General features: G+C 45.3%; 1 protein-coding gene and 2 pseudogenes across 3 annotated transcripts; 1 reads left to right on the top strand and 2 right to left on the bottom strand.

Moving 5' to 3' along the window:
- Positions 1 to 12,820: 12,820 nt before the first annotated feature.
- LOC308513829 (cathepsin B-like) lies at positions 12,821 to 13,745 on the bottom strand (annotated as a pseudogene). The gene has a single exon. The product of its transcript is annotated as a cathepsin B-like (transcript).
- Positions 13,746 to 35,151: 21,406 nt separating this feature from the next.
- LOC308513828 (TATA box-binding protein-associated factor RNA polymerase I subunit D-like) lies at positions 35,152 to 35,678 on the bottom strand (annotated as a pseudogene). Its single transcript has one exon. The product of its transcript is annotated as a TATA box-binding protein-associated factor RNA polymerase I subunit D-like (transcript).
- Positions 35,679 to 66,468: 30,790 nt separating this feature from the next.
- Positions 66,469 to 67,721, top strand: GSX1 (GS homeobox 1; the record flags this gene model as incomplete). The annotated part of the gene is made up of 2 exons (XM_081083860.1): positions 66,469 to 66,880; positions 67,342 to 67,721. The coding sequence occupies 2 exons, from the start codon at positions 66,469 to 66,471 to the stop codon at positions 67,719 to 67,721; spliced, it is 792 nt and encodes a 263-aa protein (XP_080939986.1).
- Between the last annotated feature and the right edge of the window lie 4,368 nt (positions 67,722 to 72,089).

Raw genomic sequence — 72,089 nt, 5'->3', positions numbered from 1 at the left:
ATTTAATGTCTCTGGAAAGTGATTGCTCTTCTTTATATTTTTTCCATAGTTCATATTTTTTTCCCCTGGAATAGAGTTTTAAGTTCAATATGTATCTCTTAGAGATGAAGACACTAGAGCTTAGAAACCTTTAGGTCTTAGTTTATGGTCCTCCATGATAGGCATATGACCTTGTATTCAAAGGGCAATTTTTTCCCTTCCTGCAGCTGAACTTTAAAAGTACAAAGGGAATCTTTTGATTTGTGACCATTCTTTCTTGTTTTTGTTGTTGTTAATCCTCACCTAAGCATATTTTTTCCATTGATTTTGAGAGAGAGTGGAAGGGATAGAGGGAGGAAAAGAGAGAGCGAGAGAAAGAGAGAAACCTTGATGTGAGAGAGACACATTGACTGATTGCCTCCCACATGCGCCCTGACTGGGGCCAGTATTAAACTCACAACCCAGGTCCATGGCCCGATGCTCTAACCATTGGACACACTGTCCAGGGCAACCATTCTTTTTTTTATTTTATTATTAATTCGAGAAATCCAGGGCCTGGGCTGTCTCCTCCTCAGTTTTTAGAGGGGTCAATTGCCTCTCTGGGGCCCCAAACCAAGACCACCCCAGTAGGCCTGGATGATAAAACATGGAACCTTTGAGAAGCAGCTCTATCCCAAGACCCCATCCTCATTCCACTCCACTGGGCATTTACCTCCCCCATCACAAAAGAAGACTGGAGGTTTGTCCTCTGAAGAGGGCCTGTGGACAAGAACACATGAGACTGTGCCTTTTAAAGAACCGAAGGAGTAGGCAATCACGTGCTGAGTGCATGCCCAATGCTGCAACAGCCCCTACGCCACTCCCACCCCAGCCTTACCAGTTACAGTTTCCATCTGCACCCAGAACATGAGCAACCAGACTCTTATCCCCCAGGCAGGAGATTTGGAACTATTTTCGCCCCAAAATAAATAGATACTGACATTGGAGATTCCTTAAGAGTGAACTCACCAAGACCACTGTACAGTAAAACACAAAGTCAACTAACCCACAGCCAAAGCTTCCAAACAGCTTTATAGTATAGACCCAAATCTAAATTATTAGCAGATGTCAAGGATTAACAGATGTCTGACAACCCCCAAATTAAGAAAGGCACTTGTAATAAAATAGAGACCAAGAATAGAAAGAAATTCTACAAATTTATCTGAGGATTAATAGTAAACAAAACTGACAAGACCTTTGCCCTCATGGAGGATGGTTCATGTTAAAAGCCTATTGAAATAATCCAGGAGGAATTCACCATAGCTAAGATTTGGAAACAGCCTAAGTGCCCATCAGTAGATGAGTGGATTAAAAAACTGTGGTACATCTACACAATGGTATACTACACTGAGGTAAAAAAGGAGTTCTTACCATTTGCAACAGGATGGATGGGCTGGAGAGCATTATGCTAAGTGAAATAAGCCAGTCAGAGGAAGATAAATATCACATGATCTCACTCATTTGTGGAATATAATGAACAACATAAACTGATGAACAAAAACAGATCCAGAGACAGAGAAGCATCGATCAGACTGTCAAACCTCAGAGGGAAGGTAGAGGAGGGTGGGGGTAAGGGGGAGAGATCAACTAAAGGACTTGTATGCAAGCATATAGGCCTAACCAATGGACACAAACAACGGGGATGTGAGAGCATGAGTGGGGGGATAGGGGGTAATGTGGGGATAAGGACACATATGTAATAACTTAATCAATAAAGAAGTTTTAAAAAAGAGAGAAAGAATCCAGGAGGGATTATTGGCAGGCTGGGCAGGGGGAGGCAGGGAACATGGGAAAAGAAGGTCAGATTCTGACCATATTTTAGGGTAGGGCTAATAGGATTTGCTGATAACTTAGCTGTAGAATATGAAAGAGAGGAATTAATGAATTGTGGATGACTCCATGAGGAGGAAGATTGGACCATGGTTTGGTACCTATAGAATTTGACATGCTTATTATACAGTCAAGCAGAAATGTCATTAAGCAAATGGATGTATGAGTCTGGAGTAAGGGAGAAGTCCAGGCTAGAGACAATTGAGGACTCCTCATGCTTCCTTCTATGCCTTTCCATGCCCTGCTGTCTGGATCAGCTGAGGACATCGATCTACCCTTGTGAGATGGAGGAAGGCCATGGTGAACTTGGAAGCAGAAAATACAGAGCGCCTAATCGCTATGACTATTTTCCTGCTAGATACTCAGTACCTGGTTCATACTAGAGCCTTGTCAGGTGCCCTGTAGGAAGCTCTGCGCTTCTTCAAATTCACAGGGAGCCTAACACCTCTCTCTCCTCCTTGGAATCGTCATCTAACAGTAACAATACTGCCCTTTCCTTACACAAATAATTTTGTGCTTACTACTTATTTTTAAAAACTAAACCAATATATAATTTGGGATATGTACACAGGCATTAAAACATCAGAAGCGAAAGGAAATAATAAACCTAAAAGTCAGGGTATGGATAACTCTGGAAGGAGAGAGAAGCAGGCAGCTGGGAAAGAACACCAAAGACTGGCCATTTTCTATTCCCTAATCTGAGTGAAAGGCACATTGACACCCGCTTAATATTGTTGTTTTAATTGTAAATAAACATGTGGACACTTATGTAGATGTGATGTATTTCTCACTTAAAAATGCTTAAAGAGCCGGGCCAGCGTGGCTCAGTGGTTGAGCGTCAACTTATGAACCAGAAGGTCATAGTTCGATTCCTAGTCAGGGCACATGCCCGGGTTGCAGGCTCGATTTCCAGTAGGAAGCGTGCAGGAGGTAGACAATCAAATGATTTTTTTCTCTCATCATTGATGTTTCTATCACTCTCTCTCTCTCCCTCTCTCCCTTCCTCTCTGAATTAATAAAAGCATATTCAAAATTTTTTAAATACTTAAAGATAGAAATGAAGTGGGGCTAGAGGTTTTTTTTAAAGTGATGAAGATAAAAAAAATAAAGGGCTATTTGAAGTACTGTGGTCAGAAAGGCTTCTCTGAGGGAGTGACACCTGAACAGAGACTGGAATGAAATGAAAGCTCAAGCAATGCAAAGCACTTGGGTAAGAGTAACATTCCAGCAGAGAAAACAGCAGCTACAAAGATCCTGAGATAGGAATGAGCTTGATGTTTTCAGGGAACAGCAAAAAGACAGTGAAGGAAGGGAAGTGTGTATCAGAGAGGGGCCTGGAGCCAGGTGGGGTAGGCTCAGTGGGCAGAGCTTGTTAGCTATTTTCATCAGTACTGTTTTTAATATTGATATTATTCCCAATAAACAGAAAGCCTTTGGATGTTCTTGAGCAGTGGAGGGATGGGATCTCATTTATGTTTTATAAGAATGACTCTGGTTACTTTGTGGAGGATAAATAGATGGTAGGGGTGCAAAAGTGGAAGAAAGAGGCCACCTTAGGGAGCTATTGCAATCATCCTAGGATATTTTTAGTCTATTTCCGATATTTGGCTATCATGAAAGCAACCCATATATCCAAGCCCCAAATGAGGTAACATTAAAATTAGTCATAATGAACTCTTGATAGTCTCCTTAAATCCATTTTTCCCTTTATATAATAGATCTGTTTTTATTCAACAATTCTCCTCTTCCCTGTGTGATTGAATAGAAGTAAACCCCATCCTCAGCTTCAGCATAGACCCTGCTTAGTTTAAGCAAACCAATGGGTAGGACTGGACCTTGAGATATGGTTCTGGCCAACAGAATATGGAGGAATATCAGCTGTCTCTGACTTCTGTTAAAAGTCTTTTTTTATTCTCAGAAAAAAAGAGTGTCCCCCTTTTTTATCCAGAGCATGACAACATCCAGAAAAGGGAGGGGAGGCCCATCTCTTTCTGGACCTTCAGCAGCAGTGAGAGAAGAGACAGCACAGAGAGGAAGGCAGAGCAGGGAGAATGGCGGAGAAGACAAGCTGAAGCCTTGAAGTGCCTCACCAGGAGCTGCTCCAGCTCTGGGCTTCTCTGGGTGAAATAATGAAAGTCCCAATAATGAAAGTCAAGCCAGCTGGGAATAGGCTTTCTGGTATTTGCAGCCAGACGTACCCTAACTGATAGTATAACCTCATTCTGGGGCTCAACAGTCCCCACCAGCTGGTCCTTAACCTTGAACCTCTCTTCAAAGTCTTCTCCTGGGAGATTCTAGAAGGTGATTTACACATGCTCAGGGACATCAGCACCCTTTTTTGCCTGTCTGTTTACTCACAAATCCTTTAAGGGAGGATCTTTAGCATGGCCACTTGTCCCCTGTGACAGGCTGACCCCTGCCAAAAACACTGTGTCTTGTTGCTCTCAATGTGTCCATTGCTGGAGGTGGAAACAGTCCCCACCAGCCTTCAGTGTGAGCAACACCAGGCCACACATTTTATGCAAAAAGGGAGAGTATGATTTCTTCCGTATTTCCTGTCATTAGCCTCTGGCCCAGATACCTACGCACCCAAGCCTCCATTAGTTACTAGCCATCCTCATCACATCAACTTGTGCAAAATATATGTTGAAGGGTCAGGACACCGGCCTCATCTGGATGTTCAGCAGAATGCCAGACTCTGAACCACAGTTTAGGATTATTTGAAACAGCCCTCTCCATAAGCTTAAGCTTTATTTGTATCTCTGATTACCAGTTCCTCTGAAGACGAATCCTAGAAATTGAATTACTACTCTTGATAAATATAGAAAAAATTTGAAACATTTCCCAGTATTTAAATAGACAAATATTTCCATCTTGTCTTAGTCTGGATCAAGTACCAAGTCTGAGAGGCAAGTACCAAGACAGGATTAAATGTGCAAGGATATTATTAAGAGGCATGAGGGAAACTGGGGAGTTAGTGGGGGGAAGGCAAGGAGGGCTGTCAGACCATGATGCAAATCTGACTCTGTGTGAAGGAGAGAAAGATGCAAGGTAGGATGAAAGCATCCTGGACTGCTCTGGAGTCTAAGGAAGGTTTGAAAAAGCCATCATGGAGGTCTCTAATCAAAGTTAGCAGTTGCTCTCAGAAGAAACCATAGTGGTAAATCTTCATGGCCTTGAGTTTGGCAATGGATTCTTAGATATGACACAAAAGCACATGTAACCAAAGAAAATGTAGAAAAATTGGACTTCATCAAAATCAAAAACTTTTGTGCATCGAAGAACATTTATTATATATCCTAAGAAACCCGAAACACCAATCAGAAAATTAGTATATGCACCCCTATGTCCATAGCAGTACAATTTACAATAGCTAAGATTTGGAAACAACCCAGACTACACCATGGAATACTATGGAGTTGTAAAAAAGAAGGATCTCTTACCCTTTGAGACAGCATGGAGAGACCTGGAGAGTATCATGCTAAGCAAAATAACCCAGTCAGAGAAAGACGAGTATCACATGATCTCCTATATGGAATCTAAAGAACAAAATAAAGTGCTGAACAAAATAGATCCAGAGACATAATAGCATGGAACAGACTGACAATATCAGAGGGAAGGTGAGGGTGGATAGTGGATGGAAGAGATTAACCTGGGAATTTACATGAATATGCATATCTCATGGACACAGACAATATGTGGGGAAGGCCTGGGAGGGCTGGGTGTAGGGTTGAGGGGGTCAATGGGAAAGTAAAAAAGGAGGACATCTATAATACTTTCAACAATAAAGATAATTTTTTAAAAAGGAACATTTATCAAGAAAGTGAAAAGACAATCTCCATAATGGGGAAAAAATATTTACTAAACTAGGGAGTTAGTGGAGGAAAACAAGGAGGGCCATCAGACCATGATACAAATCTGACCCTGAGTGAAGGAGAGAAGGATAAAAGGTAGGATGAAATACAAATTCTTTAAGGAACTTGTATTCAGAATATTAAGAAAACAAGCAAGCTCTTGCTCTGGCCAGGTGGCTGAGTTGGTTGGAGCATCATTACACCAAAAGACTGAGGGTTCGATTGCTGGTCAGAGCACATACCTACATTGCAGGTTCAATCCCCAGTCAGAACATGTATGGGAGACAACTGATTGAGGTTTCTCTCTCATATTGATGTTTCTCTCTCTCTCTCTCTCTCTCTTTTTAATTAAATCTTTATTGTTCAGATTATTACATTTGTTCCTCTTTTTTCCCCCCATAACTCCCCTCCTCCCAGTTCCCACCCCACCCTCCGCCCTCACTCCCCACCCACTGTCCTCATCCATAGGTGCACGATTTTTGTCCAGTCTCTTCCCGCATCTCCCACACCCCTTTCCCCCACAAGAATAGTCAGTCCATTCCCTTTCTATGTCCCTGATTCTATTATGATCACCAGATTATTTGTTCACTTGATTCTTAGATTCACTTGTTGATAGATGCATGTTTGTTGTTCATAATTTGTACCTTTACCTTTTTCTTCTTCTTCCTCTTCTTAAAGGATACCTTTCAGCATTTCATATAATACTGATTTGGTGGTGATGAACTCCTTTAGCTTTTCCTTATCTGTGAAGCTCCATATCTGGCCTTCAGTTCTGAATGATAGCTTTGCTGGATAAAGTAATCTTGGTTGTAGGTTCTTGGTATTCATCACTTTGAATATTTCTTGCCATTCCCTTCTGGCCTGCAAAGTTTCTGTTGAGAAATCAGCTGACAGTCGTATGGGTATTCCCTTGTAGGTAACTGAGTTTCTTTCTCTTGCTGCTTTTAGGATTTTCTCTTTGTCTTTTGCTCTTGGCATTTTAATTATGATGTGTCTTGATGTGGTCCTCTTTGGATTCCTTTTGTTTAGGGTTCTCTGCGCTTCCTGGACCTGTAAGTCTATTTCTTTCACCAGGTGGGGGAAGTTTTCTGTCATTATTTCTTCAAATAGGTTTTCAATATCTTGCTCTCTCTCATCTTCTGGCACCCTTATAATTCTGATGTTGGTACGCTTGAAGCTGTCCCAGAGGCTCCTTACACTATCTTCGTATTTTCGGATTCTTTTTTCATTTTGCTTTTCCAGTTGGGTGTTTTTTGCTTCTTCACGTTTCGAATCTTTGCCTTGATTCTTGCGCTCCTCTGGTCTGCTGTTGGGTGTCTGTACAATATTCTTTATTTCAGTCAGTGTATGCTTAATTTCTAGTTGGTTCTTTATCATAATATCGAGGGTCTCATTAGATTTCTTGAGGATCTCACTACATTTATCGGCGGTCTCACCAGTCTTTTCGAGGGCCTTACTAAGTTTATCGGCTGCTTCTAGACAGTTCTTGAGAGACCTTAAAAGTGTGGTTTTGAGCTCTATATCTTCCATTTCTGACATTTGCGTCCTGTTTCTTTGTCTCCGCATTTTTTTATCTTTTCTTGGTGCACCCCCTAGTGGTCTTTGTGTGAAGTCTTGTTGTAGTTAAGCCTTGATTGTTGTCGGCAATACCAGGGGTGATTTGACCTCCAGGCTAACTGGCTATGAGAGTCTGCTGTGTCTGCAGTGGGAGAGCTTCTGTGCTGGATCTCTAGGGCAGTGCTAATCTAGCATTTGCCTGAGGCTATCCGGCAAATGGCTCTGCGCAGGGCTTGGGCGGGGCGGGTCCCCGGGGATCTACAGGGCGGGCCGGATTGAGCAGTTATGGCTGCTCTCAGTTCCGTCCCTAGGGGCTCTGCCTCACAGAGTCCCAGCAACCGCTGCAACCTTGGAGAGAAAGCTGCCTTCGAGTTCTGACCGAAGCCAGACAGTCCCGCTTCTCCCGTTTGAGTCTGGGTCCTAGAGCCTCACCCAGATCTGGAGCTCAGAGTCTGAAACTCCCTCCCTATTGAAAACAACAACCGCGCCCTCCGCCGCCAGCCCGCTCCGCGCGCACTCCAAACCTGAGTATTTCACTTCAGCACTGCGCCTCCTCTGAGTCTGGGTATGATATTCTCTTTCCTCCTAGTTGTAGAATTTCCACTCAGCCAGCCTTCCTGTGGTTCTGGATGATGTCCGTTCCGTCTTTTAGGTGTACCCTTGAATTGGTTGTTCGAGGCAGCAATCTCCAGCGTTAACCTATGCCGCCATCTTGGTTTCTCTTCATAGAAGTTCTTATCCACTTCTTAGCAAATATATTCCTGCAGGCCAGAGACACAGGGAAGTCAGTGGTGTGATTCAGAGTCCAGAGACCAGAGAACTCAGGAGCTGAGGATGCAAAGCTCCAGTCCAGGGAAGAACATGAGATGAGGTGTCGCAGCTTGAGCAACAAGGCAGAAAAAAGAGGTCTCTCTCTCTGTCTTTTCCCTCTCTCTCCCTTCCTGTCTCCTTAAAAATCAATAAAAACATATCTATCCTCGAGTAAGGATTGAAAAGGAATACTCAGCCTTGATAACCTTTTGGAAAAAAATCCACCTCTTACAGATTAACAATAAAAAATAAATAACCTGGTTAAAATATGGGCAAAGGATTCTAATAGACATTTCTTCAAAAATAATATGCAAATGGCCAGCAGGCATCTGAAACTATGCTCAATGTTATTGGTCATTAGGGAAATACAAATAAAACCAGTGAGGCACCACTTCATACCCACTAGGCTGGCTGCAGTTTTAAAAATGGAAACTAGCAGGTGTTGACGAGGATGTGAAGTGGGAATGCTTGTGCATTGGTAGTGGGGATGTAAATCGTTCAACTGCTGTGGAAAAGTTTGTTCGTTTCTCAAAAAGTTAAATATATGACTATCATATGACTCAGCAATTCGATTCCTAGGTCTGTACCCCAAAGAATTGAAATCAGGTACTCAAACAAATACATGGACACACATGTTCATAGAGCACTATTCATAACAGCCAAAAAGGAGAAACAGCCCAGATGCCCATTAACAGGGATGTTATAACAAGGATGAACCATTAAAACACTATGCTAAATGAAAAATATCCTCAGGTGAGGATTAACAAAAAAATATATAGATATTAAAGAAAGGCTTGTTTACAGAATGCATTTTTTTCCATTCAGTAACATGGTATGTCTCATGTCTTAGTTTGCTTAAACTGCTAAAGCAAAAATACCATAGATTGGGTGGCTTATAAACAATAGAAATTTATTTCCATAGTTCTGGAGGCTGGGAAGTCCAAGGTCAGGGTGCTGGTAGATTTAGTGTCTGGTTCATAGACAACTGTCTTCTTACTGTGTCTTCACCTGGTGGAAGTGGGGAGGGAGTTCTTTGGGTCTCTTTTATAAGGGCACTGATACCATTCATGAGGGCTCCAACCTCATGAGCTAATCACCCCACAAAAGCCACACCTCCAAATACTATCATGTTGGCGAAATAGGCTTCAACATATGAATTTAGGGGGGACACAAATATTCAGTCTATAGTATCTTGTCATTTGCTCATAGATTGTGCGTGTGTGTGTGTGTGTGTGTATGTGTGTATGTGTGTGTTGTTGTTGTTGTTGTTGGGGAAAGTTTATTTCTAACATAAAGGGATTTTTTTCTTCTTATATGCTCTAATTGACTATTTTTGTATAAAAACACTATGTTGTTGGGTTTTTTAAAAATATATTTTTATTGATTTCAGAGAGGAAGGGAGAGAAGAGAGAGAGAAACATCAACAATGAAAGGGAATCATTGATCGGCTGCCTCTTGCATGCCCTACACTGGGAACTGAGGCCGCATCCCGGGCATGTGCCCTGACCTGGAATTCAACTGTGACCTCCTGGTTCATAGGTCAATGCTCAACCACTGAGCCACGCAGGCCAGGCAGCACTATATTTTTTTATATTTATCTTATATCATGTCACCTAGCTCAATTATTCTGATAGTTTTTCTATTCTTAAATTTTCTGTACAAATTACATTATCTATAAATAATGATAACTTTTCTTCTCCTTTCTAATAATTATATTTTTGTTTCCAGGACTGCCATGGACAGATGCACAAGCACAATTACACAATTCCAAGAGCATCATTCTCATAGACTTATATGAATAGTATTCCTTGGAGTTGTGCAATATAGTGTGTTGGCAGTTTCCAATTTTCCAGTGTTAAATAACAATATACCCTTGCTTGTTATTCTTTATTTTTATTCTTCTACTGTTTCACCATTGGGGATATTTTAATGGGAGTTTGAGAATGTATGTAGTCATTGTTTAACCTTAATCTAGGATTTTTCCATATGTTATGACCTATAAAACCCTTTACAAGGTAGTCCAGTCATTCATATCCTACTTTTCTAGGTCCACCAATAGTGTCTCCATCCAAGATCCTGTTAAAAGTGTTGAATAGGTCATGGCATGGTTTGTCACCAGAAACTTTCTTCTATTCTCTCCAAGTGGATTTTGTTGTTTTTACCTACCTAGCATTCATTCTTCCTTCTTTTGCTAAACAGTATCAAATTTTCTTTGGAGACCATCACCTCATATTTAAAGTGTTCTGTTCATTCTTTATTATAGTACTTATCACACTCTATAGTAAGGGTGGGGGACATCCAGCCTGTGGGCCATATAAAGCCTGCGAAATCATTTGGTCTGGCCCTCCCAAGGCATTAGGGGTGAGTTAATTAAATGTTTGACAAAATGTAGGAGGCTCATTTTTAAGCTGATAATTTTGTGTGGCCCATGAATGATGTTATAAATATCTCAATGGCCCTTGGCAGAAAAATAGTTCCCTACACCCCCACCCCCCACCCCCCCGCCCTGTGTTAGTGGTTCTAAAAGTATTTCCAACACTCCTTCCTACTTTGAGGTGGTGCTCCAGCTGCATCATCTGCATCTTGACTAGAAAGTGTCTTGACCCTTCTTAAGACAGTGGCTCACTAGGTGAGTGTGGGGCCGATTCAAGGGGAAATGCTTGGAAGCTCCAAAAAGGTAATTCAAATTTCCTTGAGAGAAGAGAGGTTCACAGGAGATTGTAAAGCACCTTTTTACTCCTGGACTGGTATCTGGATGAGTCCCTACCCAACAAGGACATTTTCACTGACTAGTCTTCATGTCCAACCCAACAGTGACTTTTTGGTCCTTTTGGGTAATGGCTGAGTCCTCTCACCACTCTTCATTCCTTGTTTTACAAGCCCCCAAGGAAAAGAATGTCTCAAGCATCTCTTCCTCAAACTCTAGCTCACTTCATCACCTATACTCAGTTTTTGCTCCCACTACCAGCTGCCCCTCCACCTGGCATTGCTTCCTGAAAGGAACCCTTGCTTCAGATTCTAGTGAAGGTCTTCTGTGGTGAACACACTGTCATGCATTATGTCATTTACTCTTTACAAAGACCTGTGAGGTAGTAATACTGTCACTCCCATCCTATATAATAAAAGCCTAATATGTAAATTGTCCCCTCAACCGGAAGTTTGACCACTCACTATGATGTGCGCTGACCACCAGGGAGTGGTGCAGAACTTCTGGCAGGCCCTGATCACCCAATCAGGGCCAGCCCCAGGCTGGGATGGGGGACTGGGGGTGGGTGGCGGCAACCAACCTCCCAAGGTGTCCAGGCAGGGGTGGGGGGAGGGACTGCAACCTCTCACCTGCTACCTGGGGGTGGGGGTGATGGGGACAGAGGTGTAGTGAGAATGTGGGGTGTCTGCTGAGCTTACTCTCACTCCCCCTCCTACCCTTCCTCAGGATGCCAGGGCTCGCATGCTGGGGAAGGCACCCCTCCCCGTGTGCTCAGGTGCCGGGTGCCTGCAACGTGCTCACCCCACGCCTGTGCGGCCTCTTCTGGGTGAGCCGGCCGCAGCTGCGGATTGCAGGGGCCAGTCAGGCTCTCTGTGGATTTGTCCAGAAGATGGTATGCAAGGCCGGCCGGGAGAGAGCGTGCTGCCCACCCAGATTTCGTGTGGCTCTGCTGGGGAGCCCAGAGGCCCATGCTGCACCCCGGCACACCTTTTTCAGCCGCGTTCACCAAATCTCTGCATGGGGACTCAGGCACCGAGACTCAGGCAGAGCGGGGCGTGCGAGGGCATGAGGGCCCAGTTGCTTCCCAGGGCCCATAGGTCAGCTGGGACCTGCCTTTCCATGCCAGACATTCACACTTTGATCGCCGGCCAGGCCTAGGGACTGCACACATGAACGAATTTCGTGCACTGGGTCTCTAGTTTTATAGAAAAGAAAACTGATTTATTTTTTTATTTTTTTGTTATTGAAGGAGAAACCTTTTATTGACACAGTATTCCTTCTTTAAAAGGGTATAGCAGTGATTTTTAAACAATAAAGGCTGGTTTCTCTCTATTTTCATTGTATTAAGAGATCAGTAAGTCAGTCAAATCAAGACCACCCAGTTTGTTTTAAGGAGACAGTTGGTAAAACTAGTACAGCTCGTCCAACATTAGACTACCTCATTCTCATGATCAGCTGAGGTGCACAAAAAAATAAAACTTCTATTTAAAAATCATGCCAAGATCAGAGCAGGTTAGCAACACTGCAAAGCTCGATAGATGCAGGAGCCCCGGGAGAGTGGCTTTTTCCAAAGGGCTGCCCCACTATTTCTCTTCTCAACCTATTCCCAAATTAGAAAGCTGCTTGCTCAGATGGTGGGATGCATGGGAAGCTACCATTAGGAAATCCACCTTTCGTTCCTTTGGAAAAACTGCGAACCCTGTAGGTCTATCATGCTCCCTGGTGATGCACAGATGGAGAAGGACTAAGGATGTGGAGGTGGTTGCAGGAAGAGCCGAGCAGCACTAGTCTAAGGGGGAAGGACTTGCGTTGCACGTAGCAGTGGTTTAAATGCATTGTGACAACAGTCCACTGAGTGGCCTGGGAGGTAGCCAGGCCTTGGATGTGTCTCCTTGGAAGACTGCTCTCATGGTAGACACAAGGTTTGGCCCAATCCAGTCCTTCAGGCCCTGTCTAAAACCCATTTGTACTCAAAGAATAAAAGACATTCCTATCCCTCATGTCACCCCCAGCCCCACTGGCTATATTTCAGGAAACACTGCCCCAGGGCTGGCTGGAAGGGCCCACAGCAGGTTATATCCTTTTCCAGTACTGGTCCATGCAGGGGAATCCAGCCACAATCTCCGACTCAATTCCACAGTGATCCTGTCCTCTGAGGATTTTAAAGAAGCCATTGTCACCCCAGTCGGTGTTTCAGGAGTTGCCTACCAGCAAGTAGGGGGTGTCATTCTCTACCCCCAGCCCAGAATGCGGACTGCATGGCCTCCCACCATTTCTCCAGTGACATGCTGGTACATGCCAGACTTCTACATCAGGAAGTCTGAATACACGGAGAAGGCAGCCTCCACTGGGCCATTTTTGTAGATCTCTGCCATGATCTCCTTCTCGCTACTGGGGATGCTGTATGACTTGCATCCGTAGTGTTTATCTTCTTTGTAGGATGGGGTGTAGCCTGGCTCACAGATCTTGCTACACTGCGGGGTTTCCCCCCCTTCCCTTGTGCATGAGGGCCGAGAGCCATTCACGTGGTGCTCACAGGGAGGGATGGAGTAGGGTCTGCAACCTACATGGGAGTCATAGAGGCCACCAGGCACCAGGCCTTTCTTTGTCCAGAAGTTCCAAGCACCAGAGGGAAAGCCCCCATTACAGCTTTCTCCACACTGGAAGCCACAGCAGGTGAGCAGGTCCTCAGCAGACACCTCCACGTTGACATGCCCATTGGTAAGGATGCAGATATAGTCAGAAATGGCTTCCACAGCTCCAAATGCCCAGCAGGAGCCACAGGAGCCCTGGTCTCTGATCTCCTTGATGGTTGGGCAGTTTGGCCAGTTTTCCTGGGCATCGAAGTTTTCAGGTAGAGTTATGTCCTCAGCAAGCCACACTTTCTCGGGCAGCTTGGGCCCACCCAGTTTGGTGACACTCAGAGTCCTCACGTAGCCTATTCTGTGCACTAAGATATTGAGCAGCATTCCTGGCCTCTGCCCAATAGATCAGTAGCATTCTCTACCCCCGAAAATATCCCAAGACATTGCCACATGCTCCTAAGAGAAATGGTGTGGGAGGCTGGCAAAATCACTGCTGGTTGAGAACCACGGCCTGAGGGCACTCATTCAGTCCATTTTCTCCCTGCTTTTGAGCCAGGGTTCCAGAGAAATTAAGGTCTATAAAGCAAAGCCTATCCCTACTACAGCACCCTAAAACACTATTCTCGTTGGGACAATTGCCAGACCAGGCTTCTTCTCCCCATCACTGTCTGTGTGCTCCATGATGTACAGTCCCTTCTTGGGGAACTCAGGTGGCTGCAATGGAATTAGTTTAGTCATTAGTCAGACTCCCTTTCAAGACAGTGTGCATCTGAATTCCTTTCCCCCACTCCCACTCTCCTCCTTCCTCCCTCACTCCAGCCTTCCAGGAGGGACATTGCCCGCTCCCTTAGTACAACTGGAACAGATACAGATTCCCCAGGCTCACCCTGCCTGCTGTCTAGAGCACTGGGTTACTTGTCCTCAATGGGATGGGAAGAATAATTTGGGGTCTTTTCCTGTGTTTTTATTTTTTCCTTTGGCATTTAGTAGAGAACAATGCCTGGCTCTGATGCCCACTGACTGTCTCAAAGGAAGTTGGCTCCAGGTCTCTGCCTGGACTTTTTCTCTGCCCCATTCTTGAGGGATCAGAAAACAAAGAGTGAGGAGCAACAAAGTTTTATTTTCTCTCTTCCTTAAAATCAACTGCACCTTTATTTTTAATTAGTTATAATGCTCATTATATAAAGGGTGCTTTAAAACCATTAACGCATTAACTCTGGCAGCTACTTTGACCCCACCCTTCCTCTAGAGATGATGAGGCAAGTGCTTGCCCCAAATGTCCCTTCTCTTGGATTTGGAATTAAAAATAATAGATTGGAGTTCTCCCGCTGGGCGCCTGGACCTCTAACATGTCAATGCAGCAGCTATCAGAGGCGACGTTTTCCATTCTTTACACCAAAACAACAGAGGAAACCAGTGTGCCAAGGGCAAGAGAAGAAGGAAGAAATACATAGAAAAGAGCAGAGTGAGTAGCAGAGAGAGGTTTCAAGTTCAGTTTCAGCTCCCAGCACATTCCTAAGGCCAGCGTACATCCTTGTCTCTGGGATCCCTGGCCCACTCCTGGATCTTTACAATAAACTCTCGTGTTTTGCAAAATGCATTTTAAATCTGTTTATATTTGGAAGCCAGTGGGATAATGCTTGTTACTGAAAGCCAATGTATAGACATTCTAGTGAAGAGAACCATTTATTGGCACTCATGTGGAATAAATGTTTCACATTGCCACTGTCAAGAGCCCCTTACAAGTTAGATGTAAAATAAAGATTTAGACAGAAATCAGGATGCATTTCATGAGAGCTGATGCCTGGGTTCCCCTTTTAGGTGGGAGCAGAGGAGATGTTAGAAGTGGGGTTAAGTTGGCAAGGAAACCAGGCTTACCCTCTGGGGGAGACCAGGTCCAGGGCCTCACTCCAGGCATGATAGTAGGGGGAAGGCGAGGAAGCATGTGCTCAGGGAAGTCAGGGAAAGGCAAGAATCAGAGGGAAGGAGGTGAAACCTACAGCCAGAGAGGTTATGGCTATTATTGCCCAGGAATCGGCACCCAGAGTGGGAAAGGCTCTGAAGTACAGTCAACAAACAAGTACCAGCCCAGCCGTCAGAAGTCCTACTTCAGTACATGCGTTCAACATCCTCAAAGATGTGAAATGTTTGCCTTCTTATGGATTCTTTTCCTACTTGCTTTCAGGTCAGAAAATCAGAGCAGAGCATGAATAAACCTAAGTTGATCCATTTGAGCCAACAACTGGTAGCAGATGTTAGGAAAGGAGAACTGTGATTCGAAGAGAGTTCTGATGTAGGCTGGGCCAAGGAGAGGCCTGAGCTTGTAGCTGTGCTCTGAGGGCTTGGCTCCAGGAAGCAAACCCTGTCCTACTGTGGAGTCCAATCATGTGCTTTTGCTTTGACACTTGGTGTTTTGTGCATTTGTTCGTCCAACATTTATGAGATGTCTACTATGTGCCAGGTACCTGTGGGTATCAAAATAAGATGGGAAGGGTACTGATTATATCAACCCATGTTCATTGATCTGGGAAGTATTTTTATCTAAAGACTGGAAGAGAATGTCCATTTAACAACATCAATAGCTGCCATTTATTTGGCCCTACTTATGTTCCTGGACCTATGCTAAGCCCTTCCTGTGCCTAACTGTAACCAGATAACCAAGGGGTCCGGGCTGACTGGCACTATTTGAACCAATTAAGCAGAGACAGGGTTGAATCATATGTGAGCGTTTATTGCAATACTACCTGCAGTATGGGAGAGCAGCAGGTCATCCACAAAAATCTGCTCTCCCTCTCCCCACACGCCAGCTGCTTATATTGGGTAGAAGGACAAAGGTTACATGGGAAAGTAAGAATTACAGGCATGGGAAAGTGAGCAAGTATAACCGGTATAGGTTACAGGCAATGTGGGCTGAAAGGGTGGGCCTCTCAGAGGGTGGGTTCTTTTGGGACTAGGTGTTTCAGCCATGAGGTTGTAAATCAAGCATGTCAAACGAATATTTTTGCAGCCCAGCCAATATAACGATATGTGAGAAATGTTTTAATAAAAGTTTTGTAACTTAATTTTTACAATATGCTGTTATACATAATTATTAATAACGAACTACAGCCCTAACCGGTTTGGCTCCGTGGATGGAGCGTCGGCCTGCGGACTGAAAGGTCCCAGGTTCGATTCCGGCTAAGGGCATGTACCTTGGTTGTGGGCACACCCCCAGTAGGGGGTGTGCAGGAGGCAGCTGATCGATGTTTCTCTCTCATTGATGTTTCCAACTCTATCCCTCTCCCTTCCACTCTGTGAAAAATCAATAAAGTATATTAAAAAAAATAATGAACTACAACAGTCGCTAATAACTAATTACTATAATCGTGTTGCATTCATTTCCTTTACTGGCCTCTTGCGCAGGCACACCATTTCTCTCCACTAATACTAGCAGCGAATATTTTAGCAGCTGATTATGACAATAGTCTTGTACTGACTTGTCTGGTGTGCGCAACAGGAAATATTTCGCTTTCGGAGAACAGGAAAAATAAGCTTATTTGCTCTACGCTTATTAATTTGTGCAGTTATTCGGTGTCTGGTAAGTTAATGTTCAAGAAAAATATTAATTTTTATTAAAATGTTCTATTATTTTATGTTAAAATTTACTCATTTATTTCAGCCCTTTGTATTCAGCATGTCTCTATTGAAACAAACCTGTTTCTGTGAAAATTGAAGCTTTTGTTTTTTGCAGCCCACATAAACTTAAACCTGTTTATTTGGCCCGTGTTAGCCTTTGAGTTTGACAGACATACTTACGGTAAATCTTTCCATAATGATAAGCAGTTCTGGGGAAAAGAGGATGGACTGCATTCCGATGTTAGCTTCCATACCCCAGGGCCGTGGTCGGCAGACCCCGGCTTGTGAGCCACATACGGCTCTTTGGCCCCTTGAGTGTGGCTCTTCCACAAAATATCACGCGCGGGCGCGCACATACAGTGCGATTGAAACTTCATGGCCCATGCGCAGAAGTCAGTATTTTGTGGAAAAGCCGCACTCAAGGGGCCAAAGAGCCGTGTGTGGCTCGCAAGCCGGGGTCTGCCAACCACTGCCCCAGGGCATACAACTCTCAGCCAGGTTAGAATGTGCTTTTTCTAAGCAGAACAGAATTATCACGGTTAATGGAACATGGTTAATATTTCTATAATTATAGCTAGTCCCCAATATTTTATTTCTGCTCCTAACATAACCTCATTTCAGATGCTCAAGGACCCTAGAGGAAGGGCACTATTATTATCTCCATCTTACATCCAAGGACACTGAGGTGCAGATGAAGGCTAACTCACCCAAGGTCATGCAGCTAGTAATCGACAGAGCCTGGATTCGGACAGACAGCCTGGCCCCGCAGCCTGTGTTCCCCAATCCTATAGTATCCAAGAGTCGTGATGAGGTGTGAGTGTTGCCTGGGTGAGAATGAGCCCTCCATTAAAAGGGACTAGGTGGGGACAAACCTGGGTTCTCCCAGAAGGCCCGACCGTCAAGATTCAGGCAAAAACCCGTGGAAATGCCAAGCAGGGCACGTCGGTGGCCAATTGTTTGTGCTCTCTTTAGAGGACATAAACTGTGCGGGCAATCCATCATGGGCTGACTGTGGCGCCGGCTGCCGGCTCTCCCCGCCTCTGCTCGTCTCCATCAACATCATCCAGTTTTGAGACTTTTCCTAATTAAGAAAGGTTCCCACCAGCAACAGCAAAAATCCTCACCACCTCTTTCATTATCTCAGCTTTTCTTCTCCTTAATTACTATTGAGCTCCTGTTTGATTAAATTAGTTTACTGAGGTCCTTTCTGAAATCTTGGGGAAATTATCTAAAAATCATGAAATCAATTCCCTTACGCAGTTTTAATCTTTTATGCCCCAGGCTCAAAGAAGGATGGGCAGACAAGTGCAGGCCCTCTGAGAAGTGTGCAGCCTACACTGCTTGCCAGCCTTCTAGGGCTTTTGTGGACCATCTGGGTCAATTTCCTTCCAAGTAAATGAAATGCAAATAAAAATTCCAGCAGTTTTTCAGCTGCCGGCTGCCCAGCTGATTAGCATGACAGAGGCTGGGAGATGAGGCCTGACCCGGTGCACTTCCCCTCATCTCATTAAGTTGTAACTCCACCACTGCTGCATTCATGGTGTTTATTGACGCTGAAAGGCGGCTTTATCCAAAACTAGCTAAATTCACATTCAGAGTTTTTACTTGGAAGTCTTGCCTACGGCAGCATCCACATGAAAGTGAACCTATTGTGGCCGGCTCCTGTGTCCTGCTGATTCTGAAACAAGCTGGAGGTTTCCCAAAAATGTTGATTTCGCAAGTTTGTCTCCTTCCTTTCTCCTCCCCAGCTGCCAAATGCACAGGGGCGCCCAGTGCAGGAAGAAGTAGGTGAGCACGGGAGGAATTCCTAACTCATGTTCTGTGGATGCTGGAAAGTGAGGTCTATGAGAGCCTTTGGGTCTGGATGGGTCCCACATCTGTAGGTACCGAAACCCGTCACAGCTCACAGAGGTTTGAGAAAAGCTTTCTTATTGGGCACTAGCTTTGCAGAGACCTCTGGCCTGGTGCACAGCTCACCGATCACACCTCCTGGATCTCTGTCTTTGACAAAGCATCAGAAGGGCAGTGCCCCTCTACCAAATATGAAAACATATCACGACAGCAGCCTAGATTTCCTGTGTGGTCCTCACAGTTTTATGACTTGGGCATTTGCACACTGAGAGATGATGATTTGCTTACCATGGAGGCAGGACCTGGTGACCTTTCACCTGCTTGTATCTGACAGAATGCCTGCAGAAGCCATACTCTGCGTCACCGAAGACAAGGCATGTTTATTTTTGGAAAATGAGAATGAGGTTCAAGAGGGGGAGGAAGTCATTATTATTTGTGATTCTCTAGTCATCACCCCCCTCAAGAAAAAAGTATGGTCAAACCCTATTTCTCTGACCCTGTTGGAACGATAGCCAGGGAAGAGCTTTGAAGTTGAGTTAATGAATGATCTGAGTGATGAATGACTTTTGTATATGAAAGTAAAACCTGAAGCTTTTTAGATTCTGATTAGCATTTAGCCAACTGGGTGTGCATGGATTTCTTTGGGCAAATGGGATGGGGTCCTTTGACAGAGAAGAGTAGCAGTCCAGAAAATATTTTTTAACAAGTAAACAACACTGGACCTGTTGCCGTGCTTCACCAGTCCACAAAACCATCTTAATCTTTTGTTCACAGGTTCTGTGCTACGTGTTATAATATTTAACCATTTCCATTATAATCTTTTCCTGCGCCCTATTTTCTTTTAGGTCCCACTCAGCAGGTGGGTCACTTCACAGCTTGATTTCCACGACTGTTAATGAAAACATTTTGTCTCCTCTTCTGTTGGCCAAGAGGAAGGCGTGAGTGGAGCAGGGGCTGAGGGTGAGTGACCATCCATGGGGACTGCACGGAAGGCTCTCCGATTTGCTCAATTTGCTCCGCTGCAGGTCCCCAGCTCGTCCCATAAGGCTTGTCACTGTCCAGGAGCAGAGGATAGTCCCAGGATGTGACTTCGGTAGAAGATAAGGGATGGCCGGGGCCAGGCCACTTTACTGGCTGCAATGCAAGCCAACCTCAGGTTTGAGAGTCAAGATGGCGTCTGCTGAATGGGTGCAGCAATTATATTGAGGGACGATAACTGAAGTGAGATCGCCTGCCTGCCTATCTGAGTGGAAGCTGCTGCCTTCCAGAAATTAGCCAGAACCCATAACCTTAAAGTTGCCGTTTTATAAAGGCGCCATCTGATGACACATTGTCTCACAGTGACCCTGCAAGTTATGTGTTGGCAGCCTCATTTCACAGACTAGAGAACTGAGGCTCAGATCCACAGTGTTGCCTGCGCCACACAGGTGTTCACTGCCTCGGAGCTGAGGTTGGAAGCAGTTTCTCATGGACCCCAGAGTCCATACTCTTTCCAATGCACGTTCCTCTCTTCTCCACACCATATATGCCACACATTTTCCATTTCTCAAATGCAGAGCAATTGTATCCCTCAGAGAAATACAACCTTGAACCATGTGCACCACACACAGGACATTTAGCAGCCCTGTGGGGTATCTCTTTGATGCTGCCTGTCACAAGCTGTTGGTGCTGCCTGACATATTGTCTGCCTAGCCATTTCCTCTGAGTATTGCTGCACCCCCAGTGGGGATGCGGGGTCTGGCCTCAGATTTCAGGGCTACAGTCTGGGCTTTGGCTTTTCCCATCTTCCCTACAAGCCAGGCTACATCTGGTACCCAGCTGGCCAGGCCATGGCTCTGTTACCTTCATACACCTGACCACCCCTCACTATCAAGCCTTTGGGAAGTGATCACCAAGTGCTGCAGGCTGACTCTGAAGTGACTGCTCTCCCCACAGTGGATCCGTGAAAGCTGTCACCTACCATGTCCTTGAAGGCCAGAATCACCTTGTCCCATTTTTGATTATACGGAATAATAGTGTATCAAGGATAAGTTTTCCAGTTTATCCTACACCGGTAATAAAACAATAACAGTGAGAGACTGGCCAGATAACAGGCACCACATCAAATTCTGTATGCTGTCTGTGCATTAGATTAGTCAAGGCTACCCTTCCTGGGTCCAGCGTCAGTGGGTACATGGTCTGCCTTGCTCTTCAAAGTGTGGTCCAGGAATCAATAGCACCTGGTCACCTAGAAGCTTGTTAGAAAGGTAGACTCTTAGGCCCCTCCCCTAGCCTACCAAATTTAAATCTCCATTCAAACAAGATGCCCAGGTGATTCCTATGTACCTTAGAGTTTGAGAAGCGCAGGTAGAGAATGCTTTTTAAGAACATGATAAAAGAAAGAGTATGATTTTTTTTCTCAGGGTTTATAACTCAAATGAAACTACCCAAATGAGTTCTGAGCAAGCTTGGTCTTGGATTTATGTTTCCTTTGTGCCCGGCAAAGGGTAGCCAGAAGCTTCTTGTGAGCCTTGTCTGCCTTCAGCTTGTGGATGTGTCCCATGAGAAGCCACTCCTTTTTGAACACACTACCCTTCACTTTCAGGTACAGGCTCTGGTACATGTAGTGGTCAGTCTTCCTAGGTTCACAGTATCTTCTGAGAAGCCGGTGAAGAATTCTCACCCTCCTCATCCAGGTTACTTTCTCAGGCATTCGAGCATTGGCAGTACCCTTTCGCTCATCTATACTCATGTACCTGGTCTTCCTGTGGGCCAATGTGTTTTTCCAGCACCATCAGTTCATCTTTGATCAGCTTCCAAACTTGCTGATGGGAGTTGGTATTGGTGAGTTCATTGATCTCACTGGGGTCTAACCAGACCTTTTTTCCACAGTGGAGGACTCTGGAGGCAAGCCTCTTCTGGAGCCTGAGCGTGTGCATGGCTGTGGCTGCAGTGGCAGAAGGCTCAGAGCTTCTATTAAAACTCCTCATCCCTCAGAGGCTTTGCTGAGCACAAAGAAGCCTTTACCCAATGACATCTGAGCAAGGGTAGAAAGCTAATGTTTTTTAGTGCCTTCAAACGTGCACTGATCTCAGGTAATCTCCACAGGGACCCTGTGAGTTGGGTATTTTTGTTGCTGTTTCTCTATTTACAAGTAAGGAGGAGGAGGAAGTGGAGGAGGAGGAGGGGAGAGAAAAGAAAAGTAAACAGACTTAAGCACTATATAGTAGTAGCAAAGCTGGATTTCAGTTCAGGTCACCTTGATGTCAAAGCCTGCACCTTCCCACTATATGTGAGGCTGACTCAGCGGCCAAGCACAGCACAGTAAACTTAAAGCAAGTTTAAATCATACACATCAGTCTGCTTTTATCTGGCAGAAAAATAGTTTAAGGCCAAATAAAAACATTTCACGTACAATTGCTTCTTTAGCTTCCTAATATTATATTATGGAAAGAGCAAGGTAAGGCATGGTTTTGTTTTCTTTTTACCTATAATGCTCTTTACGTCACTGTATAAGGGATTTAGGACTCAAGTTTAATCGTTAAAGAAAACATCAGAAAGGAGACATTTGTCGCTATAGTGAATAGCTATATTTGTGGCTATAGTCTATTTATGGCTATAGTGAATTCGCCTACCCATCCTGGGACACGGCAGCACAGCAGAAATAGGGATCAGTGCAGTAACAAACAGGAGACACGAATACATCAGTCTCAGGGCTACGGAGATTTTGGACCATTTCATCAGGACGGTCGCCAAATGTAGGTACCTCCATATCAGAAAGTTTATCAGATAGAGACCCAACACTCAAGAGAGAATGACTAGCAACACATGGCCTTGCTCTTTCAGTAATCACTGAATAGGTGCCTTTTCTCTAACCCCAACCTTCGTTGGTTTGGACAGTGGCTCTGCTTGCCCTTGTTAAAAATAAATAAATAAATGAATAAATGAATGAATGAATGAATGAATAAATAAATAAACAAACAAATAAATAAAACATTCAATGATTTGGGGAAAGAACATGGTTTCTGGGCTCCACTCATATTAATTTTCCAGGGAGTTTCTCAGTCTCACTTTAGGAATTTTCTTTCAAATTGAATAGGAGAATTGTGGATGCATTTCTGGTATCAAAATAAGTAACCATCCAAAATGAATGTACTGTAATCAAATAAGGACAACCCCCCCTCCCCCAACCACCACCAAAAGATGTTTTCCTTTAGGAAATTAGTGGGACAGCATAGATATTTCAGACAGACCCTGCTAAAATTCTACCAAGCAATTAAGAAGTATAATAGTTTTAATTTAACTTACAGAAATATGATTTGATGGGAAGATGAGAGAAAGGCTGCTTCCTGACATTCGCCAGGCCATGCGAGAAGAGTTTTCAGAGCAGTGGCTGATGTGGACATTGTATTCAGAAGAATGACAATTTATTCTTTCACTAAACTCTTCCCCCCCACCCCCCGTTTTGTTCCTTTATTTAATAGGTAGTAATAGTCTTAAAAATCTTTCTCTTCATCAGATGTTTGATCCCCTTGCAAAACTTTTCTGTAGTGCATTCTGAAGTTCTTGCAAAACTTTTGGTCTCTGAGCTTGAACATGGAGTTTTACTCCATCAGTAACATGACTGTCATGCTGTAGTGCATTCTGAAGTTCTTCTGAAGAAAAATGAATCCAACCCACACTGCTGGGAAAGCCAGTCTCTGTCAAAAGGTACAGTGCACTTTCATATATGGCCAAACTGTGCAAAGTGTTCTCTCAGCTCACTCCAAGAGACTGTCCTGGGAATTTTTCTGACAAAGGCAACGGGCCAACTAGTACTGGCCCACAGAGCCATAGCTAGGGGCCCTCGCTGCCGACACCGCCATCTTTTTTCCACAAAACTCTTAAAGACCCTGACTTAATTGCTTAACTTCCAGGTAAGAAAGTGTTCCATCTCTCTCTATGTTCCCTTCTCCCTATGCCCTACTATTCACCCCATGCCAACCTCCCCTCCAGGGTCTCAAGCCCACCTGGTGTTTATTGGTCACTGGAAGAGTCCCCAACCCAGAAAACCTCCAGTCCTCCTTTCACTAAGTACTCCAGAGAACAAAACATGTTCTCCTCTCTCTCCTCTTCCCATCCAAACCCCTGTTTGGCAGCAATGCAAATCTCAGTTAAGTGTTGAGGAAAAATCAGGCCAACTAAACTAATTCACTCTAAGGTGTGAATGATTGATAATCCCATAAACATCCCATAGCTATTTGCATTTTTAAAGATCTTCTTTGCCCTACTGAATTTCTGTTTGCATGGATTTCAAGCTAGAGAAGCAGAGAAAGTTTTTTTGTTTTGCTTTTTTAAACCACATAAGCAACTTGGGATCTGTCATATAAAGGTCAGGTCATCTCATTTTAATCACTTCACTGGCTTAGTTAAAACCATTGGGCCTGCATTATTCTCACTGCCTTAATACTATGCTGGGGCCTGCCTTGGCCAAAGCAACCTGAATTAAGTTCTCTGCACTTGATCCCTGAAAATCTAGAACTAAACTAAGGGGGTTTTGTGTTCATCTTGCATCACTCTATCCTTGGCTGAACCAGACAGAAAGTTCCCCTATAACCAGTAGGGCTGCGTGTAGGCCACACTTTTGTTGGCATGTAGCAGATGAGGAATGAAAGTAACTCTGAGTTTTATGTCTTCCTGCTGCCTGCCCTCTACCTCCTCATAGATTCTGCTCTAGTCCCTTAACCCTCTGAACTATGGATTGAGTTCCACATCAGAACTCCTGGTGACCGCTCATTGCAGCCTGAGGGCATCACGGTGTGAGGGCATCATGGTGTGAGGGCGTGACGACCACATAGACTTTTATTAATAGGATTGTATTATTTTCCACATGAACAACTGTAAACTGACTTTTGTTTCACCCTGTATTGTTAGGGTCGCCAAAGGGGAAGCACAGGGGGCCAAAAGCGGTAAAGAATTATGAATTTATTAGGTCATCTGGAGACCAGATGGGCTGAGCCCCAAAATGGCATCAGCACCCAGGGACAGGGAATCAGAGATTTTAAAGAACTCCAGGTGGACTTTTTCAGTGGGGAATTCTCTGGGCAGGTCTGGATCCTGGGCAAGTCTGGAGGGGAAAGTTAACAAATATAATGTGTTCTAAGAGAAAAGGAATGTCAGTTGTGAGATGATTTAAGGGTCAGTTTCCCTGGGGAGGGGATATTGATTCAATTATTTGATCAGACCAAACATGTATATTAATACATTCATTTTTGTACCGACACAATCAAAAAATAAAATTTAAAAACAATTTTTTAGAGCCCTAGCCAGTTTGGCTCAGTGGAAAGAATGTTGGTCTGTGGACTGAAGGGTTCCAGGTTGGATTCCAGTCAAGGGCACATGCCTGGGTTGTGGGCTCAATCCCCAGTGTGGGGCATGCAGGAGGCAGCCAATCAATGATTCTCTCTCATCATTGATATTTCTCTCTCTCTCCTTCTCCCTTCCTCTCTGAAATCAATAAAAATATATTTTAAAAATTTTGGAGAAAGAGGTCATGAAGGCATAAGTGTCTAGAACCCATGAAATTCATAACACAGCCCTACTCAAGGTGACCTCTCCCAACAGTTTTTGCTGCTCTGCCACCTGCATCACTGTCAACTTTAGGAACAACCTCAGAAAAGGGGTGGCATTATTATGTCCACTGATAGAGAGGAAAAGAGGAACATAGAAGCTCAATAATTCTCTCAGAGTCTTGAGGTCACAGGAGCTGCCTGACTGTGGCTAGATCATGACCTAGCACCATGGTCGGCAAACTGTGGCTCGCGAGCCACATGCGGCTCTTTGGCCCCTTGAGTGTGGCTCTTCCTAAGCCTTTGAAGTACCCTAATTAAGTTAATAATAATGTACCTACCTATATAGTTTAAGTTTAAAAAATTTGGCTCTCAAAGAAATTCAATTGTTGTACTGTTGATATTTGGCTCTGTTGACTAATGAGTTTGCCGACCACTGCCCTAGCAGATTGCTAAAGCAAGCGTCAAGGGATAGTGAATCAGCTTGCGCATTATACACCTGGGGTGAGGTCTGAAGAAGACAAGTGGTTTGCAACCTTCTCCCCACTCCCCAGGCCAATAAGTTTTGTTCTGTTCTGTTCTGTAATCACCCACGCTAGGAGTCCCACAGGCAGGTACCACCAAATTATAGATGATGGGATGAGGTAAATGGCTTTTTGCCAGCAGATCTGACCCAGTAGCAGATCAGAAATGTTTTCTGCCCTTTCAAGATGCTGGCACCGGTGAGGATTGGCCATCCAAGCCAAGTTTCATCTGGTTGTCCCCTGTGAAGCCCAACCAGAGGGGCTCTGATGGAATTTCCCTGTGTGCTGCTTTCTTCGAGGATATTCCTTTGATGGTGCCAGCAGCCTGGCAGTTGCCTTTGAAAACTCTTGTTTTCACACAAACAATAAACTCTGGCCAGGAGAGAGCCAACTTGAGCCCAAACCATTCATCTTGTATTCCTTTCTCTCTCCCTTTCTTTAACTTAAAGGATCTGCAAAAAGTTAAAAATGGCAATTTCAGCACTGTATAATAAGAGATGCTGAAATAAGAGTGATGTAGCCATGCTGGTTCACTAACACAAACAGTCACATAAAATATGCATGTGAGTACACCCCACTTTACAGGCCCACTGGTGAGTAAAAGTCAAGACTTTGCAAATTGAATAATATGCTAAGTATACCAGTAGGTTGGATTTTTACCAGAATTCAGAGATAATTCCTTTTGCAAGTTCAGGACCTTTTGTGGTATTCATAACCTTGCATATATTTATGTATTTTATAAACTTGGATTTTAGTATATCAGGTTTACTCTAAGTAGAACACAAGCTATTTGTTAGATTCTGGAGTTCAACTTGGGACTCTAAATATAGCAGCAATATAAAGTATTACAATGGAATTCATGGAAAAAAATTTAAAGCCCACAAAACTGTCTGAGGGATAGAGACTAAGTACTTTGAGGAAATGTATTAAGAATTGTATTAAGTAATAAAAACAGCCGAGGCCGGCATCCTGTACTTGAAAAGGATGATAATGTCCCTGACATGTTTCCTGGGAGGTATGTTGCCTTTAAGTTGGTTTTCCATGGATTCAGTCTCTGGGCACATCTTCTCTATTTTTAAAACAACATCACATTTCTGCAGGGGTTGAGAGCAACCTGTGCTACAGTGATAAAGACTGTGTTTCTTGAAGAATATAATCCTCTGTCAGATGGCTGGGTATATAGATTCATCTGACAAATTTTACTGATCACCTACAAATTATCAAGTGCTCTGAAAGACCAGTTCCTGCCCTTTTGTAAATTACATTCTGGGGACAAAGTAGATATAACCAGTCTGGCCATTGAGGCAATCTTTCATGCACTTAGGAGTCATTGACCATTAACTAGAGAGTGATATAAAAATCCATTCTCAAGAATTTTGGGCTGGTGAGAAGGGTGATAGACCCTTTTGTAGACAGGCAAGAGAGTTTGTTTTCTACTTTGTAATTTTTGCTTCCTGATACACAGTATGTGCTATTAGTACTAATAACTCTTTGAAGCAGCTATCCTCTGAATAGTATAAAAGACTAAACTGAAATTTGATATTAAGTTTGTGACAAAAGCCTATCAATGTTGATGCATCTATGTTTCTATCTCTCTTTCCCTCTCTCTTCCTTTCTCTCTAAAATCAATAAAAACATATTAAAAAATAAAAACAAGAATATAGTATAACTGACAAGAGATGTCAATAGACTCCTTGAAATTAGTCTAGACAAGTACTAAACCAAAAGACCTGAACAGACACTTCTCCAAAGAGGACATACAGATATGTTCATGGATTGGAAGAATTAACATCATTAAAATGTCCATGCTACCCAAAGCAATCTATAGATTCAACACAATTCCTATTAAAATACCACCAGCATATTTCACAGAACTATAACAAATTCTCAAAAATTTATATGGAACTAAAAAAGACCCTGAATAGCTGCAACAATCTTAAGAAAGAGGAACAAAGTTGGAGGGATCACTTTTAGTTGTCCTGGTGTTAGTAATTTTTTAATTTGCCTAGCATATTTTTTCTACTTATTACTAAATCAACCCCAAATTCTTCACTCCTTGTTAAATCTCTTCTTAAGATGTTCAGTCACCTGAACGGTTTACAGATTTCATCTTCCTGAGAAACTCTTTGCCTTGCTCCAATAAGGAAGGACTGTTCTCTAGGCCTGGGCGTTCTCTCTCTCTCTCTCTCTCTCTCTCTCTCTCTCTCTCTCTCTCTCTCTAAATAATTTTTTATTTTTCAATTACAGTTGACACACAATATTATATTAGTTTTAGGTATACAACCTAGTGCAGTGATGGAGAACCTTTTGAGCTCGGCGTGTCAGCATTTTGAAAAACCCTAACTTAACTCTGGTGCCGTGTCACATATAGAAATTTTTTGATATTTGCAACTATAGTAAAACAAAGACTTATATTTTTGATATTTATTTTATATATTTAAATGCCATTTAACAAAGAAAAATCAACCCAAAAAATGAGTTCACGTGTCACTTCTGACACGCATGTCATAGGTTCGCCATCACTGACCTAGTGATTAGGCATTATAAAACTTACCAAGTGATCATCCCAATAAATCTCATACCCATCCAACACTATACATAGTTTTTAAAATACTAGAGACCCAGAGCACAAAAATTCATGCCCTGGGGGGGTCCTTCAGCCTGGCCTTCCCCCTCTCACAGCCCGGGAGCCCTCAGGGGATGTCCTACTGATGGGGAGCAGGCCTAAGCCGAAGTCTGGCCTCCCTCTACAGGAGGAAGGCAATGCCCCCATCACGCCTCTGCTGCTGCCACTGCCAGCCTCCACGGCTGCCTGAGCCTTGGCTCTCACAGTCACTGGGGCTTACCTGAGCCTCAGGCAGCCGCTACAGCTTTGTCCGGAAGGACATCCAGAAGACGTCTGCTCTAATTAACATATTACCCTTTTATTTGTATAGATTATTGACTATATTCTCTATGCTGTACTTTACACCCCTGTGACTGTTCTGTAACTACTAATTTGTACTTCTAAATCCCTTCACCTTTCCCCACCCCTCCCATCCCTCTCCCATCAAGCAACTGTTAAAAAGTTCTATATCTCTAAGGCTGTGTCTGTTATGCTGTTAATCTATTTCGATTTTTTAGATTCAATTATTGATAGATATGTATTTATTGCCATTTTATTGTTCATATTTTTTATCTTTATTTTTCTTCTTTTTTAAAAAATATGTTTTTATTGATTTCAGAGAGGAAGGGAGAGGGAGACAGAGATAGAAACATCAATGATGAGAGAGAATCATTGATCGGCTGCCTCCTGCATGCCCCCTACTGGGGATCGAGCCTGCAACCCGGCATATGCCCCTGACCGGAATCAAACCCTCAACCCTTCAGTCCGCAGGCCAATGCTCTATCCAATGAGCCAAGCCGGCTAGGGCTTTTCTTCTTCTTCTTAAAGAAGACCCTTTAACATTTCATGTAAGACTGGTTTGGTGGTAATGAACTCCTTTAGTTTTTTGTTGTTGTTTTTTTTTTTTTATCTGTGAAGCTCTTTATCTGACCTTCAATTCTAACTGATAACTTTGTTGGGTGGAGTAATCTTGGTTGTAGGTCTTGCTTTTCATCACTTTGAATATTTCTTGACAATTCCTTCTGGCCTGTAAAGTTTCTGTTGAGAAATCAGCTGACAGTTTTATGGGAGTGCCCTGTAGGTAACTAACTGCTTTTCTCTTGCTCCTTTTAAGATTCTCTCTTGGTCTTTAACCCTTGGCATTTTGATTATAATGTGTCTTAGTGTGGGCCTCTTTGGTTTCATATCATTTGGGACTCTGTGCTTCCAGAACTTGTATGTCTAGTTCCTTCACAATGTTAAGGAATTTTTCTGTCATTAATTTTGCAAATAGATTTTCGATTTCTTGCTCTCTCTCGCTTCTCCTTTTGGAACCCCATGATGCAAATGTTGTTATGCAAGTTGTCCCAGAGGCTCCTTACACTATCTTCATATTTTTGGATTATTTTTCCTTTTTGCTGTTCTGATTAGGTGTTTTTGCTTCTTCACATTCCAAATTGCTGGTTTGATTCTTGGCTTCCTCTACTCTACTGTTGATTCCCTTGTAGGTTATCCTTCATTTCAGTTAGTGTATCCTCCATTTCTGACTGGCCCTTTTTTATGTTGTTTATGTTCTCACTAAGTTCCTGGGAGTTCTCAGTAAATTCTTTGAGCATCCTTATAACCATTGTTTTGCACTCTGTATCTGGCAGTTTTCTTACTTCCATTTCATTTAGTTCTTTTTCTGGAGATTTCTCCAGTTCTTTTATTTGTGACATATTTCTTTGTCTCTGCATTTTGGTTTCATCCTTGTGTTTGTTTCTATGTATTAGGTAGAGCTGCTATGTCTCCTGGACTTGGTGGAGAGGCCTTGTATAAGAGGGCCCAGTGGCTCAGCCTCCCAGGAGAGGCCAAGCTGTGAACCAAGGCTGGCTGCCACTAGTGCAGGGCCTGGGGCCACTTAGCAAGAGGTAGGAGGTACACAGATACCAGATGTTGCTCATTTGAGACATTTTAGGAAGGTTCAATGCATGAGGCAAGAGAGGCCAGTTATATGGAAAAGCAACTGGAAACAGCTTGGATGGGCCTGCAAGTTGGGTCTGGCAGGGTTTCAGGGAATCACCAGGGTGGAGCTAACAGTGTGAGCCAGGTTAATGGAGACAGATATGGCTCTGGCCTGCCAGCTCTGTGGGGGGAAGGTCTCAGCAAAGGAACAATGGCTTCTGCCAGCACTTTTGTCCCAGTGCCGAATACTTCAGTTCCTCTCCATATGTCCCTGGTTCCTTTCAAGCTGCTGCCTCAGCACTGCAGCTTAGAAAGAGTGAGTCTGAGTAAGTCCAGGCATGGGCCCTTTGCGAGGAACTGACTAGTACTCCAGCATCCTCCATGTCACTTAGCCACAATCCCCACAGCCCAAAGTTATGGCAACTTCTCTTCCCAGCACTGGACTTCTCTTCCCAGGACTGGTGTGGGACTGGAGATGGGGGTGGGGGCAAGATATCCCTCCCAATTATAAACTACACAATGTCGATGTGGTATCAACTAGTTGCATGTCTTTGCCTCGCCTACCAGTCTCAATGTGGTTTCTTTAATTCCTTAATTGTAGGACTTCCATTCAGCTAGATTTCGGTTGGTTCTGAACCAACAGTTTTTCTGAAGTTTAGTTGTATTTTTGATGTGGTTGTGGGAGGATTTGAGTACTGTGTTTACCTCTGCCACCCTCTTGATCAGAAGCCTGGAGTCTCTCTTTTTGTCACTTCCCTGAGGAGTTCCTTCCCTTTTTTCTTGTGTTAGGTATCCTGTTCCTGTACCCCCTTACCTGATTGTCTCTCTTGTTTTGGTGGAACACATTATCCTATAGTTGTCCAAGAAGGCTGCATAAGAAGAAAAATTCTCGAGACTTGGCATATCTGAAAATGTCTTTATTCTACCCTCACAGTTGATTGAGGACTTAGTTGGGTATAAAATTTTAAATTGAACATATTTATCCTTCAGAATTTAAAAATTATCTCAGTGATCTTTTAGCTTTCAGTGTTGCTATTAAAAGTTCTTATCCATTCTGATTTTTTATTCTTTATATGAGACTTGTGGGAGTTTGTCTCTAGTGTTCAAAAATTTCTTATTGAAGTTCCCTGGTATGAGTCTATTTTGTTGTTGTTGTTTTGTTTGTGTCTATTTTTTTTTCTTTTGCATTAACACTTATGTACCCTTTCCACTTATAATCTCATCTTTTAGTTCGTGAGTTCATTTCCTCCTTTTTCTTAGTTCTCTCTTTGTGTAATATATGTTGCTGGGATATGGGATCTCCTGGACCAGGGTTCTAATTTCCCAATATTTTACCCTCTATTTTCATGAGCTTGACTTTTTGCTCTATTTTCTTAGATGTTTTCTCAAATTTATCTCCCAATCCTTTTATCTAGTTTTCCTTATATTATCTTATCTTTTATTTCTAAGAACTTTGTTGTTGTTCTCTGTTATGTTTTTAATAGTAATATGGTCTTATTTTATGCTTATAGTATTTCTAAGAGTTTCACATTTTTTCAGCTCCCTGCACAGTTCATATATATATATATATATATATATATATATATATATATATATTCAAGTTCATTGGTTTTCTTTTTTTCTGTTCGTGGTTTTGGCCTCTGTCTTTCACATTAGACTTTTTCTCAGTATTCTGGTTGTTTCTTGTTTGTTTATATTTAAGAGTAGAGACTGAAAAGCTGACTAGAATCTCTCAGCGTACGTGTGAGAGTTGTCAACTCCCAGTCTCCGATTTTGGACTGTGCTGTTTGTGGGGCCATTAATGCCCATATCTTTGTGCTTTTGTGCTGGTCAGAGTCCCTAGAAAAGCTCTTCAAATATCCCACTGGAGGATCAAATCCTAGCCACAAGTATTCTGGCATTTCATTTATTTGGTTTCAGTATAGTACTCTTGACTTGGGTGGACCTGCTGCCTCCAGTCTGGACATGCTCCAAATAATCTCTCTCTGGTTAATTTTTCTGATATTTCTTGTTGCTTTATTAATTAATCATATTAATTGGATTTCACTTTTCTTTTGCTTACAGGAATTCTTTTAACATTCTTATAGTATGGCCTACTGGTGATGAATTATGTGAACTTCTGTATCTCTGGAAAAAAGTCTTTATTTCAGTTTTGTTTTTAAAAGATATTTTCACCATGTATAGATTTATAGATTAAAATATTTTTCTTTCAATATTTTAAATATGTTGCTCCACCATCTTCTCACTTTCATTACTTTCTATGAGAAAATATCTGTCATCCTTATTTTATCTCTATTTAATGTGACTTCTTTCTCTGGTTACTTTTAAGGTTTTCTCTTCATCATTTAAGCAATTTGACTATAAAGTACTCTGGTGTCATTTGTTTCATGTTTCTTTTTTAAACATTAAAATTTTAAAACATTTAATTTGATAAAACCTATGAGCAAAATTATTTCACATGATTAAACTTATGCTGACTCTTCAATTAGAGAGACAGATCCATTGTCACAAGTATTTATATTTATGACTATTAAGATCATCTTTTTTGAAGAGAAACCAAGATGGCAGCATAGGTAAACACTGGAGTTTGCTGCCTTGAACAATCACTTAAAAAATACAACTAAAAGACGGAACAGACATCAACCAGAACCACAGGAAGGCTGGCTGAGTGGAAGTTCTACAACTAGGAGGAAAGAGAAAAACATACCGAGACTCAGAGAAGGCGCAGTGCTGAAGTAAAATACTAAGGTGCGGAGTGCATGCGGAGCGGGCTGGCGGCTGAGGGCGTGGTTGTTGTTTTCAATCGGGAGGGAGTCTCAGGCTCTGAGCTCCAGCTCCGGGCGAGTCTCTAGGGACCCAGACTCATATGGGAGAAGCAGGACTGTCTGGCATCGCTCAGAACCCTAGGGCAGCTTTCTCTCTGTGGGGCTTGCAGCAATTACTGGGACACTGAGAAGCAGAGCCTCTGAGGGCAAGACTGAGAGCAGCCAGAATGCTAACCCTGCCCTGTTGATCCCGTGGGACCCACCCCACCGAAGCCCTGCAGGGAGACTTTTGCTGGATAGCCTCAGGCAGAGGCTAGATTACCACCTCCCTAGAGATCCAGGAGCCAGGAAGCCCAGAAGTCAGAGTGGGACCATCCAGTTTGTAGCTCCGTGGAAACATAAAGGACACACTCAGGGGGCAGACTCAGTGAGCACCAAAGCCCCATCAAAGCAAGTCTACCCCCAGAGGGGTGTCTCCAGCACAGAACTTCTCCCACTGCAGACACAGCTGATTCTCACAGCCAATTGGCCTGGAGGTCAATTCCTCACAGTGATAACTACAACAATCAAGGCTTAATTACAACAAGACTGTGCACAAAGCCCACAAGGGGGTGCACCAAGAGTTTCTACCTCAGGTAATTGGGACACTTAGCACAGAAAGGCACTCTATCAACACAGCAGAGCATAAAAAAATGCCGAGACAAAGAAACAGGACACAAACGACAGAATTGGAGGAAAGCAAACTGCTGGATATAGAGTTCAAAACCACACTTTTAAGGTCTTTAAAGAACTGTCTAGAAGCCGCCGATAAACTTAATAAGGCCCTTGAAAAGACTGGTAAGACCGCCGATAAATGTAGTGAGATCTTCAAGAAGACTGGTTAGACCGCCGTTAAATGTAGTGAGATCCTCAAGAAATCTAATGAGATCCTCGATGTTGTGATAAAGGCCCAACTAGAAATTAAGCATACACTGACTGAAATAAAGAACATTATACAGACTCCCAACAGCAGACCAGAGGATCGCAAGAATCAAGTCAAAGATTTGAAATACGAAAAAGCAAAAAACACCCAACTGGAAAAGCAAAATGAAAAAAGAACCCAAAAATACGAAGATAGTGTAAGGAGCCTCTGGGACAGCTTCAAGTGTACCAACATCCGAATTATAGGGGTGCCAGAAGATGAGAGAGAGCAAGATATTGAAAACCTCTTTTAAGAAATAATGACAGAAAACTTCCCCTACCTGGTTAACGAAATAGACTTACAAGTCCAGGAAGTGCAGAGAACCCCAAACAAAAGGAATCCAAAGAGGACCACACCAAGACACATCATAATTAAAATGCCAAGAGCAAAAGACAAAGAGAGAATCCTAAAAGCAGCAAGAGAAAGAAACTCAGTTACCTACAAGGGAATACCCATACGACTGTCAGCTGATTTCTCAACAGAAACTTTGCAGGCCAGAAGGGAGTGGCAACAAATATTCAAAGTGATGAATACCAAGAACCTACAACCAAGACTACTTTATCCAGCAAAGCTATCATTCAGAATAGAAGGTCAGATAAAGAGCTTCACAGGTAAGAAAAAGCTAAAGGAGTTTATCACCACCAAACCAGTATTATATGAAATGCTGAAAGGTATCCTTTAAGAAGAGGAAGAAGAAGAAAAAGGTAAAGATACAAATTATGAACAACAAATACACATCTATTAACAAGTGAATCTAAAAATCAAGGGAATAAATAATCTGATGAACAGTATGAACTGGCGATTGTAATAGAATCAGGGACATAGAAAGGGAGTGGACTGACTATTCTTGGTGGGGGGGAAGGGGTGTGGGGTGAGGGAAGAGATTGGACAATAATTGTGCACCTATGGATGAGAACAGTGGGTGGGGAGTGAGGGCGGAGGGTGGGGTGGGAACTGGGTGGAGGGGAGTTATGGGGTGGAAAATGAGGAACAACTGTAATAATCTGAACAATAAAGATTTAATTTTTAAAAAAATCTTCTTTTTCTAAATCTTCACCAACATTTATCAGTTTGAAAGATTCCTTGAGGTGGTATTTATACTTCAGTTTGAAAGTAGTTGAAAGATCCTCTTGCTGCTACTTGTTCAAAGGTTAAAAGTTTTCCCCAAGGTAATAGTTTTCCTCCATTCTCTGATTCTAAAAATGGGAGCCCAGGTCTTTTATCTTTAAATTGTTTCTTATTTATTTGTGACCTAGTGTTTTTTTTTTCCTCTTGGTCTTCCCCTTGGTCTTCCTGTTGACTTATATTTCCTCTTTTTACATTTCTTCCTTTTTTTTTCAGAACCTTTCAAAAATAGCTTTCAAAGTCAGTGGTCTTGGTTCTAAATATGAGTCACTTGATGAATCTCTTGCTTGAACATTTTCAGGTGAATGAACAAATTTTCTAATAGGATTTCTATGCCTCCATTTAGGTGAGTAAGGAAACACTGGGTTTTAAATAAGCTGCTACCAGAGGAAGAGTTATCATTTTGATTTCCAATTTCCATAGTTGAATCAGATGATGTTATGTAGTTCAGTTATGCATTTCTGGTATGTATTCTCCAAGTCCCTCTCAAAATTGTTATTCCTCACTTGTTCTTTGCTTTAACCAAAATTCCATTCAGGTTAGCAGCTTGCAACAAGCTCTGGCTTGGTGTGGGCCTCAGCTGCCTACTTACCCCTGTAACCAGGCCTTGGAGGTCTATATCCAGCAACCTCTGACCTCAGCACTCTAACAGGCAACAGCCACCTGCCTCTGCAACTGGGCAGAAGAAAAGACTATGCCAACCACTTAATCCAACTAACAGTGGGGCCAAAATTTCACGATAACAATTTATCTCTGGAAGGAAAGTGAGAGGCGGGAGTTTGGGGGTGACCATTTTGGTTGCCACAGAGGGAGGAGGCTGTTTCATGTTCCTTGTGTTTGAGTTTCATTAGACTTTATGGATAGGTTGAATACAATTATTCTTCAAGTATTTCTTCAGAAACTTTAATTACATGTATATCAGGCCACTTAAATCTGTCCTTCAAGTTACTGATGCTCTGTTGAGTTTTTCCATTTTTTTTATTTTTCACTGTTTCTTTTTAGATAGTTTCTATTGCTATGTCTTCAAGTTTACTACCCTTTTCTTCTCAACTAATCCACTGCATTTTTTTATTTCAGGCATTGACATTTTCATCTCTAGAATTTTGATTTGGGTATTTTTGGAGTTTTTAATTTTTTAAGTATGCTTTTATTGACCTTGGAAAGAGAGGAAGGGAGAAGAAGGGAGAGAGAGAAACATCAATATGAGAGCAAAACATCCATTGGCTCCTCCCACAAATCCCCACCCCTGGGGATGGCGCTGGAAACCTGGGCATGTGCCCCAATGGGGAATTGAATTGGTGACCCTTTGGTGCACTGGATGATGTTCAACCAACTGAGCCACACTGGCCAAGGCCCTGTGGGTATTGTTTATATCTTCTGTGTCTCTATTTAACTTTTTGAATTATGGAATACAATCATAATGCTTGACTATGCTTTTCTATCAATTTTAATATTTGCTTCAAACTACAATGTCATGTAATTTCCTTACATTCTGGGTGCATTTTTATTAATTGATTTTTCTCCTCATTATTGGCCATACTTTTCAGCTTCTCTATATGTCTGATAATCTTTGACCCATGCCAGACATTATAATTTTTTCCTTGTTGTGTGCTCAATGTATTTGCATTACTATAAGTATTCTTCAGCATTGTTCTGGGATGCAGTTAAGTTATTGGAAACAATTTGATCCTTCTGAGTCTTGACCTTAAGATTTGTTAGGTAGGATAATATGCATGTTTAGTCTGGAGGTAATTATTTCCTACTACTGGGTAACAATTTTCAAAATAATCCACCAAGTTCTTGGAGAATATGGGGGGTTTCCAGCCTGGTTGGTGGGAGCAAGTATTGTTCCTAGCCCTGAGTAGGCACAATACTTGAGGGGATCCTCTGCAGATTTTCAGATCCTTTCTCCATGCAATTTTACCCTCTCCATTACTCTATTCTGTAAACTTCTACTACTTTGATCTCTCCAAACTTTTAACTTTGTCTTCTCAACTCTGGAGTCCAGAGGGCTCCACCTGGGTACGCTTTTCCTGCACTCTGGCCTCAATACTCTCTCATGGTACAATCTGAGGCAATTACAGGGCTCACCTCATTTTTTGTGTGTATTTTGTGTTTGCTTGTTTGTCGTCTCTCAGGGATCACTGCTCTTCATTGCCCAATGTCCAATAGGTACATGATGCCTATTTTTGAAAGAGAGAGTAAGAAGAATAGGGAGTACAAAGGGTAGAAAGAGAGGACTCCTGTCATGTTCCCCTTGGAGCTGTATTTCCATGAAAGGGAACTGAGGACAAAAGAGACAATCAGGAGGTCTCAGTCAGTGATGAAAAGTCTCTGGATCTCAGGTTGCTTATCTGTGAAATGAGAACAGTGTTAACTGTAGGACTGTTGTGAGGACTGCAGGAGCCCACATATCATGGGCACTCACTAGGTGCCATGGTTGCTGTTATTGTAATTGATGATGACATAAGTCTTGAGGGAGTTTAATGTTGATAGGCACAGATAATCAGGGGGAAAATGGTGGCTTCTTACAGCCTCCTTTGTAAAGCCAGGTCTGGGAAATGTGGTTTCTTGGAAAACAGTGAATGACACTACTGACAAAACAGTTGAAAAAATAATTATGGTTGAATCACTTTCAGGGTCCCACCCCTCTAGAAGTAACCAGAGACCAGAAACATCTATTTGCTGAACATTTCAAAGTAATAATAATCTTTGATCTGCCTGGTGTCCTGCTTGATGATGAGATGGCTCTTTTAATTACTTCTTTCAAAACTATTTTCAGTCACACTCCTAACTCCATTGGGTCAGAGGCTGGGAGTGAGGTAGAACAGAAAAACCCCTGACTGAGTTCCCCTTCAATGACACCTGCCATCTCCTTTGGACACTTGATGTCAAGTGTGGGTTTTTTGAAATTTCTCGCCTGAAACTATAAGCAGATTGTTTTCCAACAGGAAATCATCTCTAAAATTCTCCTCACTGTGCAACAGAGAATGTGTAAAGCCAGCAAGCTCTGAACTTGCCATGGACTTACACCAGCATAGGGACTAGTAGCCTTCAGGTACCCATTTCTTCTAAACGGCAGCTGTAGCCATGATCTTATGGCTCCCCCAGAGAAAGTCTCACTGGGCAGAGGAGGCTGGCATGACAGAAGGCTAGGATGTGTGCTGGGGTCCAGCCCCAGCAGGTCCAGGGGTCCCCAAAGGCGTGGACGGAGTCGGCGAAGAAGGAATGACATGGAGACAACGTTCAGTTGATCAGCAGCCTAGCCAGGATCTCCAGCCAGGATCTCCAGCCAAGTTCTGGTCTGAATCTCCAGAGAGGTTCTGCCTAGGATCTCCAGCCAGGTTCTGTGTCCATGTTCTCTTGCTAGGTTCTCCAGGTTCTCCAGCCAGGTTCAGTCAACAGGTTCTAGTCAGGTTCTCTTGCCAATTTCTGTAGTCAGGTTCAGTCCAGGATCTTTTGCCATGTTCTCTCCAGCGTAGTTCTTCTGTCTCTAGGTTCTGTGTAGGTTCTGTCTTCCTTGGTTCTGTGTTCTAAGTTCTGTCTTGTTACATCTGTATTTATACCAGTTGATTCCAATCCTATCAATCTCTATTCCAAAGGTTAGGGCATTTCTTATCTCCATTCCAGGGAGTAAAGATTATGTAGCGTAAGCATGATTGTTCATAGTTAAAGTGATTAATTACCCGCCTGGCACTTAGTTAAGAGGTTTTATTCCCTCCCTAACTTCAGGGGAAAATCCCTACCTGGGGAAACAACCTTTCTCAGAGACCTTGGTTAAAACACATAGTGCCAAGAAGGTGAGCAAACATATTAAGAACAGTATGCCATATATGCCAGGTCCCTTGAAACAGCAAGCATGGGCCGGCTCCCGGCAGATGTGAGATGGAGAGCAAGAGCACCTGTCTTCCTCTCCCCCTCACAGGCCCTGCAAACCCCAAAGCTGCATCTGTCTCAGCCCTGCTGGTTCCCAGGCCAAAGACCATTTGAGAATGTGGTAGGAACTTCCACATGAAGGCAAGTCCTAGAGTCCTAGGCTGGAGTAAAGGGGAGTATATAGACTTACCCCCAAGGCAAGTGGTAGCCTTCCATTTTATCCTGGGAACTTCTGTGTGGGCTCCATGCATGCCAGTTCCCAGAGGAGATGAGGCCTCAGCAGGGCATGAAATGACTGTTTGACAGAAGCTCCCAAGGCTGACTGAGCAACACTGAGAGAAGGACGTGTGCTTCCACCCTTTGAGCCACAAGAAGAAACTACGTGGACTCCTTTTCTTGCCCCCTTTGTGAGGGAGCAGATGCAGATGCCAGTCAAGAGCTGCCAGGCTCTGCGGGAGAAATGAGTCAAAGGCTTGTGCCCTCTTGTGGGCTTTCATGCCCATCCAAAGGGGAGTGTGAAGAGGGCGATGACCCTGGGTAGGTGTGGGTTCCAGGAACACTTTAAACAAACCATCCAAATGTTAAAGTGCTTTCTAGCTGTAGGAGGTTCTTTTATGCTATGGCCACATGTTCAGGGACTCTAAGCAGTTGCCCTCCTCTGGATGGCTGTGTGTACAGGCTCAGGTGAGCCACTTGGAGCTCTGAAGTCCTGCAAATGATAATGTTAATACCACTTTTTATTATTGAATATTTACTATATATCAATCACTGCCATAGGATCTTACAAGCATCATCTCAATTTATCAATCAACAAATACTGGTTGAGAGTCTGTTCATGTCAGGCACTGGCTTTTATATATATATAATTGATTTCAGAGAGGAAGGGAGAGGGAGAGAGAGATAGAAATATCAATGATGAGAGAGAATCATTGATTGACTGCCTCCTGCACACCCCCCTACTGGGGATCGAGCCCGCAACTCGGGCATGTGCCTTTGACTGGAATCAAACCTGACACCTTCAGTCCGCAGGCTGATGCTCTATCCACTGAGCCAAACCAGCTAGTGCAAGCACTGGCATTTAATCCTCAACAAACAATGAGGTAAAAATGATTTCTCCCATTTTACTGGTGATGAAACTGAATTTTAAGAGAGGTTCACTGATTTACACAATGTCCCACAGCCAGCAGGTGGCAGAAATGGGATTCAAACAAAGACCATCCCTCTCAGAAATCAGTGCTTGTAACCACAGCCTCTTACTGAACCTTTAACTTGCACTGAGGATAAAAGTGACACATGGTGGTTCATGGACTGGGAAAGGATCCCATCAGCCTGTCCCCAAAGTGAGCTGCTAGGGATGAGCCTAGGGCAGAGAGGAGATAATCACCAGGCAGGTCTGAGCTCACTTTGACCTGGCAAATAGCTTTCCCAAACACATCAGAACATTTTTATTTGGCCCACAGGACTAGCACTGGTTCTTCCTCCATTTGCCAATGTCACCCGCTCTCAAACTTTTTCTGCTAGTCTTGGTGCCACCTGGTTGAGGGTATTAGGCCTTTGCAGGCCTTAGGCCCACCCATGAGCAAGGACCACCTCTCCCAGTATGTGTGCCAACCCAAACTAGTTCCCACCAGCATATGGCATCTGGTATTGGCTGATAACTGGAGAGCCCGGGGCAGGGGGCAAATAGGAGGAACCAAGACCCCATTGTCTGTACCCCTCCTCTCATCACCTGCCTTGGCCTGCCCAGTCTTTTGGACTGGGATTCTGTCTTGCTTTCCTGGCTAGAGTCAAGTAGCTCTGCTGATACTGAAGCTCTGGCCCAGCTGTTTGCCAAACTGACCCCCTAGATTAATTAGCTTTTGTCAGGGACTAAGTCCTGCAGCCAGTATCCCCAGCTGCTGCTGGGCATCTCCTTCCAAGTCTGACAGACCTCCTGCAGCCATCACGCTCCACCCAGCCTAGTTTCCACCTGCCTCTTTTTCCAAAGTGTTTGGAGATAAGGAGTAAGAACCTTGCAGAGAGAAATTGTGCAATCCACAGGGTGGAGGCAAAGAGAGACATGGAAACTCAACGGATTCCAGGCCTGCAGGACCCCACTGTAACTTGACTGATGGAATGTGAACCTCAGTTAAAAAGAGCAAATGCCAAGAGAAGACAGGTGGGTCTACCATTGGCGGTTAGAAAAAGAAAAGTCCTAAGACCATTGTTGGCAGTGCCCATTCAATTTCTGTCTGGAAATAGTGCAGTTTGACCAAGAACTTGATCCTGCCTTGCCCGGCCAGTTTTTCTCAGTGGTTGAGCATCAACCTATGAACCAGGAGGTCATGGCTCAATTCCCAGTCAGTCCCTAGTAGGGGGCATGCAGGAGGCAGCCCATCAATGATTCTCCCTCATCATTGATTTTTCTATCTCTTTCTCCCTCTCCCTTTCTTTCTGAAATCAATAAAAATATTTTTAAATAAATAAATTGATCATGCCTTCTCCCCATGACAGGGTTATCTTCCAGGGAAGAGTGCATTTGTCTCAGTACTATTATTGAACTCATCTAAGCAAATCCTTGTGCTCCAATTCCAAGCTCACTAAATAATCTTCCAGTACTAATATTGATAACTCTTATCATTTTACTTTTAGTATAGTTCATACAATATGAAGTCATGTGTTGATCTGGTCCACTGGGCCGCTATATTTTCACTGTAAATTAGTAAGCGGATATTCTGGCTTTATGCATCAACCGATTGTGAGCTTTGAGAAGGTGAGTAAGAACTCCAAAGTTTAATTAACTCTGAAGGAAAGCAAAAGTTCTGCCGCCATAAGGCAGAGGGTCAGCCCTTGGTCCCTGTAGGCTGGCCTTGGGTGACCATCACCTATGGGTGTTGGTCAGCTTTCCCATCTTGACCTTGTGCCACTTCCACTCACCACCCTGAGCCCTTTGGAGGCCTCAGCAGTGAGTCTAGTTCAAGTTTTCCAGACTGCTCTGCCATGGTGACTTGGATTTGCCTGGATTTCTCAGGAGGCTTGAGACTGATGCCTAGGCTATCAACCAGGGCAAGGTGTGTCAGCTGGACCCAGATGAAGTGCTCTGGGCACTGGGAGCCCCTGCAGGGACCCAGCCCTCACAGGGTCCTCACACAATCTCAGACTTCCTCGTCAGGGGTCCTGTGGTGCATTTTGAATAGTCCCCTATGGAACAGATAATAACAGTACCACACATTGGTCCAGAGACTCTGTTTCCTAAGCATTTACACATCCTCTCATTTGAGTTTTGCACCTCTCCCCTATGGAAAAGCAGGTAAGCATTTTCAGTTTTGCTTTGCAGTTGTGAACACTTCGGCTTCAAGAACGTAAATGCCTTGCTCAAGGTCACAGTGTTTGTAAGTGCTGGAACCTGCAGCTGACCCAGACCTGAAGGACTGCAAGCCCCAGGCTTCTTCATGTGTCTCCAGCTGCTGCTTATGCCAGATAGGCTCACAGCGGGGTGCCCCCTATCTGTAGGTCAGCCCCTGAGTTGCCTTTCAGGACAGACTGCACACACAGGTGCCTACAGAGGATTAAATAGGACCCAGCCTCTGCCAGGACAGCCCACAGCCCCAGCTGGTGCAGGAGACAGGATTTGCATCTTTCCCATACCCACAGGCATTCCTGTAAGAAGATCATCTCAGAATCTGCCTGCGGACAGAATTTGGTATTCAGGAAGGCTTCTTCGCGCTCTCATTTACCTGGATTGTCCAGGGCACCATGTGGCACCAAGAGCTGACTGCAACAATGCTTTCAACAAGCGCGGTAATGATCACTGATTTCACCCAGCCAAGGGGAGAACAAAGGAAGATGGTGTCACACATACCAAAGCAGCTTTCCGCCATCCTTAACACACTGACACCCATCATGCACAAGTGGCCAGCCCACTGCCTTTCCTGCTTCCAATTCCTCTCTCCCCCTCAGACCTCAGCCCCTCCAACTTCCTCTAAATTCCCCACCCCTCAGCATCCTCAACCCTGTCCAGACAAGACAGTGCCTTCCCCTGCATGTCCTTGCTGGACAGGACTGGCAGGAGAGGTTTTCTCTGGCGATGTACAATACACAAAGAGTGTTTGCTGGCCTGACTTTGTGAGGCTCTCAATAAACCCGGAGGAGGAGGCTGTGATTATGTTTATTTGCACAGGAAAAAACTAAGGCTGGCTCACTTGAGAGACATGGACAGAGTCCGGATTCTGGGAACGAGGGGAAGGGCGGAGCGTCGGAGTAATGGGAAACAGAAGGGAGGGGAGGAAGCATGTTCCCACGTATGGAGCGTCTGTCAACATGTGCACAGTGCCCTCACTGTGGTCCCTTTGTCACCTGCCGGCCACCATGGCCTAACAGCAAAGGCTCACCATGTTGCCAGACACAGCAGGCGTGTGTGGTCCGGGTGTGGGAGCCTGGGACAGAGTGAGTCCTGGGCAGCCCTGTGGTGGGGAATGCGAGCAGGTGCCCACTGCGTGCTGCTCACTGGCAGGGCTCTGTTCCAGGCCGTTACCTATATTGTCCCATATGTTCCTCAAAACAGCCCCATCGGGTAAGCTATGATTTCTGTTCTGAGATAAGGAAGCCACGGCTCAGAGAAATTGCTCAGGACCATGCACACATGGCTGGGAAACACAGCAGTGCCTGTCCTGAAAATCTGGGAAAATCTTTGAGCTCTGGGTGAGGTAGGGGTGCAGTGGAGCTCATACTGGCTCCCACCTCAGAGCCCCTTAGCAGCAGCCCAGGGGCATGAGCCCTGGCCCATTCATTACTCTGTCACAGGAGAGGGTAGCAGAGGCCCTCTGCGTTCAGGGCTGGTCTCAAAGCGAGTGATGTAAGGCTCATGGGACTCCAGGCCTGACACCCCCTCCAGGGCTGCTCTTCTTCTCCAGAATGGCAGCAATGCATGACAACGCTGAGACCAGAGAGCCCTCTGCCTGGGCTGGGGCAGGGGCAGGGGGAGGTCTACAGCAGCCTGAGAGGGTCGTCTGCATGGAAAGCCAAGAAGCACACAATGTGGTTAAATCACCCACGTTTCTTATGGAAAATCTGCTCTCCAATCCTGGTATGCAGGGCATTTCCCAAGAAAGCTGGGCACATACTCCTCCCTGTCTTTCTCACACACTCACACATACACATGTGCTCACACTGTTCCAGTTTAGGGCATTTCCTTCTGCCTGCTCTATTATAATTCTGTCCCAATTGGTTTCTTGTCCCACTTCAGCTAGAGGACTTTCCAGAACACAAAACTGACCAAGCCACTATTTTCTTTGAAACTCTTTAATGACCCTCCCTTTGCTCTCAGGATAACATCCAGGCCCCCGCCTGCCTGACAGGCCCTTTGTGTAGACATGCACTGTCCAGTATAGGCTATAAGTATGGCTACAGAGCACGTCCAAGGCATGGTGAGTGCAAAATACCCACCAGGTTTTGATAATTTAGAAAAATAATATAAAATATCTCAATAATTTATATACTTGATTATATGGTGAAATGATATTTTGAGTTTTAAAGTATATATTATTAAAATTAATTTCACCTCCTTTTAAAAATATTAAATGACCACCATAAACTTTAAAATTATATATGTGGCCGCATAATATTTCAATTGGGAAGCACTGGTCAAAATCACATTGATCTCTCTGACCTCGCCTTTTCCCTGGCCCCACCCTTGTACCCCAGTCCTATAACACTCCCTGCATATCCCCCAGAGTGTCAGCTGTCTGTTCTGTGCCTTCACTCAGGCGCCCCCTCCACATTCCCCTACTGTCCACTGAACAACCCCTCCTCATTGCTCTAACCTCAGCTCCTCTGACAAGCTCCCCAAGTCCTTCTTCGGCCCCCACTGTTCCATGTGGGGATGTCCTGCCTTTCTTACATGTATGCAAGGTTCTGTGTCAGCAGAGATGGTGTCTTCTTTAAAAAGTATATTTTTTTATTGATTTCAAAGAGGAAGGGAGAGGGAGAGAGAGATAGAAACATCAACGATGAGCGAGAATCATTGATTGGCTGCCTCCTGCATGCCCCTCACTGGGGACTGATCCCGAAACCTGGGCATGCTCTCTTGACTGGAATAGAACATGGGATCCTTCAGTCTGCAGGCCGACACTCTATCCACTGAGGCAAACAGGCCAGGCCAGCGAAGATGGTGTCTTAATGACCTCTACATGACCTTAGCTCCTAGCACAGTGAAATGACTGGCCATCAAACAAGTGAATGAAGAGGAAGCATTGGCGTATGAATTTGACCTTCTCAATTCGGGGTGCCATCCTGGTTTCCCAACTTCCCCAGCCCTCTCTCTTTCCCGCAGTCCCTTGGGAGAAGCACTTGCCTCTTTCTGGTTCCTGGGGCTAAAGGACACCTCCCCATGCCACCCAGATGACCGCAGTCTTAGATGGTCTGTTCTTCTGTGATTTAGCCTAGAGGTATCCTCCCAAGGGCAGCCTCATGTTTTCAACTTTAAGTTCCCTCTTTGGAGGGGCTCTACTGAGGCCTGGGCTACCCTGGAAGGCATGGAAGTGACAGCATTCTGGGTTGTGTTTCCCAACTGCCCAAGATGAGCTCCCAGCTGCCTTGGAGGAACCCCCAAAAGGGAAGCAGTTATATGTCCCCTCTTCGTTCCAGAACCTCACCAAACCCCGCATAGTCTGATTCTGAACATCCTCTGACTGCCTGGCCCTGCCACTGCCCCGTCATGGTGGCTTGTGCTCACCCAGTACGCTGGGCCACGCGCAGCTCCTGGCCTGCCTGTCCTAGGAACAGCACAGGGTTCTACAGCGAGCTGTGAGTGACCGCTGAGAAAACTCAGTCCCCGGCAGGCACAGCAGGACTGTCTCATTCATGGCAACTGAGACCTTCAAACAGAAACTCCATTCATCGCCGAAACCGGTTTGGCTCAGTGGATAGAGCGTCGACCTGCGGACTGAAGGGTCCCAGGTTCGATTCCGGTCAAGGGCATGTACCTGGGTTGCGGGCACATCCCCGGTGGGGGATGTGCAGGAGGCGGCTGATCGATGTTTCTCTCTCATCGATGTTTCTGACTCTCTATCTCTCTCCCTTCCTCTCTGTAAAAAATCAATAAAATATATTTAAAAAAAAAAAAAAGAAACTCCATTCATCACTGCCTCTTGCCATGTGACAGTCCAAAACCTGAGCTCCAGGCCTGGCATTTCCCAGAGTCACCTGGATGGCAATCAGCAGGTCCTTTTATCCTTGGACTTATGCAGGAAATGTGCCTCATTCTAACATTTGTTCTCGAACAGGAGTCCAGACCAGGGGCAAAAAGTCCAGATCTCTATTGATTGGCTTAATGGAGGGAAGTTAATTTGTGGTCTTTGCCTTTGGCTATTTATTACTAAAGAAAATAAAATAGTTTATTTTCATATTTGTGGTGGGTGGCAAAAAAGACTTCAGCTTCTTTTCCCTCTGTTAAAGAAATATGACTACTGGATCTTAGGAAACAAATGACCTTAAAGTCTGTTAAAATAGGTGAGACTAATTAGTGCTCACTCGTGTATTTAGTTCACAATAAAAAACATCAGCCCAAAAAACTCTATGAAAAGAAAAAAATTATCACAAGGTGGATAAGAAGAGTCTGCTCAGAAAGGCCCTTGAGAATTAGATCACACATGCTAAACGGTGAGTCATTCCTCAGAAAATGTTCTTCAAAAATGCAGACTCACCATTCTGAGAAAGACTTTGTCCTAAATATCATTTTATTCTTTAATCAAGAAGGTGATTAAATATCAACTAACTATAATAACTAAAAGATCTGCGTGGGCCCTGGCTTTGATGAGCTGAAAAAGAAACACCATGGTTGCGAGAGCCCCGTGTTCGGATGTTAAAGCAGGAGGAACAGTTGAGTGAGGGAACTTTCTGTGGGAAGCAGAGAGGGCTTCAGTGGAAGGAGGCGGCAAAAACCACACAAATCTTGGGAGAGCATTTGGGTTTCGCATGGTTTCTGGGATGGGGTGGGAAGGCAAGCTATTTCAAGAATTCTCTTTTTTTAAAGATGAGCCTGGCAGGCTGCACAGTTTTAGGACCCTCAGGTATCAAACCTTGAGTCAACCTCACTTAAAATTCTACCCTATAATTCCCATCATTCCTCTATGGCAGTGATGGCGAACCTACGACACGCGTGTCAGAGGTGACACGTGAACTCATTTTTTTGGTTGATTTTTCTTTGTTAAATGGCATTTAAATATATAAAATAAATATCAAAAATAGAAATCTTTGTTTTACTATGGTTGCAAAGATCAAAAAATTTCTATATGTGACACGGCACCAGAGTTAAGTTAGGATTTTTCAAAATGCTAACACGCCGAGCTCAAAAGGTTCGCCATCACTGCTCTATGGACTGAATGTTTGCATCTCCCCCAAATTCATGTGTTAAAACCCTAATCTCAAATGCAATGGTATTAGGAGGTGGGCTTTGGGAGGGGATTAGGTCATGAGGATGGAGCCCTCCGTGTAAGATTAGTGCCCTTCCCAAAGAGACCCCAGACAGCTTGCTTTCTCTCTCTGCTCAAGTGAGAAACATGCCCTGTGAGGACATAACAGGAAGGTGGCTGTCTGCAAACCAGGAAGAATGTCCTCGCCCAGAACCCACCCCTGCTGGCACCCTGACCTCGGACTTCCAGTCTCTAGAACCATGAGAAAATAAATGTGGATTGTTTAAATCACCCAGTTTGTGGTGTTTGTCATAGCAGCCCAGCCAACTGAGATACTCGTGATTACAATTTCCACCCCAGAGGTGCCCCTATTCCCTTTTGTGTGGGCATTGCTGTTGGTATGTGTGGTAGACATCCTCCGTTGGCTGGCCCAGTCACCCCCCAAACCCCTCTGTTGGTTCCCTGGCTCTCAGAAAGCTCTGGTTCCTGATGAAAAGCCCATAGCCTATCCTTGATCCATCTTCCTTCTACTGTACCCTGCCTGGAACATGGTGAGGGTTAGCATGCAGCAGCCTTCTGCCCACCGCCAGAGGGCCCACATGAAGAAAAAACGACAGCAGGCCAAGGAGACCAGAGAGAAGGATAAGGAGTGTTGCTACCTGGCTGTACCGCACATTGTTTTTAAGGGGAAAATCATTTCCTATGTGCTTAAACCAGCCGTGGGCAAACTACGGCCCGCGGGCCGGATCCGGCCCGTTTGAAATGAATAAAACTATAAAAAAAAAGACCATACCCTTTAATGTAATGATGTTTACTTTGAATTTATATTAGTTCACACAAACACTCCATCCATGCTTTTGTTCTGGCCCTCCGGTCCAGTTTAAGAACCCATTGTGGCCCTCGAGTCAAAAAGTTTGCCTACCCCTGGCTTAAACCATTTCATCAAATTTTATGTCATTTGCAGCTGGGAGAAATCCTAATACATACAGGGCCACCCTACAGAGCCCTGGAGAGCGTTCCTTACTTTATCATTCCTTCGGCTCTTTCAGGGAGGAAAGCCTAAAGGAAGGCTGCCCTTCTCACCACAGTCTGTTCAGCCCCAATAGGAACAGAGGGGACCTGACAGAGACCATGAATTGTGTTTCGGTGTCCCGGTGTACATTTCAAAAAGTAGTCTTGGGACCTCTTAGAATGCCTCTGATATTTTACTGTAAGATTCATGAGACCATGTATGTTATCTGAGTCTTTGGGAATGATAAAAGCAGGATCAACTATAATTGTTCTATTTAGAGCCCCAAAGACATACTTCTCTTGCCTTAGACAGTCTAGAGCAGTGGTTCTCACCCTTCCTAATGCCGCGACCCTTTAATACAGTTCCTCATGTTGTGGTGACCCCCAACCATAAAATTATTTTCGTTGCTACTTCATAACTGTAATTTTGCTACTGTTATGAATCATAATGTAAATATCTGATATGCAGGATGTATTTTCATTGTTATAAATTGAACATAAAGCATAGTGATTAATCACAAAAGCAATATGTAATTATATATGTGTTTTCCGATGGTCTTAGGCGACGCCTGTGAAAGGGTCATTTGACCCCCAAAGAGGTCGAGACCCACAGGTTGAGAACCACTGGTCTGGAGACTGATGGAGACACATCTTGTCTCCCCAGGAGATTTATTCCAGCAGCACCTTTTGTGCCCTCACACCATTGGTGTGGGCAGAAAATGCACAATAGTCACACTAACAGGACTCTCTCCCTTCAGTCACACATTTCCTGATGGTTCACCTGAGCAGACACAGGAGAATGCCAGCTGGAGTGCCAGAGGCTGGTGGGGCCAATGGTGGATAATTTACTCTGACAGACCAAACCCTGCCTTGTTATCTGTGAAGAAAAGAGTGGATGGGGCCTGATGGCTTCCTGCCTGTGGTGGCCACATTAACCAGTCTTCTGAGGCCACATCCATGCCTCCTCCATTGGAAAATTCAGACCCAGTGCAAATCCTAGTAAGTTCAAACTTAAGTTATTGTTTGAGAACTGGTTTCCAGTAGGTAATTTTTAAACTGTTTCAGACTGAGGAGAAAAAGGCTGGTACTTAGTCTCTAATGCTACTTATAGAATCTTAGGCAGAGTGATTGTGTACCCGTCTACTTTACCTTACACTTGAAAAAGAATAAATATCACCACCACCACCCCTGCAGACCTCTATTAATCTGCAACACATTTTCAATCTACGCATTGATGACTAGGACAAATCTATTTCCTGGCACATTGATATAGTTATATTTCTAGCCCTTATGTTTAACCCAGCACCATTTCAGAATCAATTTCTATGGAGAGAAAACCTGAACATTTAAATCCATCAAAAAGGAGTAAATGAGCATTTCACATACATCTATCAAGAAGAAATGCGCCTTCTCCCCATCATTGTGGGGCTTTGTCAGTCGCCTGTTGGATGAATGTCCACGTAAGTGTTTATTAATCACTCCCGCGCTCACTGATGGGTCTGAACACTTTGCTCCTCTGTGTCTCTGACACGCACCAAGTAAGCGTGGGTTTCTTCCGTCCGTCTCTTGAGCACAGTTACTTACTTTGTTAAAGTTAATTTCCACTCATTTCTGGCTTTGATGGGAGATTCTTTTATCAATTCAATTCATGTGTGTTGTCTGCAATCAAAGCAATATTGTCTGCTAATGTGAGCTACATTCTGGGCTCTTCCTCTACTTTATGCTAGCGCTGTCCTGGTCCTGAACTGGAGAATTTGGGGAAGAGGCTGTCACCCAGATAGGCCGTGGTGAGTGGCAGCCATTTCCCCTCCTGAAATTCCTGGCTTATAGGAATGATGAGTTGCTCTTTCTTCCGAGGGGGGATTATTTTGGTTGAAAAACAGTCAGTGGGAAAAAGAAGGTAATGGGAGACATGTAATGGCAATTTTGTATTTCTGCCACTATCTGTAGAATCAAGGTCTTATTCTGGAATTCAACACTTTTTACACACCAGGCCCTTACAACAAACTCTCCTTTCTACACTACTCCTCTATCCCCACAAAGCTTATTATATTCATGTCACATACTTTTGTGTATCTTTTCACACTGCCCTTTCCATCTTCTCTCTCTTCCTCATTCCATCCTTTCCATTTGCACCCCATTAATCTAAGTCCTACCTTTCCTGAAGGCCAAATCAAGCCTCCCCTCCTCAGAGGCATTTTCTCCCTGCCCCAGGGCACCAAATGCTCTTCTTGGAATGCTTCCAGAAATAAAACTCTCATCAAGACTGTGTGGTACACACTACCTTGTGCTACGCTGTGACAGTAGCCTTGAGGAGCCAGACAATGCAGTCAGGCAGACCTAAGTCTGAATCTGACTCAGAAACTTGGAGCTAGATGGGCAGTCACTGGATCCTTGTGGAAGTTTCTCCATAAGGAAATGGAATGAAATAGTATCTATCTTATGGGGCTGTTGTCAGCATTAACAGTCACTTATGTAACCAACTATTATAATTTCCAGATGATGTAAGAGCCCAATAAGTGGTCACCATTATTGTATGTCCCAAATAGATGACAAATTCTTCAGTTCAGGATCAAGACCATGTTAACATAAAGTAGAGAAAGAGCCCAGAATGTAGCTCACATTAGCAGACAACATTGCTTTCATTGCAGACAACACATATGAATTGGATTGATGTGTGGTGAATATGGTGCTTTTCTGTACTGAAGAGTATAGAAAGTTAAACTTACTAGTACATGTCTCAGCTAAGGCTCAGGTTATTCATAAGGTTCCAACAATTAGATATACTTGTTCAATATTAGAAGCATAGGTGCTGGTAGAAGACATGAAACTCCTGGGTCACAGACAAAGGACTTAATTATTCCCAATAACAACAGTGGCCAGACTATCAGCTTTTTCTGTGCTGGTTCTTCAAACCCCAATTTCTACAGGGCAACATGAAGAGGCCCAGGTGACATCTGCATACACAATGGGTTTGGTTAAAGGAGAGGAACTCTGAGCTTAAAGAGCCCACGTTGTTTATAATGGACTAGAGGCCCAATGCACGAAATCCATGCAAGAGTAGGCCTTCCTTCACCCAGCTGCTGGTGCCGGCTTCCCTCTGGCACCCAGGACCCAGGCTTCCCTCACAGAAGGAGGTCCTGCCCACCCGCTGCAGCCCTCCGGCTGATGGCCTGGGCCTCCCTCTGCGGGGTGATCATGGGGTGATGGCTGGCCCCCAACCAATCACATTACACCCACCTTGGCTGGCCTGGTGCCAGTGGGTGTCATAGTGTGGTCCTGGATGGTTGTCCGGATGGTCATCCGGATGGTCGTTCTGCTGTTTTGCTGTTCGGTCAATTTGCATATTAAGCTTTTATTATATAAGATAGTAGACATGCCTGCTTTTTGATCCAAAGGGAGATGCTATCTCTACCTCCAAGACAATTTTCTATGCAAGCATCCTTGAAAAGATACTATAGAACAAAGCAGACAATACATCTGCAAGTGTAGACACAAGAGACCCATGGAAAATTGTCTCCCAACAAGGGAGACACAAGAGACCATGGAAAATTGTCTCCTTCTGTCAGCTGTTGCTTCTGGCAAGGATCATTGTAGAGATTTGGGGTTTTCTAGAGCAATATTCAAGTGTCCAGTTACTAGCTTCATAGTGTCAAAGGAAATTGTAGAAACAGCAAATCCCTAATCCCAGATCACAACTATGACTGTGATCTTTGAGCTCAGCTGTGGATCTGGCAGCCTCCTGACTCTCCTCTTTCTTAATTGTGACAGGATAGTTAGGTGTTGTTGAACTTCCTAAAGGCCCACCCTGTAGTCTGTTTCTCCATCCCTTCCAAGAGTCAGTTTAAAAACTCCAAATTTCCTGTATCAAATTCTTCCTTCACTGTTTAAAATAGTTGACGTGGTTTCTGTTTCCTGTAGTGACTAATATAAGTAGAGACTAAACCTCATTGTTCTCCAAAGCTGAGTGCCTTCCACTAGAAAGTTGGTAAAGGTGATGATGATGATGATGATGATGATGATGATGATGATAAAAAAAATTAGAGAACAAAAGAAAAAGGTAAAGCAGGAAAGGTAGAGTAAAGCAGGAAAAAGAGAAGTAGGAAGGGGTGGGAATTATTATTTTTCTCCTCCTTCCCCTAACAAAATATTACATATTCTCCAAAAAGAAAGGATTCTTGAGTCTCTATGTACTGCAGTTATTGAAAGGAGAAGCATACATTCTCATTTATAGAATCCCAGCACCACCAATTAGAGCCCCTGTTCTGTTTTGTTTAATTTACATTTTCCTCTAATTTCTCTGTGACACAAGTGAGTTTCTCAGCTTCTCTCATCTGAGCTGGTCACACCTTTGGCTGGATCATGGAGAAGCCTGATCTCAGTTCATAGTCACAAAGCGGTTCTCACACCTGCCACAGCATTTCATGGGACATGGAAAGTAAAGGAGACATTTATGTCTTTAGTCTACTCAGCGGTTCTCAACCTGTGGGTCGCGACCCCTTTGGCAGTCGAATGACCCTTTCACAGGGATCACCTAAGACCATTCTGCATATTAGATATTTACATTATGATTCATAACAGTAGCAACATCACAGTTATGAAGTAGCAACGAAAATAATTTTATGGTTGGGGGTCACCACAACATGAGGAACTGTATTAAAGGGTCGCAGCATTAGGAAGGTTGAGAACCACTGGTCTAGGGGTTCTTCCTGGAATGTGGGTTCTGGCTGACTGAGTCACTCCCAACAGAGTGTTTGGAACCCTCCACCCTGTCCTGCTCTCTAATGGTGACCAGAAAGTCAACCTCCCATCTTGAGAAGTAACTTCTGGAAGTGCTTCTCTCCGAACTGCCTTCTGACTTGTCCACTCCTCTGTGCTGCACTGTGCTATTCTGGAGCTCTTCTCAGGGTCTGGCAGTGTCTGCCTTTCCTATGAAATGAGGTGGGTGGGCTCTGGGACTTGCATGAGATTGCCCATATGATGTGTGCGTCTAATAATAGCTAACATCTACTGAGTAAACTACTCCAGAATTCTCAAGCCATTTCAATTCTAAGAAGTAGGCATTATCATGCTTCATATTTTATAGATGTGGCAACTGAGGCTTGGAGAATTAAACAACGTACTCAAGATCATAGCCAGTGTATGTTCAGAGGTCTTTCTCTTTTTATTTATTTATTTATGTTTAATTTTTTTTGTCTAAAGTTTTTCATATGTCTCCTTTTTCCCCATTTGACCTCCCCCTCCCCCCCACAACCGAGGTCTTTCTCTTTTTTCAAAATAAGACCTGACTTTTTAGGGAGGGAGTAAGGGAGAAAGAGCAGCATCGATGTGGGAGAGAAACATCAATCGGCTGACTCCTGCATGCCCCCTATTGGAGACTAAGCCCACAACCCAGGCATGTGTCCTGACCAGGAATCAAACCAACAACCAACTGAGTCACACAGGCCCTGGCAGAAGCCCCTCTCTTAACAACTATGTTATCCTACTCAAATAAAGATTTGTTCAATGGATTAGAACGATAGTGACAGAAATTGCTGATTTCCCCATTACCCACTCTTCCCTTCATCTTAGTAATAACTATCTCCACTGTCATTCAAGGTTTTAGCTGAGCCTCTTCCAACTTGGCCAGTTATTTTTCTATGCCTCAATCTCCACTTCTGTGAAATAAAAACAAGTACAGTACCTGTCTCACATGTTTCTCAAGTATATGAACTTCCAGGTAAGTATATTACTAACCCAAAACTGCCCCAATAATAATATCTGACCAACAAAGTACATATTTTTAATTCCTAATTTGTAGCTCATTTTATTGATCATGAGGATTAAATAAGTTTGTACATCTGCTTGGCACATAATAAGTATTAAATTCTGGACAATTAATTTAATTAAACCAAATGATATTTTGTAGTAAGTTTCTCTCAGCAAAGAATTGAGAAACACCAGAAAAACGTCTACCCTTTAGACCTTCTGTCATAAAACAGAATTACAACATATTTTAACAATAAAGTGAATGACTGGTTAAGAATATAAAATCTCTATTTTATTAATCAGATGTTACGGTTTGAGATAGTTTTTGGTTAATAATCTATTTGACTTGATTTTTAAATATTTTAGAAATACATCCTCTCATAAACCAATTGCCACCTAAAGAAATATTCACAGAGGAAGCATCTGTTTCCATCACCGTCTTCCTGAAGTACTCCTGAAAAACAGATCAACAGACCAGCCCTTCCTTCTGAAAGAAGCCGGCTTGATGAAGCTACTTAGGCCTGCTAGTGCTAAGTGTGGTAAAAAATAAAATAAAATAAAATTTACACCTATAATAGAATCAAGAAAGACGTTAGACAGTTGGTATGGATAATATTAGAACCTGCTCCATTAATGATGTCTGAGATTGGGATGGGGATGAGTAAGGAAGCATCTGTACCCTAAGCAGAGGCTATTTGCATTATAAATTAGTGCCACTGCCAGAGTGTGGTTCTGGAGTGAAGTTCCTGCAAGGTCAGGAGACTTAATCAAGAGGCCCTAAGATAAGACAGGAAGTTGGAGAGCCCTATCAGGTTGTTTCCAATTTGTGCTTTGAAATTTAATAAGTAATGAAAGCTTAGAAAAGTGTTTGTGTCTGCTGTACAAATTAGACAAGACAGGAGTGATATGAGAGGGGTGATATGTCCAAGATGGAGCCAGCTAAACTTAGCTTTCAGGTTTTAGCTGGTAAGAGCTGTCCTGTGGTATTTGCTTTTACTTCATAGCTACAGAAGTAAAAGAAAGTAACGTTTCTTAGGGATTCAGTTTACTCACTAATTCTACATCGCTAGCTGGAAATAGGACTTCTCTCAGAGGCACAAGGCCTATTCAGAGAAGATTCACTAATAAATTATTCTCCATGCATTCTAACTGTTCAATTTTTTTTTTCCTTTTTAGAAGGGTCTGCTTTTATTGTACCTATCCTGGTACTCCAAAATGACACAGAGACTCGTGCAGATGAAATTACTCAAGTAATGATGACAGATGTAATGTTCTTTGTGAGAATTAAGAACTAGGGTTCTTAAGGATGAGGAACACTAGCCAAGTAGTGCGAATATTACCCTTTGGAAAAATACATGACTACAAGATAACATGGCCCCAGAAGAATCCATTGGTACTTCATTGGCTTCTCTACGCCAACGAGGGCAGAAACACTGAGCTCCCCACCAGGGTTAAGGGCATCACTAAGAAAATCCCAGAGCAGCTCCTGCAAGAATCAAAGTCTCTTGGCAGTAGACTTCCCTGGGAATCCCTCCCAGCCATCATTAATCACCTGCTCATTATGGCTCTGAGAAATTGCTAACCCAAGTACTTTGCAGAACAAAACTGGAGCTTGGCTGTGTTAGTTGGGGGTTAGGGTGGGGGTGATGGTCACAAAATTCCTAGGACTTTTTAACCAGTCTGATCTGCTCTGTATGACATACCATCAAATTTCAGCCTTAAGACCTCTGCCCTTTCTCTTCCAGCAGCTTGTCTTTGCTTTCTTGGGTGTTTTTGAGTCAAAGGCTTTCAGAGAATGGGAGGTTGGAGGAGGGGATGTGTCCTGGGTCTGCTCTGGTAAAAATGGGAAAAGAGGAGTATGTGTGGAGAATAATGAACAGCCAAAGACGTCTCACCATCCATGGGTTTAGCAGCGGTTCTCAACCTGTGGGTCACTACCCCTTTGGCGGTTGAACGACCCTTTCACAGGGGTCTCCTAAGACCATACTGCATATCAGATATTTACATTACAATTCATAACAATAGCAACATTACAGTTATGAAGTAGCCATGATAATTTTATGGTTGGGTCACAACATGAGGAACTGTATTTAAAGGGCCAGAAGGTTGAGAACCACTGGTTTATTGTTTTATGCTGCTACCTGGCTGATCTTGAGCTGTGGGCTCTTGCTGAGAAAGAAAGACAGACAAGATATGGAGCATTTACATTAGGAGGTCTCAAAACCAATTTTTCTGATGGGAATCTCACCTAAAGCCATAGGCAATAAAGTTCAGCCTCATGCCTCAAGAGTCACTGTCATCCATAGGGGGAAAAGGGGACTAATTCAATGGAAAACTACTTGAGCTGAGACTGATTATGACTGTTTCAAGTCCACCATGTTTTCTTCTTCTTTACATTTATAGACACTTCCTACTGAAATCTTTAGTAAATGCTCCACACTCATTTCTAAGGTCTCTTAGTAGGAAATCACCCTCATCCCTCCAGAAATCATTTTTTGCTTCCAGTGATGTCAAGGTGGAAAAGAAAAAGAGAAGATTGGTGTGAATTACTTAGGCTGGACAATCCATGCAAAGAGAAGGCCTCACCTACATTCCTGCTTCCTGTCACCCAGGAAAGAAAACATAGCTTACATTTACTGAGGGCCCTCTCTGTCTTGGACAGGATGCTTAGGTGGGGGCTTTATGAATGCACAAGGAATAAACAGTGGTCCTGGAGTGAGCTGTGGAAGGAGGCTGTATATCTATGCCAGGCTGAGAACATGGCTGAGGAGAAAACTCTCTGGAAAGGAAGCACGTGGTGTGTGTCATAGTGGCCTGTGGGCACTTGTAAGGCAGCCCATGAAGAACTTCCAGGAAACCATGGGAAAGGGAGCATTTTACAAGTGAGGCCAGAAGTCCTGCAAAGTTCAAATAGCAACTCTAGTTGTTGATATTAATTGCCTTCACTTCCATGCATTGACTAGAAAACCTGGTGACTTTCAGGTTACAGGTACATCATCTTTAATCTTTACAAGGAAGGTGAGGTATTATTCCAGTTTGACTCTAAGAAAACTGTAGCAAACCCAGCACAAGTAGCAGCCATCTGCAGATTGCTTTGTAGCTCATGCTGGGAGGCCCCAGGCAGGGCACAGGTGACAATTGACCTTGGCCTGCACCTCCTAGGATCCTCCTAGAGCCAGCACACCTGGTAGACAGCTTTAGACCATCCAACCACCACCTCCACAAAGTGACACATTCAAGGGGTGGATTCAGCAGACACCAGAGCCCCTCTGAAGTAAGTCCTGCTCTGTAGGGTCAGCCCCAGCATAGCAGATATTCCACAGTGTTTATGGCCAGTCCTTGTAGCTGATTGGCCTGGGGGTAAATTCCTTCTATGGATGGACCAACAGCAATAAAGGCTCAGTTACAACAGGAGGGTGCACACAACCTACACAGGGGGTGCACTTGTAGTGCTCAGTTCAGATGAGTAGGGAGGCTGCTCCATTGTGCCCTACAGGACACCCACTATATAAGGTCATTCTACCAAGACAGGAGATATAGAAGCTCTATCTAATACATAGAAACAAACATAGGGAGGCAGCCAAAAAGAGGAGACAAAGAAACATGTCCCCAGTGAAAGAACAGGAGACATCTCCAGGAAAAGGACTAAACAAAATGGAGACAAGCAATATACCAGAGGCAGAGTTCAAAACACTGGTTATAAGGGTGCTCAATGAACTTAGGAAAGAGTAGAGGAAGTTAGTAAGACCCTCAGCAAAGAGGTAGGAAACATAAAAAGAACCAGTCAGAAATGAAGGATACACTAACTGAAATGAAGAATACATTACAAGGAATCAACAGTAGAGTAGATGGCGTAGAGCAGTGATGGCGAACCTATGACACGTGTGTCAGAGGTGACAAGCGAACTCATTTTTTTGGTTGATTTTTCTTTGTTAAATGGCATTTAAATATATAAAATAAATATCAAAAATATGTCTTTGTTTTACTATGGTTGCAAATATCAAAAAATTTCTATATGTGACACAGCACCAGAGTTAAGTTAGGAGTTTTCAAAATGCTGACACGCCAAGCTCAAAAGGTTTGCCATCATTGGAGTAGAGGATCAGACCAGAGATTTGGAAAATAAGAAAGCAGAAAACCCACAATCAGAACAGCTAAAAGAAAAAGAATCCAAAAAGTGAGGATAGTGTAAAGAGCTTCTGGAAAAATTCATGCATACCAACATTCTTATCACAGGGTTTCCAGAAGGAGGAGAGAGAGCAAAGAATGGAAAATCTATTTGCAAAATTAATATCAGAAAACTTCCCTAACCAGGTAAAGGAACTATACATACAAGTCCAGAAAGCACAGAGAGTCCAAAACAAGATGAAACCAAAGAAACCCACATGAAGACACATCATAATTAAAATGCCAAAAGCTAAAGACCAAGAGAGAATATCAAAAGCAGCAAGAGAAAAGCAGTTAGTTACCTACAAGGGAGCCCCATAAGACTGTCAGCTGATTTCTCAACAGAAAGGCAAGAAGGAAGTGGCAAGAAATTTTCAAAGTGAGATGAAAAGCAAGGACCTACAACTAAGATTACTCTACCAAGCAAAGCTGTCATTTAGAATCAAAGGAGAAATAAAGAGCTTCTTAGATAAGAAAAAGATAAAGGAGATCATCACCACCAAACCAATAATACAAGAAATGTTAAAGGGACTATGAGAAGGAGAAGATATTGTTGATGGAGAAGAAGAAGAAGAAGAAGAAGAAGAAGAAGAAGAAGAAGAAGAAGAAGAAGAAGAAGAAGGAGGTGGAGGAGGAGGAGGAGGAGGAGGAGGAGGAGGAGGAGGAGGAGGAGAATTATATATATATATAATTTTGGACACCACCAAAATTAAAATGGCATATATATATATATATATATATATATATATATATATATATCTCAAATGATCAGAATGACGGGAATGACCAGAATGATGGGAATGACCAGTTTCTATGATGTGCACTGTAGTGGCCAACCAGCCAGATTGGAGCCCCAATCAGCCCCCCCAAACTCCCGCAGCCCCTCCCCCTGGCCAGCCCCACCGCCAATCGGCCCCCTGACCCCGACTGGGGGCAGGACCAGCCGACCAACCTCCCACATTCCACCACACCCCCCCCCACTGGCCTGGTCCCATCAGCCCCCATCGGGGTGGGTGGCCAGACCCCACCCATACATGAATTCGCACACCAGGCCTCTAGTATGAATAATAAATGGCAATAAATATATGTCTATCAACAATTACTTTAAATGCAAATGGACTAAATGCTCCAATAAAAAGACATACAGTGACTGAACAGATAACAAACATATGCTGTCTACAAGAGACTCACTTCAGATTGAAAGACACACAAAGACCGAAAGTAAAGGGATGGAAAAGGATATTTCATGAAAATAAAAACAAAACAAAAACACCTGGAGTAGAAATATTTATACCAGACAAAATTAATTTTAAAACAAAAGCTATAACAAGTGACAAAGAAGGATCCAGCAATTCTACTTCTGGGTATCTATCCAAAAAAACAACAAGCCCAAAACACTAAATTGAAAAGACATATACATCCATATGCTCATTGCAGCATTATTCTCAATAGCCAAGATAAGGAAGTAACTAAGTGTTCATCGATAGATAAATGGATAAAGAAGCAGTAGTGCATATAGATAATGGAATATGATCCAGCCATAAAAAAAAGAATGAAATCTTGCCATCTGCAATAACATGGATGGGCCTAGAAGGTATTGTACTAAGTGAAATAAGTTAGACAGAGAAATACAATGTCAGATGATTCCACTTATATGTGGAATTTAAAAATCAAAATGAATGAACAAGCAGAACAGAAACAGGCTCATAGATATAGAGAACATTTGACAGCTGCCCAATGGAAGAGGTATTGGGGGGATGGGGGGAAAGGGAAAAGGGATTAAAAAGTATAAATTGGTAGTCATGAGGATGTAAAGGATAGCATAAAGAATATAGTCAATAATATTGTAGTAAACTATATGCTGTCAGGTGGGTACTAGATTTATCAGGGTGATAGCTTCATACATTGTATAAATGTCTAATCACTATGTTGTAGACCTAAAGCTAATATAATATTGTATGTCAACTGTAATTGAAAAATTAAAAATTATTTAAAAGAAAAATAAAGCATTTGAAATCCTGAGATGCTCATCCAGATGCAGCTGTGATGCACTGACTAGATGAAAAGAAAGGACAGCTCTTTGTACCCATTAACACTAACATTAAACCTTTACTAAATATATGTCATGTGCCAAACACTGTGAGAAAGGTTGGTGAAACCAAAATGGATAAGTCTTAATCCTCGCCCTTAAGGGTTGTAATCTAATTGGTAAAGAACAATAGGCTCCCAACAGCTATGACATGAGTACCATTGATTCCATCATTTGATGTGATTCTAATTATCTGGAAGAATCACAGGTTGGGGACCATATTAGTTATTATAAGATACAGCTGCATGTCATAGAACATCCAAACAATAATAATAAAGGTAAGTATTTATCTTCCACTCATGTAAAATACTAGGCAGCTCCTTGATTTTAGTGGCCCTGGTTCTTCCCTTCTTTCTGCTCCACTCTTCCCATATGAAGCTTTTATCTTAAGTACTTTCTAGTGGTCCAAGAATGAAATGCTGAAATTGCTTCTCTGACTTGTAAGGAGCCCTCCACTCACCTCTTTAAATATGGGTATTCCTAGGAATACCCAAGTTCACCCATCCTAAGACTAACGCTATCATTTTTGTACCATAGATTCCAAATCTCTTTCTCCATCTCTAATCACATCCCAATTTGACATACTGTCACACCTTCATAAGCAGAAGTGGGCTCTGTTTTTGAGTGCATTCTCTGCTTTCAGTATCATCAACCACCAATTCCCTCAAATAATCAATGTGTTTCACTCCCTCTCTTTCATGCCCTTACACACACACACACACACACACACACACACACACAAACACCCCTAATTGGTCATACTCATTGCCCCTTCAGATTCTCTCAAATACTTCCTTCTTCTGATCCTCCTGCCCCCACCCCAGCTCAGATGGTCATTATCCATCACTAGAACTAATACAATCTTCTTGTTTGTCTCTCTATATTTGTTCATTCAATAGTTCAATAAACATTCATTTGCAAGCTATGTTGAACCATGCTCTGGCCTCTCTCTGTCCTACCAGCAGAACCTTCTACTGCTTCCAGTTATGTTTCTGAAGTTCAGATCTGACCTGTTCCTTTCCTTGCTTTAAAATCTCTGAAGAGGATCAAGTACAAATCTATTAGCATGGCTCCTCATGTCTGGACCTCCACTTCCTGCTCACACGCCCATCTAGGCATCTCTTTCATCCCCACCGCAGGCACCCGCTACTCCCAGATCTTGGAGGGAGGTCTTGACAGCAGACACAGAAAGAACTCTTTCACACTTTGGAACAAAATCTATGGGCTTTTTACCAAGTATCTTTGCTATTACTGAATTAAGTAATGGTTAGAACCATTATACAAAAACTTAAAAGCAAATAACACTTTTTAACGTGATGCTTTTAAAGAACCACTTTTTAAGGAGCAGCTTCCAGATGCATTCCTCATCCCCTAGCAAACCAGGTATCCTCCTACCTCTCTACTCAATTGAACAGCTACTCTCTCCTGGGGTGGGGGTGGGGCTGCCTGAGTCACCATTGGCCTGGTCACCATTGACAGGGGGCTCAAGAGCAGGGCCCACTTCTGCTTGGGGGGGGGGGTGACATTATGTCATATTTAGATGTGTCATTTTTTAACCCTTAACCTTAGAGCCTTCTGCTGATGTTCCATAATGAAAAGTTTGATTTGAAAATGGGGATTAGAGATGAAGAGAGAAATTTGGGATATATGTGTATGTAATTATGTGTACATAATCCCCACTCTAATGCCTTAAATCAGAAAGAGCAGAAATAGTCATTGATAATTTCAGGACATATGTCACATCTCTTCATTTCCTAATCAATCTTCTGCTGTACACCATGAAAAGACCTAGATAACACCTTAGCCTTGAGCTGCCAATGGGTTCATCCAACTGCAGAATGGGACACTGGGCCCTAGCTGGTTTGGCTCAGTGGATAGAGTGTCAACCTGTGGACTGAAGAGTCACAGGTTCAATTCTGGTCAGGGCACATGCCTGGGTTTCGGGCTTGATCCCCCGTAGGAGGTGTGCAGGAGGCAGCCGACCAATGATTCTCTCTCATCATTGATGTTTATATCTCTCTCCTCCCTTCCTCTCTGAAATCAACAAAACTATAATAATTTTTAAAAAAAAGAAGAATGGGACCCTGGAACTGCTTTGAACTGGACCATCTATCCTTATGAGGGAACCTGTTCTCTCAACCAACAGGAAGGGGGGCAGTTTGAAAAGAGAAGAAAAGATGGGGACAAGAGGAATTATTCCACGTTGAGCACTCCCTGTAGAGGGCTGGACACCTACAGCTCTGCCATTCACTCAACACACTTGTTGAGCTCCTGTGGTGACTCAGTCACTGGGAAGGGCACAGTGGCTGGGAGAGAGACCAGCAGTCCCTGCAGGTCAGTTACCCTCGCCATGCTCTAAGTGTCTAGTTGCATTAAACAGGCAAACTAGGAAATCCCCTCCCCCAGGCTGCCTCCGCAGTCAGGCACCTTACCCAGCAGAGATGCACTGAACACTGCTATGCGCCAGCATTTTTCTGAGTCGGGTACAGTAACGCACAAGATAGACAAATATGCTGGTCCTCGTGGGGCATACATTTCAGTGTGTGTAGAGGTGTGGGGGGTGGGGGTCAGAAACAGAAAAATAAATAAGTAAAAGACACGGAAATTCCAAGGTATGGATAAAGCAAGGAGCTGGGGAGTGTGAGGGGAACGGAGTAATGTTTTTAAATAGGGTTGTTGGCCTCCCTGAGAAGAAAAGACATTTGAAGAAATATGTGCAGGAAGTCAGGGAACAAGGATACCCCCCCCACCCCCGCTCATTTGTGCAGTTTTTGCTGCAAATATCTGAGCTACATTTCCAAAAGAAAAATGGCGTGTTCTCTCTACCAACAGGAAACGGGGCAGTATGAAAAGAGAAGAAAAGACCGGGACAAGAGAAATTATTCCATGTTGAACACTCCCTGATGGACACTTGAAAACCAGCTCTGAGAGCAGAGCTGGGCCCACCAGGCAGAGGGGTTCCCGGGGCCCCTCTCCCGGGCTGTCAGACTAATCCCGCCGCCTACCCCCCACCCCTCTCTAGAGGGCTTTTGCTCGGGCGACTGTAATTCAAACCGCGCCGAAAACCGCCGGGGAGGAGCTTTGTACAGGACACCAGTTCAGCCTCCCTAGGGTACCCCGGGACCCCACCCCCGGCCCCCCCCCCCGCCCCGACGCAGAGAGCAGCGCCAAAAACCGGGCGGGGGGCAACAGAGCCCAGGCGCTGGACACCCGGCCGGCTGAGCTCTCTCCTCTCGCAGGGCGGCGCCCAATCCCGCGACCTGCAGAGCCGGCCTTCTCGGCGGGCACAGAACTAAATCCTGAAATCGCCAGATGCCGGGGCGCACCCTGCAGCCCGGGACCGGGAGCCGGGAGCCCCCCTGGAGCCGCAGCCGGGCTTGGAACCCGCGGATTGGGCGGGTCCTTTCCAGCCTCCGGCCTCACTCCCCACAGCCCTCTCGCAGGCGCCGTTCCGCGGGGCCCGGGTCTCTCCCGCGCCGAGTCGCCCAACAAACCAGTTAAACATTTCAGCCCAAAACCGATCCATTGTGGGCCGCACATTTAAAAGTGTTATTCGCTTTGAAGTTTTTGTCTAATGGCTCTAAACTGAAAGAAAATGTTTTCCTATTACTTAATTCAATCATAGCGGAGAAACTTGGTAAAAAGCCCACGGATTTTGCCCCAAAGTGTGACAGAGTTCTCTTTGTGTGCGCTTATCCTCCGCTGTCACACACTTTAATTCGCTTCTCTTTATCTGGCATTCAAAACTTTCTTCAATGACATTCAATAAGGTCCTGAGGCTGGAGGGGAAAAAAAAAAAAAAACCTGGTTATTCCGCCCCCCCCCCCCCCCCCACACACACACACACACACATATTCTTTGGCCTTGCTCGCTTTCAGGGGCTCTTAACCCTTTCTTCCCCGGGCGCGGGCTGCGGCTCCCAGGAGAACTGGGCTCCTGACTCGGGGTGCAGCGGTGGTCCCTTTCAGTCCTCGGGGGGCCGCCCGCACCCCGCGCCTCTTCAATCCGCCTCTGCCCAGCCCGGAGGCCTCTCCCAGCCGGTCCACGCTCCCGGCTCTCTCAGGCTCAGTGGCCCAGACCAGCCCAAATTTCCCCGAGAGCAATTAGAACCAGCACGAGGCTTCGCGGGTGCACTCGGTCTGGTTTACAAGCGCCACCCTGAAGCGTGGAGCAGACAATGGCGCTGGGGGCAGCAGTGACCTCCGCGCCCCGCCCCCTCCAAAGAGAAGCTTTGCTCCCTTACTCATCCCGCAGGGTGACAGGTTATTTTCTCCACTGCCCTTCTCCCTTTCTAGAATCAGTTCTTTTCTCACAAACCCACTGCTTTTTAATCAGTTCTAATTTGTTGCTGTCGTTATTGAAAGATGTCATCGGTGATGAGAATCCACGTGCACGCCTTGGTTCGGGGCTGTCCCCTTCCCTTGCGCGGATTCCCTCTCCGTTTCTCACAATTCTGTTCAGGGAGCAGGTGACTGCAGCGACTTGGTTCCAATAAAATCGAAAGTAAACGTCTTCCGTGGAAAGCCCCGGCTGTAAATTCGAAATATTTATGCTAATTTCCCATTGTATGGAAAAGGCTCTTGCTCAAAGCTTTGAGCCCGCTGATGATTTAAAAAGCGAAAGCTGTGTACACAGCGCTAAGCGTTTGAAGTTGTTTAACCATTGTGTGGCCAGAAATAAGAGTGACACGGCAGGAGAAAGTCTGGGGGAGAGCGGAGCTCGGTGGGGGTGGACCAGGGCAACAGAAGCTGAAACTACAACTGCCTCTTGCGCCGCTCCTGCCAGCGCACCCAGGAGTCTATGGAGTGTGCATGAGTGGAGAGGGCGCCAGCCGAAAGTCCGCACTGGCGCGAGGGGGGTGGGGGGGGTGGGGGTGGGGCTGCAAGATCTCCTTTCGCGGCCTAGGCTCTTATTTCCCATCCCTTGTCTCTGGCCAGTGACTCTCAGCGGCTGATTTCCTCTTTACATCCACGGCCCTGGCCCTGACGAAAGTGCTGGTGGACAAGCATCTACCGAACAAAGACTGGGCGTTATAGACAGCATCAAACTTAGAGAAAAGTGGGACCGTGATGGGGCTAGTCCTAGGGAAGGAATACCGAGTCCTTTTCCTTTTGCCCAGCGGCCCCTGCAAGCAGCCTGCAAGGAGGCTGCTTCCCGACTCAGGGAGAAGGAAAGAGATTCCACAGGTGGAAATCGGAGGCCGGCTGTAGGGATGCCTTCAGGGTTCACAGCGCTGAACTGAGCGCACTGAGTGGAGGCAGGATGATTTTGGGGGTCCGGGTGAGATGTGAGAAGGAAGGGGATGGAGATCAAGTGCGCACAGAAGATAGGGGTGCGCGCCCATGGAGATCTGTGGAAGCAAGGCAGCTGGGGGAAGGCGTGCAAAACCCATAAGATAAACGGGCCGATCGCCAATACAAAGCCAAAGGGGAGTAAGGAATAAAGAGGGAAAAAAGAATATTAAATCGCAGGAGAATGAGAAAATAAACCTGCAAAAGGGAGAGGAGGGGGCGAGGGCGCCTGTTGCGGCGTGGGTGGGGTTGACAAGAATAGAGTACATTATGCAGTTCATTTAGTTAACAAGTGAAATAATGAGGAAGCGTGCAGAGTGAATGCCAAGAGAAAAGGCACAAAAACCCTATTGAGAGGCCCGGGCCGCTCCTGGCGTAGCCCATCACATGGCAATAGTCCTATTTAAGCAGCGCCGCCGGCGCCTTTCAGCACCACTAGCTCTGGCCAGCACCCCGCGCTCTTTGGGCGGCGCCCACTGCTGCGGCGGAGGCGGCTTCAGCCTCGGCTTCAGAGGCGCCTTCAGCCTCCCGGGAAGAGGCAGGTGCACGCTGCCGTCGCTCGTGGAAGCGCGTGGAGAGCCCCAAGGTGAGCAGGGCGCAGAGAGCGAGCTGGTGGCGGGGAGACAGCGCACGGGGGCCATGCCGCGCTCCTTTCTGGTGGACTCGCTAGTACTGCGCGAGGCGGCTGAGAAGAAGGCGCCCGAGGGCAGCCCGCCGCCGCTCTTTTCCTATGCGGTGCCTCCGCCTCACGCCCTGCACGGCTTCTCGTCCGGCGCCTGCCACGCGCGCAAGGCCGGGCTGCTGTGCGTGTGCCCGCTCTGCGTCACCGCCTCGCAGCTGCACGGGCCCCCCGGGCCGCCCACGCTGCCTCTGCTCAAGGCGTCCTTCCCGCCTTTCGGCTCGCAGTACTGCCACGCACCCCTGGGCCGCCAGCACTCGGCCGTATCGCCCGGGGTTGCTCACGGCTCGGCCGCCGCCGCCGCCGCCGCCGCGCTCTACCAGACCTCCTATCCGCTGCCCGACCCCCGGCAGTTCCACTGCATCTCCGTGGGTAAGCCAGGCCGCCCGCGCGGGGCACAGAGCATAGGTGGCCGCATGAAAGTTGACGAGTCAGAGATGGAGAATGCTGAAACCTAGGCATTATGGGGCGATGAGAGTCGTGTCGGGGCCCTGAGGGGGACACGCAGGGTGGTGTTGGGATGGAGGACTAGAACAGGAAGCCGGAGGGAGGGTGAGAGCAGAAGACCCGGGTCTTGGAGGGGGAGCCCAGGAAGGAGTGAGGACTGGGGCTCAGGGCACTCCATAAAGGAGAACCAGGGCCCTGAGACTGGGGGGGGGGGGGCGCTCCCATGGCTTGACAAGGAGGGGTCCGCCGTCATGCTGCTGTGCGTTGCGTTAGGGGCAAAGCGGTGGGTAATAGACCAAAGTCCTGGGATCCTAAAGTCTGCCTAACAAGCTCGGGCTCACAGCGCACGGTCTGATCGCTTCCCTCTCTCACCCCCACTCCCCCAGACAGCAGCTCAAACCAGCTGCCCAGCAGCAAGAGGATGCGCACCGCCTTCACCAGCACGCAGCTGCTGGAGCTGGAGCGCGAGTTCGCCTCTAACATGTACCTGTCCCGCCTGCGCCGCATCGAGATCGCGACCTACCTGAATCTGTCTGAGAAGCAGGTGAAGATCTGGTTTCAGAATCGCAGGGTGAAGCACAAGAAGGAGGGCAAAGGCAGCAACCACCGTGGCGGTGGCGGGAACGCCGGTGCCGGCGGGGGCGCACCGCAAGGCTGCAAGTGCGCGTCACTGTCCTCAGCCAAGTGCTCGGAGGATGACGAAGAATTGCCCATGTCTCCGTCTTCTTCGGGGAAAGACGACCGGGATCTCACGGTCACTCCCTAGACGTGTGACTCCCCAGGTCTCCTACCCCAGGCCCTTCGTAAGCCTCAAAGACGGATCCTCGGACGCCGCGGCCAAATGGCGACCGCGCACGGATTTGGCCACGCTTTGCGGAGGCCCCGGCCCTGAGAGCTTGGCAGAGACACTGGTATCCCCATCCCAGGGCCCGTGGCCCTTCACAATGGACTCCAAGCTGTGAACACTGCAAGAGCCCGAGTCCTTCTCAGCCACGCGGCATAGCGGCCTCCGCAGGCACGCAGCCGGCCCAGCGCCTTGCTGGCCTTCAGCACCTCCTCGCCTGCCCTCTCTGAATTGGTTCAGGGCTCCTCGCTTCCTCTACTCTCCCCCAGCCTAGGTCAAGCCCAGCCTTTCACCCCTAGGATGTCTGTTCCTTTCCTTTCCTTTCCTTTCCTTTCCTTTACTTTCCTTCCTTCCTTCCTCCCTTCCTCCCTCCCTCCCTCTCTTTCTTTCTTTCTTTCTTTCTTCCTTTCTTTCTTCCTTCCTTCCTTCCTTCCTTCCTTCCTTCCTTCCTTCCTTCCTTCTTTTCTTTCTTTCTTTCTTTCTTTCTTTCTTTCTTTCTTTCTTTCTTTCTTTCTTTCTTTCTTTCTTCTTTCTCTCTCCCCACCTCCTTCCTGTGGTCGTTTATCCAAACCCACACACACTTATGAATCCCTGTTTTTTCCTTTTCCTTTCTCTGCCCCTCCTCGAGGGGCCTCGGAGCCTCCAAGTCCAGCCAGCCCACTTCTCCTTCAGCCAGCCCTGCTGTCCCCCCGCTCCTCTTCCAGAAGAGAAATGTCGCCCTCGATATTCAGGTCGGGGAAAACCGAATTAATTTTGTTGGGGGGGGGGGCTCTGCCTTCCCCCAGAGGCTCTAGCTCTCCTCCTGTGAAATCCCTTCTCTTACCCCAGACCCCACCCCGCCTCCCAGGCCTGGCTGTGTGACTGTGCGGTCTCTGTAACACCAGAATATATTTATTTATTTATTTCTGTAAGAAATTTAAAATAAACTTTTTTTTTCTTAGAAATCCACGAGGCTCCGGATCCCGAGGCCTCCACGGTGGACTGGACGGGCTCTGGCTTGGGTTCGGGTTTCCCACTGGGGCGAGGCAGGGAGGGGGCGGCAGGTGCGCGCTCTGCTCTGCGTCTCTACCGCTCAGTCCGGCAGACACTCCGCTGGGCTGGCCGCGTGCGCTCCCTGGTCTCCATCCAGCTCGGGCGGGTCTGGCTCACAGGCACCTCGAGGGCAGAGAGCTGAGCTCCCAGGGAAGGAGCGGTCCTCCCCGCGTTGTGCCTCAGATCTTAACACCTGTAACCCACTCCGCCTATGACCCGGTCCTCACCCCGAGCCCTCACCCCCAGCCCTCACCCCCAGCCCTCTGGGTTTGGCTGTCCCGACTTCCATCCCCAGGGCAGAGATCATCCCGCGGCCGCTCAGGAACCCTGCCCCTCGCAGTGCTCCGACTGCTAACGATTTGTTAGAGACAGGTTCCCTGCGGGCTGGCGCGGCCTGCTCTCGGGAAGGCCCCTCGCTTTGCTTTGAGGCAAATTCCTTTCGCGCACCTAGCGGGGGCGCGATTCCTCGAACTCACAGCGATCCTGCGCCTGAATCCCCCAGAAGGGCCCTGTGAGCCGGAGCCTGGCTCGGAACCTCCTGTTCTCACAGATTCCTGTCACCATCCCACAGGCCCCTGCAGCTTAGAATCATCCCCTCGCCCTCCTGGCGCAGAGATGTGCGGGTTTTTACGCGTCACCGGGACTAGTAGAAACAGGAGGTGCGGGGTTGGGGGTGCGCCTGAGACAGGAAGCTCTCGGCCTCCCGGGGGAGGTATTTTTGCCGCTGGGTCATTGAATGTGGAAAGCAGCGCGTCTGTGTTCTCACGATGCCCCAGGACTCCCATTCCGAGTCCTGGAGGCTGGGCGCTGCTTTTCCTACCAGAACCCACCCCCACACACGCCCCGGGGAGCGCGGACTCGGCGTCTTTCTCAGGAGAGAGGAGCTCTAGTTTGGGTTTGCTCAACACAAGATGGGTTTATTTCTAAAACCTTCGGTCTCCTTCACATCAAGCTAAGTGCGGGGCGCTCTTCCCAGTTCCCGGGAATAAAGGTAGGAACCGCCCGGCTCCCCACTGAGAGGTCCCGCCAGGTTCTTCCTAGAGCGAGACGTCTGGGCTGCGCCCCAAACAGATGAGAATCAGTCCCGCCTCCCAGTCGGTACTGTCCCCTCATCCCCATCAGTCTGAACCCCAGTCTCGCCGAGGACCAGTAATCCGCCCTCCCGGGACGGGTTATGCCAACCCCAGGGAAGCCCAGGTGCTTGAAGGCATAGAACCCCAACCAATTTTTATCCGTGACTCTGACCCTCCCTCAGTGTGTGGCGCTGGCACGCTGCCCCGCCAGCCAGCCCTTCGCTGAGTGGCGACGTGAAGTCTCGCATCCTTCAGCTTCAGCGCCACCCACCAATCTGCCTTCGACCGGCGGCGGGCAGCAAGGCTCCCGGGGACCGAGGGCTCGTTCTGAGCCCGCTCCTTCCCTGGATTAGGAGGGGGTGGCCACAGGCCCCTGGGGCGGGCCTCTCCCGCTGCGCGCTGCCGCTGCCGGTGCGGGGACAGACCAGAAAGGCAGTTGGGAGATGGGCCTGCGGGGAAGCTGGGGTAGGGTGTGTCGAGGATGGAGAGATGAAAACGGAACGTGGAGAGATGTGAAGAGGCTGAACCTCCACCGAAAGCGTCCCCCCTCCCAATTCTTCAGTTTTGCCACCCTATGCAGACACCTGCTCCCAGAAGAAGCCGCAGATCCACGGCTGCGCGCCGTCCACGCGGGTCCAGTTCTCCCAGGAGCGTGCCTCTCGAACTCAGCTTTCTCTACCCAAGTTTTCATCTCCCCATCCCGCTCCCAGACCAGCCTTTTCGCTCCTGGTGGGCTGCCCGGCAAAGTGGGAGAAAACGCAGCCTCCAGCGGTTAACAAGGAGGTGACCGGAGCGCGGCAGTGGGAGCCGAGTGGCTGCTGCGTGCAGGGCTCTCCGCATCCAGCCTTAGCCGGAGCGGCAGTGACAGGCATTTGAGTCCCAACACGCTTTGGTTCAAACACTCCTCCCCCTGCCCTCTCTCTCTTTGGGCCTTGGGCCACACGGTGCTCCTCCGCTGCCTCTGTCGGTCGGTAGGAAGGCAAGGGCGAGCCTGAGCCTGATTTAATAAGCTACGGGAACTGGAGCTTCTCACGTAGGGAGATGCCAGTCTTTAAGCCCCGACTCTTTTGAGCTGGAATTTGGGACTTGCAAGGAAAACTGTGAAATTAAAATCAAACTGGGCTATCAGGATTAAATTTCCTGGAAATTATCATTGAGCATCACGAATCCACCCAAAGGGTTTATTCCAGGGACAGCTCTTTCTTTTCTCCATGCAGCATAGTGGCCAGGTTCGGACCCTCGCATCTAAGTGGCTTTTCAGTCCATTTCCACCAGTTACTTACAAGCTTGGGAACCTTGGGCAAGCCGCTGGGCCTTCCTGGGCCTTGGCTTCCCCGTCCGCAAATGGGGGTTGTGTTAATGGTTGTTTTGCAGGGTGGTTGTGTAATATTACAGGATAGATTTCACATAAAATGCTAAGCACAATGCCTGCCAAGTTTCAATAAATGTTAACCAATGTAGTTGTTGCTCTTGTTACTTGTCATGCCTATTCCTGTGCCTGGGGCATAGTTGGTGCTGCATTATGTACTGAATGCTGAAAAGTGATTACTCACACACAGGCTTAGAGCAGCATCTACCAGAGAGGATAGAGAATACACACAAGTGCCAATATCTTCAGGACCCGCTGGCATTAGTCACTCAGAGGGTCAGAAATGGCTCCTCTGCTAAGCACTGCTCAGGTGCTGGGAACCACTGAAGTCCAAACATGGGTCCTCTTTCCATCTTCATTTAGACCAGTTCCTCAATCTCCACACTACTGTCATTTGGGGCCCAAAAGTTCTTCTCTGTGGGGGACTGACCTGTGCATTGCAGGGTGTTCAACAGTTTCCCTGGTCTCCATCCACTAGATGCAAGTATAGCACCCCCTCCCCCCAGTTGCGACAACCAAAAATGTCTCCAGATATTAAGGTCCCCTGAGGGGTGGCGGTGGGGGAATCACTTTAGGTTGAGAACTACTGATTTAGACCCATATATTTTCTGCTGAAGTTTGCTAGTCCACAGTGGCCAAAATTTGGTAGCCTGGCTCTTAGATCACTTTTCTACCTTTCCTTCAGTTATCCTTCACTGAGTACTTGTACCTTCTACATCCAGGATACTGGACTATGCACTGAGGTGTGGTGTGAGAGGAGAAAGGAGAACAAGAAAGTGGGGACACTAGGAATAGCAAAGATGCCTGTGTAGTAAC

Source organism: Myotis nattereri (genome assembly GCF_964212035.1).
Source record: "Myotis nattereri genome assembly, chromosome: 2".
Taxonomy (NCBI): Eukaryota; Metazoa; Chordata; class Mammalia; order Chiroptera; family Vespertilionidae; genus Myotis; species Myotis nattereri.
Note: the sequence above shows the minus strand (reverse complement) of the source record. Positions and strands in the feature narration are given on the sequence as shown.